The sequence below is a fragment of the Accipiter gentilis genome, chromosome 11 (genome assembly GCF_929443795.1).
Source record: "Accipiter gentilis chromosome 11, bAccGen1.1, whole genome shotgun sequence".
Classification (NCBI taxonomy): Eukaryota; Metazoa; Chordata; class Aves; order Accipitriformes; family Accipitridae; genus Astur; species Astur gentilis.
Genome location: NC_064890.1, coordinates 31,882,968 through 31,943,915, shown reverse-complemented (window position 1 = coordinate 31,943,915; position 60,948 = coordinate 31,882,968). Strand labels below are relative to the sequence as shown.

At 41.2% G+C, this 60,948-nt stretch overlaps 2 protein-coding genes across 6 annotated transcripts; one reads left to right on the top strand and one right to left on the bottom strand.

Annotated features, from left to right (window-relative positions):
* Positions 1 to 8,278: 8,278 nt before the first annotated feature.
* THAP5 (THAP domain containing 5) lies at positions 8,279 to 19,864 on the bottom strand. Of its 2 annotated transcripts, XM_049814511.1 has the most exons (4): positions 19,641 to 19,716; positions 15,884 to 19,012; positions 15,504 to 15,693; positions 8,279 to 12,062 (listed from the first exon to the last, which is right to left on the bottom strand). In XM_049814511.1, the coding sequence occupies exons 3-4, from the start codon at positions 15,645 to 15,647 to the stop codon at positions 11,094 to 11,096; spliced, it is 1,113 nt and encodes a 370-aa protein (XP_049670468.1). In that variant the 5' UTR covers positions 15,648 to 15,693; positions 15,884 to 19,012; positions 19,641 to 19,716; the 3' UTR covers positions 8,279 to 11,093. The 2 variants fall into 2 exon arrangements, with proteins under 2 accessions (XP_049670468.1, XP_049670467.1); XM_049814510.1 differs by lacking the exon at positions 15,884 to 19,012 and having other exon boundaries at positions 19,641 to 19,864.
* A 112-nt stretch (positions 19,865 to 19,976) lies between these two features.
* Positions 19,977 to 30,205, top strand: DNAJB9 (DnaJ heat shock protein family (Hsp40) member B9). 4 transcript variants are annotated; one of them, XR_007507736.1, is made up of 4 exons: positions 20,274 to 20,670; positions 24,454 to 24,681; positions 26,442 to 28,411; positions 28,837 to 30,205. XR_007507736.1 is itself a non-coding variant. In XM_049814515.1 (3 exons), the coding sequence occupies exons 2-3, from the start codon at positions 24,465 to 24,467 to the stop codon at positions 26,870 to 26,872; spliced, it is 648 nt and encodes a 215-aa protein (XP_049670472.1). In that variant the 5' UTR covers positions 19,977 to 20,091; positions 24,454 to 24,464; the 3' UTR covers positions 26,873 to 30,205. The 4 variants fall into 4 exon arrangements, 3 of the variants coding, with proteins under 3 accessions (XP_049670472.1, XP_049670471.1, XP_049670470.1); XM_049814515.1 differs by lacking the exon at positions 20,274 to 20,670 and adding an exon at positions 19,977 to 20,091 and having other exon boundaries at positions 26,442 to 30,205; XM_049814514.1 differs by lacking the exon at positions 20,274 to 20,670 and adding an exon at positions 20,098 to 20,186 and having other exon boundaries at positions 26,442 to 30,205.
* Positions 30,206 to 60,948: the final 30,743 nt, after the last annotated feature.

Here is a 60,948-nt window from a genome sequence, read left to right as displayed (position 1 = left end):
ATAAGGGAATAATGTAGCTTGTAAATGGTGCAAAACTTACAGGTTATCTTTGCCAGGATTCCTGTTCTTATAGAGCTGCATTTTGCATATGGTATTTGCGGTAGGTTACTGTTCTCAGTTTTCAAATGACTAAAAGGGAAGGTTTGCATTTCTTCCTTCAGGAGCTATTTTACAGTGACTTCTTTTCAACAGCAGATGTGACATCAAACTCAGCAGAGTGCAAATATTTGTCCTTCACTGGGGTGGCTGCGAAGCCCTTTGCAACAGGCACGGATCACAGTTGGCTGGGAGGCAGCTTCTGGTGCATCGTGACTTTACCGGGAGTTTTGTTTCGTGCAGGCTCTGATATATTTGCAGGGAAAAGAGGGAGTAGAGTTTGTCGGAGGAAGCAGTGAATATATTGAGGCCAGTTCTCTTGTTTATTTCAGATCTACGTGAGGCTTTCATGAGTATAGTGCTCGAGAGCTTTGATATTACATCGTGTCAGGTGACAAAGGTACTAGCTCTATCTTTTAGCGTTTCTAGCGTCTTCCCAGCCCCGAGGCTGCATAAATTGTGTTACCTTCTCTTTGCAGCTATTGCTTTTGCTCTGGGGGGGCTGGTTGCGCGGGGGGTGCCTGGGGTGGCTGTTGTGGGACCAGACCACCAGCTGTGGTACACCGCTCCCTGCCTCAGGCCAAGCTTCTCGGATCTGCTGAGAATAAAAAAGATGAGTGGCCAGATTTGTAAAGGCAGTGTGATGTGTAACACCTAAATACCTTTAAAAAGGCAACTTCTAATCTTCAGGTTCTCAAGGAATATAAATACTTGAGGAAAGGGCAACAGTATGAAGAACTGTGTGTTTGGCATTACCTACATCTTACTCTGTTCAAGCGGGCTGGAGGAAAAGTCAGTGGAAATCTGTAGTCCTTATTTTGCAGAAGGGAGATGTTACATGGCCATGCATTAGGAACAGCGGTGATGATAAGTTTCATACGTCTGACTAGGCCTCTGGTGCATCTTCACATTGTTTGTGGGATCCAACACAGAGCTGCCTGGCTGAGTCTGGCTCAGGGAATTTCTTTCGTAACAGAAATGGACTTTTGCTGTACAGGACAGGAAATGGTCTGTGTGGTGAGCAAAGAATATCAGGGTTGATTTAAATTTTAAAAATTCATGACTCTCCTTTTGTTTATAGTCTTTACTCAGATCCCTTGAAAATCACAAATCTTCTGGGGAGAAAAGCAAAATGAACAGGCACTTAATGCTTTTAATCTCCCTGCAGTTCTTAAATATTATTGGCTTCTGCTTTTTCTCTAGAGAGCTGCAGAAACATGGACTGTCATGCAGGTGTCAATATTCATTTCAAATGGGCCATTCCCAGCCATAGCTTGTCTGAGAGATAACTTGTTTCTGTTTCAAAAGCTATCAATTTGCTCATTAGAATTCAGTAAGGGGAATTTCCCAGAAGGCTACTGATCCTGTCAAATGTTGAGGTAATGTAAAATAGTGATTTCAAACATTGTACATTGTTAGAGACTGTCCTGCAAGAAAAGGCAGGACATATTATTCTATCATATAATAATAAGTAATTCAGTAATTCATTCCTGCTTTATGTTCCATCGTTAAAAATTGTTGTAGAAAGAATAAAATGTATTTTTACCATAAATGTTGGGAAGCAAGAATGTGCTTGTTTTTTATGATCAGAGGGAGAAGATGGTAACGTATCTGGGACTTGTCCTAGAAACATTATTTCAAAATTTTCTTGGTTTTAAGGCAAGTACAGTATCTTGAGTGTTTTGTGGGTGTGCACGTGTGTGTCAGAGATTAAAAGTCCTCTGACTCCCTAGCAGTTCATGTCAGTTCAGCATTGTGTTCATATCAATGCATGACACTCACTGCATCACTTCACCTGCAATGAAATTTATGTTATACACTCATACTCTTAACTGTTCTTAAACATACTTATTTAAAACCCAAAGCAAAATTTCCACGGCTAGCTAAGACATCATTCAGGAAGCTGACCATGTTTCTTTCACTGTCAGATTATTTTTTCCTTGAGTATGTAACTAGTAACTAGAAAATTAAACAAACCTGCAGGTGTTTAGAACAGGCAGTTCTCACAGTGATTCCCAAAAGCTTTCCAGCTTTTATGTTTCTTATGCTGGGGACTAGACCAATTATTTCCACTATTATATTATATATGCAGCTTTTGGTGGAGAAGGGAAATATGTCAAATTTCAAAAATCTGTATTTGTCAAAGAAACAGATCAAATAATTAGAAAAGATCCACAGTTGCATTTTTACTTTTTATTCTTTGCCTTTTATTCTGCCATTCCCATATATTATCTGCTATAAACAAACTGGGAGCTGGAGCTGCAGACCCCACAGTGGCAGATTATTATTAGCAAAATCCTTTCAGATATAATGGAGAGTTTCTTTTAAGTGAAGTAGGTTAAAAAGATATCCTGTTCATTAAAAAAGACAACACCTAACACATTTACATTAGCTGATGGAAGATAGTTCACCTTACCAGCCAAGGTGCAGTCAAAGGAAGCTGAGGACTGCAGTGTAATAAGCCATGTGCCTGTCCATACCCCATAATTTTAATGTGTGAGCTTGGGGTAAGACAAAGAGATGTAGGCTGAAAGCAATGCCTCTTACAAGCAGCCCGCACCTGGCAGTTTGGCGAGGGATTTTGCAATAGAAAGCTGTGTTCCCGAAGTCCTGAAACAAGATCAGTGTAGAAGGTGAAAAAAAACAACAAATAAAGGTAAGCAAGGAGTGTCTGCAATCCCTCAGTACACACCAAAAACCATGGATAAAGCTGTAAATTAATTTCATATGTTAAATCCGGAATAAAATATCTGAAAGCATGCAAATTAAAAAAATGTATAAATATTTTTATTGAAATCTCACAAAATGGGTACTTGAAGAAGTAAATCGATGGTTTTAATGCGAAAGATGTAAAATACAATTTGATTTGGATTTATGACTGTGATCTCATTATGGTGAATTATATGTTTAAAAGTTGTGAAATTAGTCATCTCAAATACAACTGTGGCTGAGTTCATGTTTCTGCAGCAACTCACAGATAAGTGTCAGGCTCTATTCTATTTTTAATTAAAAATCTAATTGGGATTTGTTATTGCTTCTAATTAATCTCCATAAATGAAACGTAGTTTTGTGCTCATTATCTGTATCTTCTTTTTTTTTTTTTTTCCCTCAGCATTTCCTACCCCAGTAAGTCTCAGAAGCTTGGTTTATTGGTCTCTCTTTCACTAAGGGGGAGGAAAACCAGGATAACAGTCAGCATCAGTCCATGTTTTGCTTCTTTGTCGAGTCCCTGCTGGAGGCCTGAGCTGTAATTCAGTTCAAAGCTGATGTCCTCTGTGCCAGCCAAACGTTGAATATTTGCTCATTCTCACAGTGGGAAAATGCAGTTTTTCTGTACCAGGTGGGGAGCTGAGCCTGTTGGGGGTGAGTCCCCCCATCTTTTAAGGGACTACACAGATAACTGACTTGTGGAGAGGGGCTGCTGCATTGCTGGTGAGGTTTGGATGCCTTTCTACAGATGTTGGTTGGGGCTCAGCCTTGCAAAGAGAGTCTGCTGTTGTACTCGCCCTTATCTAGTGGCAGCAGAACATCCACTCTTTCCCAAAAACGCCCAGTCAGTCTGCTGGAGCCAGCTCTGGGGAGGCTAATTCAGTGTTGTGAGAGTATTCATAGTCTGTCAGCAGGCACTGAGGCAATAAGGCGTTGTTGCTCCATAACTGCCCTCTAGCCAAAGCTGGCTTTACGTGGTACAGGATTTCTCATCACATAAAACACTGAATAAAGTGCTTTGATGTAAGTTTAATAACATCTGCTGGTAAGTATAAGATCTAAAGGGCTTGATGTATTTTGCATGCTGTGAAACTCTCTCTCTCATGTCTTTGTTATCCCCCATCTCCATACAGTAGCTGTTCTGGTGATTGAGAGCTCCTGAAGCCTATTCTTATGTGGCCTCATAGTCTATTGACTCAGACCGAAGGTCAGACTGCTGGTATTTATGATCTATAATGTGCTTACTGAAGCTGACATGACTGAAAAAGACCTCTTTGCACTGCTTGCTACTACTCCAGACTGAAGCTATAGCAGCCACAAGGTTGTTTTCCATCCCAAGAGGCCATAAGAGGTCAAATGTGTCTGACTACAACCAGTTTATGCTATTCATGAAGCAGTGCAGAGCTCTTATGTTTGATGTGCACTTTGTGAGGATGGTCTGCAGCACTGAGAATTGTGCCTAGGATGTACTCTGCCTAAGCTAGGTGTGTGGTGAACCAGTTTTCCTACCTGTCCAAATTTCTTACAGAGACAGAGATGTCTTTCAAAATCTTCAGAAAAAAAGGCTGTAACTATATAAATGAAATATCTGAGCAGAATCCCCTCTAGAGCTTCGAAAGGTCTTTGCCTTGTCACTGGCTGTACAAGAAATTAAGGCACAATTTGGAAGGACTGCTGTGCCAAACTCCTTTGTATTAGCCTTTAGTCTTCCTAACTTGTCCGTGTCTGAGAAATAGAAGTGATTTACCTTTTGAAACACAAGGTGAGATTCACTTTAGGTAACTTCAGCTATTTATAACATACATATCCAAATCTGAAATATCTGTCTGGAACAACCCCCCAGCCATAGTCAGTAGATAAATAGGCATTTCCTGAGTTCATTTATTCTTCTTCATATCAAATATTGCTTAATTGGGGTGCACCTCATGACAGAGATATCCAGAGTCAGGTGAGATGACTTCTCTCAGGAGGCGGTGGTGGAGTGGCTGAACACCATTTTCTGTGTACCCAGAGAAGCTGCAACGCCTGGTCCCACGAGCCTTGAGGCTCAGTTACACATCTGAATCCAGCGTTTACCTTGACACAGCTCTCTTCATTTGGTTTTGCAATGCCACTGTTTCACAGCCCTGTTCCATTCATTCAGAAAATCACATGGATACTCTAACCTGTACTGTAATGCCCTATTATCTGTTGTATTTTGAAAGTAACACAGCAATAAACAAGAAACTTGCAAGAATGTGCAGGACCAGCATTCCCCTACTTCAATGTTGTTCGTATTATCTGAAGTTGTGTAGTCTCAGAGCAAAGTTTGTCCCACGGCATTTTAAAAGGGGATTATGCCATGCATAAAGCTGTTGTGCACGTATCGTCCCAGTTTCAAAAACGTGGCTGCAGTACTTGAGTAGCAAACCAGACATCCTTGATGAAGGGTGTGATTAAACTCACACTATTACCCTGATTAATATGCAAATAAGCAATGCTGAACTGTTTACAGGATTCAAATTTTAATCACTGACCCACTTCAACAAATGAGGAATGCAATCATGCTCCACGTAAGGACAGTGAATACATCTTCTTTTGCTACTCACTTGAGCAGAAGGCTCTTGAATTTCATGTTTTATGCTCAGAATATAAATGAGTTTCTTCTTGTCTGAAGCTTTGTTTCTGTAAGATTGAAGACAAATAATCATACTGTTTTGTTCAGCTACTACCCTTCTTTATTAAAGATACATCTGAAATATAAGGAAAAAACCCTGCATAGTTAATCTGTTTGCATATGTTTCAACAACAGCAGAATAAAAATAAAACGCAGGTCTTCAGTCTGACTTCTACAGAGTGATCCAGTAGCACCACCTGCTGTTTACAGGGAGCACTGCTGTTTTAAATCTGTGCAATATCTGTTTTTTTATATAAAAATATGTATATTCCAAAAGCATCTGTACAGTTTAACCTCTTTGAACGGATGTGACACAGGCTTCTAAGTTACTTTTATGCTTTCAGGAATGCCATTCTAAGTGTCCTTTGCAGGAAAGGAAGATATTTGTAGTGTTAGACTTTTTGCAATGTACCCCATAAAATTTGATAATGCCGAGATATATTTACTGGAAAAAGTCTGCTTAGAGGTCTTATTCTTACTGTAGTATTTGTGGAAAATATTTTGGCAGAAACATCTCCTCTGCAGCAGTAAATTATCTAGTAAATTAGAAAGCCATTACGCTGATTTCAGTGAAGGAAACAATAAAGCAGTGATATTTTTATATGATCTAGTGTGAATAAAATTCTAAAGCTTTTCCAGAGATCCACTTGAGGTTGCAGAAATGTAAATTAGCTTGTGTTAGTAAGTCATAAAATTCTCTGGTAAATGAGCAATGAAGAATATATATTTTTTTGTCCAAATCTAAGACTGTCTCCTGGGTTTGCCCAGAAAGCAGGCGGGTCTGTTCTGGTGTCTCTCGCTGGGAAGGTACAGTCTCTCACAAAAGCACGCTCTGGGATTCATTGCCCTACTGTCATTATGGAGTTCAAAACCTCTAAGAGGAAACGAATTTCAGCACTTGCCTCAGTGGGTTTAGATATAATACATCCCGCCAAGCACAGCCTACCGCTGTCGTCGACACGATTAACTAATTATGGCTGCGGGAATCCACAGCGTGGAGGCAAGTCCCCTCACCTGGCGACGCTGGCGGGGTGCCTGGGTGCTGCACCACCTCACCGCGACATGGCGGCACTGGCGGGGTGTCTGGGTGCTGCACCACCTCACCGCGACATGGCAGGGTCCCTGGGTGCTGCACCACCTCACCGCGACACGGCGGCGCTGGCGGTGTCCCTGGGTGCTGCACCACCTCACCGCGACATGGCGGCGCTGGCGGGGTCCCTGGGTGCTGCACCACCTCACCGCGACACGGCGGCGCTGGCGGGGTCCCTGGGTGCTGCACCACCTCACCACAACATGGCGGGGCTGGCCTAGGCCCTGCCTGCCGCTTCGCTGAGGCGACGCTGGATACAGGCGGAACTGACGGAGCGGGGACTGGCACGGACGACGGTAACCTGCAGTTAATTATCATTATCAAGTGAGGGGAGGCATCGAGTTGTACAGAAGGCAGTTTGGACCACAATGCGGTTAGGTAGGAAGGAAATTAATCTGTTACGGAAGAAGTTAGGAGATGGAGGGAAGCGTAATTTGGAAAAGGCGACTTGGAGCTTCAAGTTTACTGACGAGAAGACAGCATCTAGCATAACCGTATAAACTGCGTCCTTAGCGCCCAGCGGCCATGCAGTCGGGGGGGGGGGTCACTTCAGCGTAGCAGCGTGACTGCCCCGTGGCCGCGGTGGGCTCAGCTGGACCCCGCGGCACGGGCCCAGACCTCGTAGATGAGCTTGGGCAAACCAGAAGAGGACAGAGAAAATGAATTATTAACATAGATGGCATTTCGAGTAAGCCCATGTCTGCTGCTGGTTTTTCTAATGTAGCAGCCAAGTCTCAGAACAGGAGAGGTTTTAAGTGTAAAGGAAGAATAATTATGACTTCACTGAGGTAAAGGAGAGTAAAAAGGTATCAGAGACACCTCATGAGAGATCTAGACAGACTTCTAATGAATGCTTGTGAAGCATGCAAGACTGCAGTTAATATTTGTACCACTGATGCAAGAAAGTACAGAAGAGAAGTCACGGGTACTTGTTAGTCTGATAGAAAGAAAAAATTCCCCGCAGCTGGAACTACATTCAGAATGAGTTAAATAAAACTTCACACTCCACACCATTTGTAAATATGGAAAACCAGGGGAAGTGGGCACCAGTTTATTCTAGGTGGAACTACACTGCTTGTAGATAAGCTTAATAGAATTGGTGGAATTTAAATGAATTTTTAGGAGAAAGCCAAATGCCAAACTCCTACAGTAGCCAGCGGACAGTGGAAAAGAAATACAGCTTAACATTTCAAGACGTGAACTAAGAAAACAGCCCACATCTGCTAAATCTGTAATGTGTGGAAGTAATTAATTATAACATTGGAAACAAGCAGTCAAAAGTTAATAAAAATGTTGACGCAAATGCAAAATTATTGGAAAGATAAATAAGAACATTTAACTTGGATGAAGATAAGCCTGATACATTCCAGAAGGAATGATGATTTGATGTACTACTATGATGCTGGGCTGCAACTGCACAAAGGCAGTTTCTATTGGATCCCAGGTAATAATATAGCACCTTCAAGAGTTCCTAAGTTTAGTGAAATATAATTGTGTGCAAAGGCTGTACAGCTTTATGGTTAGGAAACACTGAAAAGAACACATACATATAGCATCTAATTCAGTGGTGTGTGGCAATTTCCAACATGGTGTTTTTCCTTCCTCATAATGATTAACCTGAGTAATTCTGTGTCAGTGTATCATTGAAGCAAAGGACCTAGCTGTATTTTCCTCTAAGGAACAACAGCCAGCCATAATACTAAATATTTTAAAATGAATACAAAAGGTGGTTGCCCAAAATATTTTATTGGAATCAATTTGCAACAGTCCTTTACAAAACACAGCATTGATTCTGGTCTACCTTCAAACTGCTTTGTGGAGTTTCAGTCTTTTCATTGCTACAAGACTGGTCCTGAGAAAGGCTGCATACAAAATCATCTTGTTTTCAGGCAACCTCTGGCTTCTTTTTGAAGTTGGTGATGCTGTCCGCTGCAGAAAGCATGAACCTAGATGGGATGGACACACTATGATCTGACACAATCACGTGTCAAATTTACTATTAAGGAAAACTGGTAAATTTAAACATAAAGTTGTAAAGGTCTACTTGAAAACACCAGGTTAATAAACTGTCATACTATTTAACATGTATCATTAGACACCTTTGCCTAACAGCTGTAATACCCTGCCTAGCAAGAGAGTAGGGGTTACTTTAGGCAGCAGTTAGGCAATAGGCTTAGGTGAGAAGAGCTAATTGTAGGCCTTAATAATGACCCATTTGGCACAAAAAGCTGTGCCTAAAGAAAGGCAGTCAGCCTGTTATGTCCACCCTAGGCCCATTGGACCAAATCACCCTACAGCGGCGAAATTTGTAGTTACAGGCTCGTAGAGATTCCGAGTTTTTCTCCTACAGTCCCAAGAAACTCCATAAAAGAGGAAAATTGAGCATTTGTTTTTCCCCAGGTTTAAAGGCATTTATGTCACAGATAACATTCTCAATTTTAATACTGGAAACTGTTCGTAAAGGCAAAAATATATTGGAAATTTAAATATCATGTTAAATTCCCCCATATTTTCTTCAGGAATAGAGCTTTGCTGAGGCAACAGCTTAAAGTGTTTTAACTTTTGCCATCTCTGAGCTGTCATTGCTATCGAAGATCTACAGCAGACTTTTGAATTGGGTGGTAAGTCTTAAAATACAGCGTTAGTAGAAGATTTGTAGTGACGTTCATGACATTTCTAAAATTGCCAAATCATATAGCAATTTCAATTTTGTAAATCACTTTGAAAGATCTCTTACATTATAAAAAATTACAAAATTTACAATTCAGAGAGGCCACCTGGACAACCTTCGCAAGATTTGACCCTGTATAGCAGCAATGTTTCTAGAGGATACAGGACAACCCCTTGTGATTTCAGAGCACACGAGGCAGAACAGGCGTGTTCTTTCGCTACCAGGACAGCGCTCTGTGATCAGAGGACAAAAAATGAGTTAGGCCCTGTAAATAATTCGTATTGTAACTGACCTTTATCTTCTTCAGGAATTTTCCTAAGCATATTCTGTGCTTAGAGCCTGAAAGAAGTGAACAAGTTGAAGGACAAAACAGGCCTATTACAGTGGTTACTGATACAGACTAACCTCTTGCAGCACTGTGCTTTAGCAGACCAATTTCTAGGCAGCTACTCTGTGAGTTCCAAAAATTTTCTGAAATTTGACTAGTTTGCAATGTGTTATCTAGTTGGAGGCCAACTTTGTAATTAGCATTGCTTCATCCTCCATTCCTTACCAAAAGATTCCCAGAACAGTTTAGAATGTTCTCTATCAGACACACAGGTGACAAACTGCAAAAGAACCCATTTGCTCCAGTCCCGCACTGAACTGGTGGTGGTGGTGACACACTTTTGAATAAAGGTAAATACATTCAAGCCCCTCAAGTAATCTAATCATTGTAGAACAGACTAGACTAGAATGGTTCAGTTGAAAGGGACCTACAATGATCATCTAGTCGACTGCGATGTACAGTTCGACTAGATCATCTCATATTAGTTCACTGTACTAGATTGTACAGTGAACTCCAGATCTAAGGGGTGGCATGCAGACAGAATAAGCAGAAAGTATTTAAGCAAATTAATTTCCTTCAAAATGAATGGTCAGTATCTTTCTACTGTAGTGGTATCCTGTGCACTAGGAAGAGTTAATAAAAATCAATACAGGGCAGGGGATTTCTAGTCTTGTAAATCCATTTCTTGAAGACTATGATACAGAAGAATAATGAGCCATATTCTGCTACTTTCACTAGCAAATTTCTCTGCAAAACATTGTCTTCTTCAGTGTATTATTAAGGGTATATGCATTGCCCAGCTATAGACTGTAAGAGGATCAATACTGATCAGATAGCACTCACTGAGTAATTCAAGCTTTCCCTTTTACTAACCAGCAAAAATATCACTATTTAAGATGGTTCTTTCCATTTGAGCTGAATCATCCAAAAAAAGAGATGGACCTGTTCACTGTAACAATAGTCTTAAAGAATTTTTGTTTCTAGAACTAAATGAAATGAAACACCTTTTACTGCAGAAACAATTTTAATCAGATCAAAGTGTACAAAAAACTATCAGAACAAATGTTAGATGAACAGAAGACTAAAGAGTAATTGTGGCCTCACTGGACAATGTATATTACATACCACCTTACTCATTTGAAAGAGAATTGGGACACTTTTTTTTTTTTAAACAACAGTTTTATAATTGTCCATCCTACATGCTTATTCTGTCCATTCTACTGTTGCCCCAAATGCAGGAGTTGCATGTTTCAGAGCCTGCACCTAGAAAGGTTTAACTTATCTTTATTGATTCAATTCATATACTTTTTAACAAAACTTTAACAGGTTGTTTTTTTTTTTAAAGCTTACTTGCAAGTCACGTTTTATAGGCAATACTCTACCACCTAGCTTTGGTAGTGGTTGACGTAACATTTTAAAGAATATTTGCTATTCACACAATTTGCATTAGATGTTTAAAATACCATGACTGAAACAAAAGTTAATTCGTCCAAAAGGACAGTCAGAGGCTAAAACGATATTTTAGAACAATCATCAAAAGCCTTTACTGTATCATAGTCACTTCAAGTGTTGTAAAGCAGTTTTCTACAATCTTCAGCTTCTCTTCAGAAAGAAGGTTTTCTTGCTTCAGTTGTCCAACGAGAGCTTCCAAGGACCTGAGTCTCCCCAAAGTTTTTATCTCCTGCATTTCAAGTAGAGTTATCTTGGAGTGGAGCTTTGAAATTTTTTGCCAAAGGTGATCTCTGTCTATGTCTTGTTTGCAGTATGAATGTTCAGTTTGCAATACTTCACTTCCACCATATGCATTCATATACACAGATTGATCTGTTTCTGTCTCCTCTGTGTCAAGAAACTCTTGCTTAATAGGCAGGAAAGAACTATTTACTATTTCAGGCGCTTCTGAACTCTCGGCTGGCACAATAATAGCGATGACAGATTCTTCACTTCCACTCAACTGTTCAATCGTTTGTGTGACTGTACTCAGTAAAACTGCATTTTCACTTGTTGGCTGTACTTCAACAGAGCAGCCTGCAACATGAGAGTTAGGATTTTCAATTGCATAGTCAGTAATTGAACCTAAAGCATTTTTCAGTTTCAGCGATGAATTCAAGTAGTCAGGGTCAGTAAATTGCAAGACTGTAGCGGTACAACCTACTGGATCCTCTGCAGAAGTATGAGCACTGGTAGGTTCCATGCTTTGGACTGCTGCTGCCATTAAAACAGGATTAGGTTGATGTATATGCTGCTTAGATGAATTATCAAGAACAACACTGTCTGCCTGAAAGTCTTCTCCATTTTGAAGTTGCAGTTTTTGAATTTGTAAAGGTTTACTCAATGCAGTTGAGCAAACTACTTCCGCTTTTTCACCTACATTTTCTGCAATTACAGGATTTTTCTTTGGCGTACAAGGTTCAAGTGATACATGTGCCTTCTCTGACACGACATTTGTATTTGTTTCTTCCGCATCTTCTCTCTCTATCTCTTGTGAGCTGTTCTGAGAAGAATCTTTTTCCTGGAGGGAAAAAAAAAAACCAAAACCAACCACCTTGTAACTAGGAAATCACTTGAGCATAAAAAAATTGGGCAAATCTCATTCTATACCATGGTACTGCATAAAGAGTAATTTAGATGAGCGCTGTTTGAAAATTACACCAGAGACCTGAAAATTCATGTAAGCGTCTTCCATAGCTTTGCTTCAGGTCCTAAATGTTAAAATACTATTTTAAAGCTCTAAAGGCAATAATACTTTTTTCTTTTCTTTTTGAAACTCTACGGAACTTTACTGATTTACACGAGTCATCATAATTTTAAAAGCACTTTAAAAGAAGTGGCGACACAAATCTGTCTGACAAAGACTGGCTAGCACCTCCTATTCCTACTTGAAACATTGTATTAAATATATGTATATTAAATAAACACAGTACAAGATTTTTGCATTAAAGATGCAACAAAGTTGGCTTGGAAAGATACAGCAAATTTTTAGTCATGGTCTACCCCAAAGAGAATTTAACAACAACAACAACAAAAGATTATGAACACAGACTTGCAGAACAGTGAAACATGCACAATCACATAGTCTGATTTTTAAACAAGGAATTCAATCCTGACAACTAAAGTTCACAATTCATAAAAATGGAGAACTTTTTTTTGGATGGATAGAAGTCTTAGCAGAAGGATACAATTTTAACAAGACTTCAAACAGAAGCTGGTACTGAAAGAGGGACAATTTGAAGCTTATCCTTTTTTAGCCACCTTTTTTTCCCCTCCTCCACATAAACTACACCACCACATAATTAGATTTAAGATCAGTATCCAAACAAGCTTTTTAGTATGTCAGTCAGTGAAACAAAAATACACTAATAGTGAGTGTCTTATTTTTTTCTAGTAGGTTTGATTATGAAGAGACCAAACTGCAGAACTTGTGTTAGGCCTGTGGACTAAAAAACAAAACCAAAAATGCCCAGAACAAAAAGACCAGAATGAGAAGCAACTTTAACTTTGCTAACTAAATATAGATCAGGCAAAAAAAAACTGGGGGGGGGGGAGAGGGGAGGGCAGGGAGAAGGAAAAAAAGAAAGGGGGGTGGGGGGGGATAAAGGGAAAGTCCAGGCTGAAAAAACAGATGATCATAGAAAACAGATGATCATAGAAAAGATAATTTTGAAGCGTATGTTCATAGGAGTAAGTAGTCTGAAGTATCCTAAATACATTAAACTTTTAAATTCAATTTTACATGAAACTTCAGTTTTAAAAGGACTGAAAAATGTGTACAAAAATAGAATTCATTTGGTTACCTTTATCTTTTCAAAGGTGATACTTAACATCACATCAATCTTAGGGATTTTGAGAGAATGAAGTATTTCCCTTTGTTCTACCAGCAGCTGAAAAAGGCCTTCTCAGAGTAAATCTTTTAACTAGATGAATCTCTTATGAAATTAATTAGGGAAATGTCCCCCAAAACCTTGCCTATCAGAACTGCCATTAAGGCTGAAGGAAAGGCACCAAAAACACCTCTCAGGATAGAGCTGCTTGAAGACAGACCTTTACTTTCATTGAAAAGCTTCCTCATCCATTGGTCCCTGCCCTCACGCTCTTCAAAATAAAAATCCTTGCAAACTGATGTAGAATGGTTACAGATATCGAAATGCAGGCAACTAACATTGCTTATAAGACACAAATATTCTTTATTTAGAAGAAGAAATAATATGAAAAGTTTCCTGAAGAATCATTAAGCATTGCTGGGAAGATATCCTTCGCTTGCTCGGTAATACAAAAAGCAAGGTAGTGGAGAACAACATGCAAATATTGCAACTCTTCGCTGTCAGTTTTCCAAACCAAGGGTTTATAGCCAAGTGTTGAAAGGCAGCCTTGGATCTTAGCTTCTTATTCCTCTACATAAACTCAGGAACACACTAACAAGGGATTCTCCCCAAGAATAAGGAGAGCTCTTTCCAGTGTCTTCGTGAATATTCAGTCTTTGTAGAAAATTTGGGTTTGGGGCAACTACAGAACTAGCAGCCAAGTCAATGGATATTGTTGATTTGTTGAGGTGGTCACTGACATGTCTTGATGCTTAGAAAAGTGCAGTCAGAAGTGTGAGATTAAAAAAAAATAACGCCAGAGAGAGAAGTAAGACCCCAGGAAAGCAAGTTCACAGTATCACAGATACATAGAACTGGCATCTCTTTCCTTTTGATAGCAGGGAAGTGATGGGTACATTGAAAGGAAGCATAGAATATTCTTTTTCCAAACTGGATAAATCTATCTGTGATTTCCCAGGTATATATTGCTGATGCAAAAATAATTTAGAGAAGCTATTGGTATGTTCTTGGTAACACTACTAGATAAAATGTTACCTTCATAACTCTGCTTTGTAGGTGTACTATGACTGGTCTATGGTCACATGTAAAACAAAAGAGAATGAAGAGATGGGGAAAAGCCAACTTTTCTTGCGGGTGAAATCACATAGTTTATTTGTAATTGTACAGAAGCACAGGGCAGAAAAGTCCAGTTCCAAAGTTAGGGCTCCTTGTTACAATAACAGCACAGAGAATTCAGGGATATATCGAAGTGGGGGTGAGGGGGCTGGAAGGAAAGATATTTATTAAGTTCCTACTGCCATACCTAGCAAGATTTTCTATTTTTGTATGTGAGAGATTTATCAAGATTGCTTTTCACTCTACAGAGTCAAAAGCAGTCTGGACAACACTTGCAGCTATTCAAGAAGACAGAGAACTTCATGACTAAAAATAAATTGTTTTGTAAAATTAATTAGCCACACATCTCAGTTTCAGCAATTTAGCCTTAATTCCAGTCCTTCCATTTCTCCCACCTCCAACATGATGATCCAGAGGAAGACCGTTATGTGCCAGAAGAGAACTAGCATAGCTTTGATCATGAGTAGGTGCCCGTGTAGCACAGTATTTTTATGTAACCAATAGTACAACTCTGTGAAAGACAGAAAGATGGAATAATCTTTGTGGCATATCTTCAGCAGCCTACAGTCCTGAGCTCTTGGGTGTTAGAGAGCTTAGGGACAGGAAAGAGAAATGTGTAGTTTGAAAATAACACATTCCAAAGCCACTATTTATGTACAGTTAATAAAACGCCTTAAAAAACCATTAATTAAGAGTACTTGCACAGGAAAAAATATTTAGAATCATAATATTCTCATAGGAAATTTATTTTCCAATGGGAAATTTCCTACAGGAAATGCTTCTGTAGTTTCCAGTTAAAAAAGATATTGAACCTCCAGTCAAAGTTGTTCTTCCTTTACACTATAGAATCACATATTTGTTTTGTGTCAGTGCTGGCTATTGACAAAATGTTCTGATGGACAGGAATTCTATTTTTAAAATAAAATACAAATACATTACAGATAATCAGAACATCTGTATTATATCAATAGTTGGTTAGCTTTGTACTACAATAAAAAAAGATAGGAATACATTACCTCATCATTTGGGGAAGAGAAAATTGTTGGTACAGCAGTATGTTTCAAGTATCGTATACCCCATCGCACATCAAGGGAGTCAGGGGTAAAATGATCACTGCATAGGAGTTGGTGCTTGCTTGGAGTCCATGCATCTCGTTTCATATTCCGCAACCATTTCTCAAGTCTCTCTTTATCATGAAGTGGAAATCTTTTTTAAAGCAGTTGAAAAAACAAACAAAAACACAAACAAAAAAACTGTTATTTTTTTTCTTTCTTTCTTCTTTTTAAATAAAGAATATCTCATTATTGCTTACAAGGTAGTCTTTCCTTACAAAAAGATTAAAATAATAATTTTTTAATAATTTTAAATATTAAATGCTAATCAGGATGTCACTTACATGTTAATCCAATAATTATCCAAATTTTTTCTAGCTGGGTGTTTGCTCCAGAGTTCAGCAGCAGAATTTCTGTTTATTTCTGCTAGCCGAGGGTTTCAGAACCCAAGGGCAAGAAGTTTTGAAAGGTTTGATCCTGCAGCACTTGCTCAGAAAGTAGTTCTGCTGAAGTGAGATGACATACTCTGACTTCACTTAAAAAAAGTTACGTCTGGCCCTCATTTTAGAAATAGTATTTGTGAGGCTTTTCTGTCTTACTAGACACAATGAGGAACAAACCCTTTTATTACTATTTTTTTGTTTAACAGAGCACCTCTTAATATATGTTATACTTCAGATTATCAGATCATTTGGATATGTGACTATTTCCAGTGCAGGATTTAAAATTTATTCAAAAAGCAAATATGCACAAATGCAAAGCATTTCTGTATTTTTTGTTTCAGCAATCAAGCCTTCTTACAGTGTTGAGAGCCCACACAATATTATGTAATCCATAACTAACTTTTCAACCATCTAACCTACTTGAAAAGGAAAATGAAGAGTATACATGTTCACAGAAAAAAAAAAATAAATTGAAATATATGCAAATGGTCAGACAAATTACATGGGAAAGAGAACTAAATTAAAAGAAAGTGGGCAAAGATATGCAATTTACTTAATCGCAATACACAAATTAAAGGGAAATTACAGGCTCATTATGATGCATGTACAGTCAAGCAGTCATGGCAATGGTAACACGAACATTCAGACCACTCTTGTCTCTCATCTCTTACCAGACAGATATCAGGGTATTTTAAATGTGCTTACAGATTTCTCTGGTGCATATCAAGTTTATTTTAACTCTAGCATATAACGACATATGATACATAAACCATAACTTGAATTCTGAGCACTGCAGAATGAGTCCTGTCAAGAAAGAAATATTCCTTAGAATAGTGAGCAATACTAATTAAAAAAGATAAAAATTTATGTTTTTGTGTATATGAAACTGTAAGAGAGATTCTTGTGGCCATTAAACCTCACCTGATTGTAACTGTAGGATGTAAAAAGTATTAGCTGTTGGCAGTATGACGGACAACAAAACATCCAGAGGTGTACAAGTGCCTACAGCCTCTTTACAAGAGCCATTTTGTTTTACTCGCTAAACGGAAATAGAGCACTCCTATCTCCATTTCTCTTCCCTTAGCTCTTTTTTCCTTCTAATTAACAATCAGTTCTTTTGGTTATGCTTATTACCATACGTTTATGGAACATTAATGCACAAAAAAAATTGGTTCTGCGGTGAGATATTCCCACAGAACAGAAGCTGGGGAGAGAGCCTGGAGTGCTGAGTGTCACCCAAATGCTACGAAAGGCACCTGTCAATCAGGCTACTACTTGGCAAACCCTAGATCCCACCCTCAAATCCCTGAAGCTGCAGGCTTCCTCCAAAAGCCACACACGGCAACGACTCTCTTATGCAGGCTCACAGTGTTCCAAAATGGCAAACTCAAGATGATTTTGAGAGAAAAACACCAGATATCCACAGGGTAAATGTGCATGTCTTCACCCCTTCCCCAATCTTTCGATTTTGTTGCCATTTAAGTTTTCAAGTTACCAAGGAAACAGAGCAAGCTTTTGACGTATCTGGCTCTGAGTATCTGCAGGAATGCAAGGAATAATGCTGGCAAGAACACAATAACTTTTCAAGGACAGGTTAAAGGTTCAGCCTTTTCAAATCCTGCCTACTTAGATCGTGTATGCCCAATACTCGCATTACATATATTATACAGCATGCCCCATGAGTAACAGAGCTTAGCCTGGGGTGTTACTACATAGGCCCAAAAAAAGGCTCTCAGGAAGAGGATGGCTTCTTTCAACTGAAGGTCATGATACCAGTTGCAACCTCTGCAAGAAGGTCTTGAGAACATTTGCTTCCACTGCCGTTATCTTTGCAACACAGCACTCACTGCTTTCCCCAGTCAGCCAGCCTCAGATGGGAAACAGAATAATCTGTAGTGAGAGACAATGTCTGATAGCGAAATTTATTATGTTATCTTAAGGGCAACCTCGCCAAAACCTGCTCCTGCCCCTTGCTTATCAAGGGAACCTGTTCTCTGGTGTAAACAGGACACAAAAAAGGGAAAAAGGAAAGAGGAACGGACAGAATTTATTCAGTAACTGCCACCACTGCACAAGTAAGGCGGGTGAAGAAATAAAACAAAGAAGGGCAGTTAGGCCTGCTGAGATTAGGTCACAGTTAAAAAGTTCAGAAGGGGCTCAGACCCAAAACTACAGAGCAGCAGAGGACTTTGGGGTGGTAAAAGGCAAGGGAATAAAACTTGCAATTCCTATCAGTTGTAGCTGCTAATGTAGGGCAAGAGATCTCTATAAACCAAATCTCAGCACCCTTTCTACAGGCCCATGATACTCATAATGCAGCACAATTCAATGGCTAGATACAACAGCTGTGTTTTTTGCAAACATCTTTATATTGACGCCATACATTTGAATCTAAATATGTATCAGCACTCAAAACTTGTTTTGATCATCCATGTAGCACTCACATTCTCTAAAGCAATATAAATAATCTATTTCCCCTCATTTTCATGATTGTTTTATGATGAATCATGTATTAGCGACGTGCCAGGAAAAAGAGCTTTCCTTGAATTTAAACTAAATTCCCTTCCAAAGCAGTCTTCCTACATAGTCTTGCTGATCTTGGAATAACAATGACTACTCAGCAACTGAAACAAAACTTAGTGGTATAAATTTTGCCCAAACAGACTTTGAGACTAGTTGTAGGAATTTATTCTTCAAATTTGTCTCAAATGCTACAAAATTCCTTCTGTTGACAAACGCTTATCATACCTTTATTCAGCAGAAATAGATTAATATTTAGTTACCTGCACTGTGCTCCTGTCAGGGTTGAGAAACACTCACCATTCTGGGAGTCAACAGCCACGTAACCGCAACAGTACAGAGGTTGCTGCGGGCTGGGATGGCGACCAATCCATCAGGTGGCCGGACGGTACCATGCAGCCCCCAATAAACTGATTTTTTGGCAACCGAGCTAGCTAGCTTCCAGCTAGCTCAGCTGCCTCCAAACAAACCAGCAACGCCTCTGTTGGCAGCGTAGGCAAGATAATGATTCTAGTGGGAATATTTAATTGTAAAGAATCAATATATGCTTACTTTCCCACTCTGCCAGACCCTTCGCTTAGCTTGCAAGCTGTCAGACGCAGGATGCTCGCCTCCTTCACCACGAAGCCCCAGCCTGCAGTAAAGCCTGCCCTGCCGAAACACCCCTTCCCCAACGGCCGACAGGCGGGTGAAAACCGGGGCAACCGGTGCCGCTTGGCTCCAACAGCTAAACAGCCGCACGATTACAAGCGCAAATTTCATTCCTTAGCCGAACCTCTCCGGTTTTCGCTTCGAGAGCCCTCCGAGGCTGCTGTACCTCTCCCCCCACGCGAGTACCGCCGGCCTTGGCGGGGTGTGTGTGTGAGGAAATACTCGGCCTGTCGACCCTTTCCCCTTCCCCTCTCCCCCAGAGGTGAGAGCGTTATTTCCCCCCAGCCTCTCGGGACCCGGCGGGGTTCAAAGGCGACTACCAGCCCCTCAAGTTACTCCCTCGGCCGTTTACCCCCTCCTCCGGCTCCTGAGGGGCCGCGGCGGGCCTCGCCTCACTCGAGGCCGGCCCCTTCGGCGTTCGCCATCCCCAGGGCCCGCAGCCCTTACCAAGACCCTCGGCCCTCACCCCCCGCCGCCGGCCACTCACGGGTAGAAGCTCAGCTTGCGCTGGTCCCTGGCGCTTTGGCCCCCTCGGTTCTTGCAGCAGGACGCGGCGCAGTACCGCGGCATGGCGGAGCGGAGCGGACGCGGGGCGGAACCATCCGCGCAGCGGGGGTGCGGCGGGGGGCGGCAGTCACGGGGACAACGGCCTCCTCCGCCTCCCTCCGCCTCCTCCTTCCCCCGCCCCTCGCGTCAGGGTTGAAAAGCCCCACCCAGCGGCGGCGGCTGTAGCGGTAGTACTGGCAGAGTCCTCTTGCTTCGCCCTGCGTCACGTGGGGCCAAGCGGCCAATGGCGCAGCGCTTCGTGTAGGAATCGCGGTCTTGGGGAAGGGGAAGGTCTGCGCGAGCGCCGACGGCGGTTGGGTAGGAGCGGCGCGCGGGGCGCTGAGGGGCAGCGGCCTCTGTGCTGGCGGCGGCGGCGGCGAGCGAGGGCTGAGGTGGGGACGGGGCCGTCCCCCGACGGCGAGAGGGGCGGCAGCGAAGGGCCTGGGCCGCTGTGGAAGGGCTTGCGGAAGGCGGAGGGGGTGCTGAGGTAGCTGGAGGGAGGGAAGGAGGGCGCGGAGGGGCCGGAGAGGTTAAGGGGGGCTGGGGGACGGTGTGGGGAAGGGGGGGGGGGGAGGGTTGCGGCGCTGGGACTCGGCATGGTGGATTTGTTTGGCCCTTGGGCTTCTCTGGGCTCTCGCTTCTCGCTAGGCCCTTCTGTTGTGGTCTTTCCCAAGCCTGGCCGACTTGGAGGTGGGACGGTGTCGCTGGTATGATCTGGTACGGCTCTAGCGAGGTTCATTAGGGGTCTGGCTAGGGCGGATGATGCCAGGGGAGGCTCTGTTTCGTTTCCCCGTTCTCCAGAGCAAGATTCAGGAGCCGCCTTCTAGATTTGGCTTTCCGGTTAGTATAGGAAAGGCCAAGGAAAGTACAAGCCCCGCAGTTTGACAAGACTTTCCTGTAGCTGGCAGTGGACTAGGAGACTTGCTTACTCATCGGGTTAGTCGTGATATGAGAACCAATGGAGGACTCTGGTAACTTTCTTACTACTAATAAATCGTTTGCAAAAATAACTATATGACATCAGGATTCCTTCCACTGGATAGTGCATCGCACTTCCTGTAACCAGAGCAGTAGTGATGCTGTGGATTTTCTGAGTATGTGAGATTTTGTGAGTATAAGCATTAACCTAAGGTCTTTGGTAATTATTTTCAAAGAGGGATGGAATAGGGTGTTGGCATTGCAAGATGGAAGTAGCTCCTTATTTTCTGTATGTGACAGATTTTATTCCAGGTGCATCATTCTTAAACATCATTTCATCATGCAGCTATTGATAAAAGTTAATAAACTGATAAAGAACTGATTGTTATCACCTCTGTAATACTTTTGATAAGCATCAGGCAGTATACTTCTTACACCAAGCTGAATAGTAGTTGAGATCTGTAACTACTCATCCAACAGAGTTAAATAAAACAATCTGTGTTAATAAAATCTCTAACTTTACTCCTAGATGTACCTAAATAAAATGTGGTTCTTCATAATTGTTAGGAGAGACTGTTTTGTGGCATGAGCTTGCTGTCAAGGAGTACACAGAAGTACACTTAACAAATTCTGGAATGTGCTTTAAGTAACTACTGTGCATAGCCTGGAAAGTGAAATTTATCTGTCTCTTTTCAAATGAGAAACTGAGGGAGAAGAGACTTAAGCAGAATAAGTGTTTAAAAGACTTTATTTTGAAAGGGATTGTAAAAATAGGGATGGCAGGGCAGAGGTCAGGCATTTAACAGTTGACTAGCAATGCTAAGATGCTGACACATAAAATAGGTATTTTCTAAAAAGTAAATTGAATAATTGATGATGGTATCTAAATATAAGACTTACTATGTCTTTGTGGTAACCTTAAGTTTAAAATGCTGCTCATACTGGAGTTTCATTTCTGTTTGATTTTCATTTACATTTCATTTTATTCTTGTATTTGAGTTTCATTGAGTTGTTCAAGGGCAACATTAAATCTGTCTATTTAAAATATAGTGAAACTTAAGTACTGATTTATCTTTTTTTTTTCAAATATGCTTTAGAAATCCAGATAAAAGTAGGGGCATTATAGCATAGAACAGAAATCCTAATGTAAAACTGTAGAAAAAGGAAAACTTAGGTATAATTCATTATCAGGAATAATAGAAGTCGAGACGGTTAGGCAGAGCAGAAGACTTCAAAGGAGTGACTTCATGTTCTCAGGTTGTGATGAGCTTGGGAGTTATAAAAGAGGATTTGGCTCTTAATGAAGGACATAAACTACTCTTTTTAGCTCTTTTTGTGTTTAATAGTAGAAGAAGGGAGGCTAGCCTTAAGAGAATGCAGTAGGTGATTATAGAAGCACTATGCAGGTGTGGGGACATGAAATAAAATAAAAACAATCTCACATGTGAGATGAAGGTCTAAATCTGTATCTATAAAGCACAAACAGGAAGAAAGCCCCAAAAGTGTGGAAGGCTGTACATGTGTGTAGCTCTTAGTGCCCAAGTGACAAAGTTTCAGTTTAGTGAAGTGGTGGGAGAAATAAGTGGAAAAGCCTTGGAAAGGCTGGTACAAAAAATACATCTGGTATCATGCACGAAGAATACTGAAAAGAACTGTCTCTTTAGTATCCAAGTACACTGATCAAAATACAATTTGTTTCAACTGCTGCTCCTTAACACTTGATATCATGCAGGCTGCTAGCCAAATAAATGCTTAAGAGGGCATGGGTATGTTAATCTTAGAGCTTTTTGCTCCTGCCTCACAGCATTCATTTTAGTCCCCAATTTACCTGTTAGAAACTGTATTTATTTCCATTTTTGGTGTTTGGGTGTTAATTTTCTCTACAGGGTATGGGCTTCCTATTAAAGTCTTGATTGTCTTATGTACTTGATATTCAAAGGTTTTGAACTCTGCATGACCAGTGTTTGGGCCACACACCATCTAAAAGTATTCTAACTTTAATGGTACTCAGACTGTGAGGTTAGTTTATTCAACTTTCAGGGAAGTAATACTGTTCAACTCTTTGAATTGTACTTAGGGTACGCTCAAATCGGTGTAATCCGGTGAGGGGGACATGTTACTTCTGACATGTTCAGGGCCTTGTTGTGCATTGTGCTGGTTAAGGTGACAGCCAGCATTCTGTCTTTGAACAGGCATGTTTCTGTACTCTGTGTTTTAAATGTAATGCACGGCCCTAGGAAAAATCATTTGATCTCTCCTGGTAGGAAGAGCTCACCCTGTCCTTCACAAAAATCATGAAAGATCATGTGGCTACGTGGAACTGATTTTTCTTATTACTTATGCCACAGCTTTTTCCCTGAGTTCTAGCATCAGTTTGTTTTAAAATGTAACTTTTTGTTAAATGCATTGCTGAAAAAGAGTTAAATTTTTAATTATTGAAGCTGCTTGTCTTGTATAGAAGACTTCTTTTTTTTGAGTTCAGCTCAGACATTGAGAGTTTCATGGGTAAACCTTTATACGCAGTGGTATTTATCAGATTAATTCTTTGATATCAAACATACTTTTTTATTTATAGTACAATTTAATATGAAAGTAAGCTAAGCCCAGCCCATTGTAAAGTAAAGGAAAATGTGCTCTACTTGACTGAACTCGGTACTCTGAGTGGTTTACTCTTTATCATGTTCTTAGGTCAGTTAAACGACCTTCTGAAGGTGAGCATGAGTGTCTAACAGTCTTGTCTTCCAGCACCTCGCAGTTGATTCTTAGGCCAGTTGTGTTTTCAGGCTCTTACTGTTGCATGAGCTAATCAGTGAATTGGTCTTCCACTTGTCCTGGTTTAACCCCAGCTGGCAATTAAGCACCATGCAGCTGCTTGCTTATTCCTCCCTGCCTGCCTCCCACCCTGCCCACTGGGATGGGGGAGATACTTGGGGGGGGGGGGGAGTAAAACTCATAGGTTGAGGTAAAGGCAGTTTAATAGGACAGAAAAGGAAGGGAAAATAATAATAATAATTGAATATACAAAAGTGATGCATAGTACAGTTGTTAGCCACCTGCTGACTGATGCCCAGCCAATCCCCAAGCTGTGGTGCCCCCCAGCCAACTCCCCCCCCTAGTTTCTATGCTGGGCATGATGTCATATGGTATGGAATACCCCCTTGGTTTGTTTGGGTCATCTGTCCTGGCTGTGTCCCCTCCCAGCTTCTTGTGCACTCACAGCCTCTGCTGGTAGGGCAGTGAGAAGCTGAAAAGTCCCTGACTTTGTTGTTGCTAAGCAGTGTTTATACTAAAAGATCAGTGTGTTATCAACATTAGCCTCATCTTAAATCTAAAACACAGCCCTATACCAGCTACTAAGAAGGAAGTTAACTTTATTCCAGCTGAAACCAAGACACCAGTACTGAGTGGGTTTTTGCAACCTTCACTTTAATTTAGAGCTGCTGTGTTTATGGTCCTAGAACTCAAGGATTGGTTTAAAGCTACTTAAGGTATGCCAGCATGAACTGTTTGATACAGTGAAACATATTGTATGTGTACTTCAACAGCTCTGTGGGAGAAAGTATGGTTAAGGATACACTGAAGTGTGCTTGTGATGCATGTGAAATATGAATTCACAGTGTTTTCATTTATATATTCTGTGATTATGAAACTATGGGAATGGGTTTTGACATGTGTGAAACAATGTGTTTACACGACTGTCACTGAGTTACTCCTGAAACATACAGGTCTTCCTCTTCTGGCTTATAGCTGTACTTTTAAGTTGTTGCAGAAACTGAAAATTAACTTGAATTAACTGAATTAACTTGTTCTTCAAGTATATTTCTTTTTCTTTCTAGGAACCAGAGAAATGGCAACGACGCAATCTGTCTTCACATTTGCTCTCTGCATTTTAATGATAACTGAATTAATACTGGCTACAGAGAGCTATTATGATATCTTAGGAGTTCCAAAAAATGCATCTGACCGCCAGATCAAGAAGGCGTTTCACAAGCTGGCTATGAAATACCACCCAGACAAAAATAAGAGTCCTGGTGCAGAAGCAAAATTTAGAGAAATTGCTGAAGGTAATGTATGCTAACCTTAGTCTTAATAATTTAATACATGGCTTATATCTGTGAGCAGATGTGGTTACTTAGGTTTGCTCTGGTTTTGCTGAGTAAGAGGTTAAAAGATTTTTTTCTTATTTCTGTTTCTGTGTGTCAAATGTCCAGTATCAGTATCTGGCTCGTTTCTGTGTCCTTGTACGTAGGCGGGCCTTTTACATAGTTTATGCATTCCTGCTTATTAGGCTTTTTGGCTTATGCCTCTTGTCACAAAACCATACTTGGCAGTAGGACAACTTTAGCCCTAGGAGGTTAATTCTTATCTTTTGATCTGTCTAGTAAGATCCAGCTCAGGATTACTAGGGCTTCAGGGGGACCTAACAGCAACCTTCTAGTAACTGTGGGGAGATTATAAAAAAAAAAAAATACAGCGAAGTGGTTCATGGTGGGAGTACAAGAGGTTCAGAGTGGTTATAAGGAAAAACTTATTCATCTTGAGGATAGGCCGGTGTTGGAACAGGTTGCTTAGAGAGGTTGTGAGGTCTCCAACCTTGGAAATTCTTCAGGAATGAGTGGATAAAGCCCTGAATAAGCTAGTCTGATCTCATAACTGACCCTGCTTTGAGCAGGAGGGTACAGTACAGATCTTCTGAGGTCGCTTCCAACCTGAGTTACCCTGTGGTCCTAGAAATACACCATTCATAAGTGTTCTGTGATAAAACATAATCATGGAAGTGGATAATCAAGAATAGAAAAAGGCTTGCTGAAAAATCAGGTGTTTCCACTTCTGATCCCCATAGACTGTTATAATATCCATCTGTGTAGTTCTAACTAAACTAGCAGGAGATTTCTGGGTTTTACTTTCTTGTCTGCAGAAAAATTATTTTGAAAGAAAGGTAGTCAATATAGTGAAAGGGAGGGACAGTCTCGTTAGATACTTACTGTAGTTGTTAGCACCTATTGCAGGAGGAATTGGGAACTCTTAAGTAAGTGTTGAAGTATATAGAATAGTTGCAAGCCTTTGACAGAAAATGGAAGTGTTTGAAATACTTAATGTTTCAGAATAGGTATATTATCTGTCAGAGTTTCTGCCTTGGAACACCAGTAGCTGTAGTTGTAGACCAAAAATCAGATGGACACCTAATTTCATTTCAGATATATCCAGTCACAAAATCTAGGTTAATTGTTGAACTTTTGAAAAGCCAAGAATTTGGACAGAGGGGAAACTAATTCCCTTTATGTCCTTGATGTTTATCTTGTTGCTTAGTTGTAACTGCGGTCTAGCTAGAACCTGCTGGCTGGCTGGCAAGTAGTTTTGCAGACACTGCACTGTGTTACTGTGATAGGAATGCAGTAGGCAGTTCATTTTGTTAGGTAGTGCTCCTAACTCATCCTCTGTCCTCCAGTCTTTCTGATCACCATATGTCATTGCTATTTTCTTTGAAATATAAACACTAATCTTTATTGCTAGTTAAGCTATGTTGTATTATGTGAATTTAAAATTTTGAGGATATAATCTGTCCTCATAGTATAGCTATATTTATTATTATAAATAAATATTTGTTTTGAAACAGCTTATTTTGGATTGGAAAAAGTTAAACAAATGTTGACCTTTGTTGGGCTTGCATATTGAATGAAAGTCTTGCTTGAAATTTGTCCTGTTGAGGGAGTGGGAGAAAGCTGTTCTTTGTATTTGTGTATGGTTTTCTTTTGTCGTTGTTTGTTTTTTTCAAATGAGAATGTAAATAAACTTTTAAAACTTTTTTTTTAAATGGAAATAGCATATGAAACATTATCAGATGAGAATAAACGAAGAGAATATGATCAGTTTGGCCGTCATGGAGGACAAGGAAATAATGGAAGCCCGTTCCATCAGTCATTTAATTTCAACTTTGATGATCTGTTCAAAGACTTTGACCTCTTTAGTCAAAACTCACGGTCCAAAAAGCACTTTGAAAATCACTTCCGAAGTCATCGGGAAGCTCACAATCGGCAAAGGCGTTCTTTCCAAGAGTTCTCCTTTGGAGGTGGACTGTTTGATGATGTGTTTGAAAATATGGAAAAAATGTTTTCATTTAGTGACTTTGAAAATGCACACCGGCATGCAGTGCGAACTGATACCAGATTTCATGGATCCAGCAAGCACTGTAGGACTGTCACTCAGAGACGAGGAAACATGGTTACCACATATACAGACTGTTCTGGACAATAATGTTTCCTTTCTTTTCATCTCTTTTCTTCTTCTTTCAACATCTTCATAATCTTTCTTGGTTTTGTGCTAACATGGAAAAAATTCTTTGAACTGTTTGTTCTAAAAAACACTTAACTGCTATAAAGAAATTGTAGATGAAAACTAATCTTCAGAATAGAAACAACATGCATTTGGGAAATAGATGTCTCAGTAACTACTTAGAATGGGAGAGAAATCTCATCTGACAAGAAATTATGTGTATTTCAGTTTAGTAAACACTTTCCATAAATCTGAACTTCAACACAAGATATATATTTTTAATTTGAGAAATGTAATATAATTTTTTTCATACATGCCAATTCAGGACTGTTTGAGTTACTGGTGCATGGATTGCAGCAGAGGAGAAACTTTAATTTTGAAGTGCTGCTTTTTTTCATCACATCTTTCCAAGTTTTCACTTGCAGTTTTTACCTGATACAGACTTATTGTGCAAATTGGATAATTTATGCAAACTACCATCAGAAATATTATTTACCTGGATCTTTGATACTCTGTCCAGCACTGCAAATATATTAATCATAAAACACTTTTTAAAGTTGGAAAATAACAAGAGGGAATATGTTAAGATTGTGCTTCACCTAGGAGAGTGATGTTGGAATTAATTCTATTTCTGCATAGACTTTCATTGGCCTGAAAAGATCTTGGGATTTGAATAACCCTTGATTTATTTAAGGGATATTCGTGTATGTAAGCTTGTGTGCATGCAAGGTCTTTTTTTTTTTCTTCCAGAATACAAATATCTCTATCAAGGTTTGGAAGAGCATACCAAAAACACTCTTGTTTTATGCTTATTATATTACCATGTGTGCAATGTAGTTTCCTTAGCTCAGTTTATTGAACTTAAGTACTCCTCTGTGCTCTTGTGAGCTTAAACAAGATAAGCTTGCCTGCAGATTCCTAGTATTTCTGGAAGGGCCTAAATAAAAAATAGATAGATTGTGTTTAAATTGACAGATTTATTACCCGTCAGCAGGAATTTTTCAGCGTTGTGATTTGAAAGGTAAATTCTTAGCATAAACAGAGTAAAACTGAAAATTACAATTGTTGTATTCATCTAACGCCTTGTGGTGCTGGAATCTGCCAATAAGGACAGTACTAATGGGTATCAATTTCAGCACCATGGAAATCTGTAACCAGTCTAAACTATTTAAAACTAAAAAAAAGAAAAAAAACCACACAACAAACCCCCTGACTATTTTAACTGATGTCAAGCCAAAAGTTTTGTTTTGTTTCTTAACTAGTAATACAGGTTTAGTATATTAAATTGGTTCCCCTTAGTAAGATTACTGGCACCACCCACATATTGTTGTCCCTTCAGAATTGAGATAAGAATTTACCTTTCAGATTGATTGCATGAGCAAAATGAACATTTTAAACAGCAGGGTTTTAAATAGGCTTTGAGTTATTAAAATCTGTATCAGAAGAGATTTAACCCTTTGCTTCTAGGGTGGATGTTGAAAGCTGCCTATTTGCTGAGTAACTTTAACTTTCCCCTCAAGGGTACGTATTATTGCTTGTTCAGTCTTCATTCTCTAAATACTTGGAATGGATTGTTGCATTATATTAAGTGCTTTTCCTCTTCCATGTTCTTTATTTATTAATAGACTAATACCTCATATATGGTCTTTATCAAAAGCCAGTAATTTGTGCAACATTATCGGAATGTGCAATATTCTTATAGTAGGAGAAGTGCTGGAGTGAGTGTGTTTGTTATTTCCACCCTTTTTCTGTTTAGAGATTTTTAGTTTCTTCTGTATAATTAATATATGATTCAACCAAAAGTTGTAATTCATGTAGACTTCTGCATTTTTTCTTTAACATACTCTATCAGTCCTGTGTATGAATCAAATTATCTGATTCATATCATATGGGCATCTAAGTGAACAAATTATGAACTTAAAGTTCTTAATTACTTTCTCTCACAGGTATCAAGGTATTTTTAGAGGTCATTTCTGTATGCATTTGAGGAGAGTTGTTCACACTGAGAAGACTTTGGAAGGATGTGGCCTTTAGTATTAAATATAAGAGTATTAGTGAATGTCCTTTAGGGATGATGACTGCTGGAACTTAGAGGTGGAAGCCAACTCTAGAAGCAGGATGCAAAGGTAAAATATTAATGCCTTTCTTAGTCTAGTAAATATTTTCTTAATAAAAAAAAGTGGAAACAGCAGAATGAGTAGTTCTTAAGTGTGGGAGAAGGAATATTTAAAGTTCCTACTGGAACCAAACCACTGACTTCTTCAAAGGTAGTTTTCTCCAGTTACAAGCATGGGTCCATTCCCTAATCCTGAATTACAGGAATAATAGCTAAAATGATCACTGTAAATTGTAGGAAATGCAGCCATCCCCAAAATTTAAGACTGTTTTAATTGACTGTGTGAGGTCACCTTCTTTCAGGCTAAGCTTTTAGGTGAAAATCAAGGGTCCTTGGCTGCTCCTAGGTTAGCTTCCCCTCTTTAAGGATGCTCCAAACTTTATTCACACAAAGTGTACTTGTTTTCCTTAACTCTTTAAAGTCAAAGTGTGAAACCTAATGAAATGGTAGGATTGCTGGTTTTCTAGCTGATAGTACCTTAAAAAGACTTCTGCCTAGTCTATTTTCATCTGCTTCCATATTAGTTCTCTTAATTACTTGTCATAGGAAAACCAACAAATACTTCTATTATTCCTATGGCTTCTCCAAGTGACCTTTCTGCTTGTTTTGGTTGTTGATCTGAGGTGAAATCCAAAGGAGAGCTCATCATTAGTACCGAAGAGTCTCGTGTATTTCTATCCATATGACTTCCTGTGATGGCTATGCTTTGAATAGACTTTAGCTGAAGAAATTCAGGCAGGCTTTCCTCAGCCAGCAGTCTTCAGTTCCATGGCTATCAGAACACAAGCTTGCAAAACATGTTGTGCTTCTCACTTCTTCAGAGCTCTTGCACATTCTTTTCCTATTTTTAGTGTTTGCTTCATGGCAGGCTCTCCAGCGGAAGTCCTGATATAACCTTATGACACCCCCTACTTCAGAAGTTTAAGTGCCATCTTTGATATCCATATCTTGTGAAAAGACCCAGGAAAACCTGTTTTTTTGTTGTGTGAGGTTGAAAAATACAATTCTTAACTATTTTTTGAAAGGCATTTATGCATATGTAACTCCATATGGTTGAGTTTCTAAAACTTTACAAAAAAAAGTGGTTTTTTTAATGTTTGTTTGTTTTCCATTATACTTCTGAAACGCAGTATCTAGTGGAGATGAAAGTACTGTAAACTTAATTAGGGTGCCATTATATTAAATGTGTGAAAATTGTTTGTGTGATGTTGTCTTTTTTTCTCTCCTTCAAGATGTAGATGGAAGCCAAATTCAAGTGGGTTGTGTGGCACTTGTGTTTTATGGAACACTTTGGCCCCCACGTTTTCCCTGAATGGGCTGGTGGGGTTGGCAGGGAGAAGGGCATGGGGTTGAAAGAGATTGACTTAATTTTACCTGGTTTGTTTTTTTTAGAGATGTTGGGAATTGGTTGGACTTTTTTTCTGAGAGGTGGTGGGTATAAGAGCTGAGAGACTCTGCCTTGAACTGTTGGCTTTCTGTCTGCTGCCTGTGCTCTAACCACCCTGCTAAGGTGTGGGAGAGCAGTACAATCAAGGCTAATCAGGCTGGGTTGCCACTCAAAAGTGCAGATTCTGAAGCCAAGGTTAGGATGTGGTTGTGCCAATTTGAAAGTTGACTGCAAGACTGTGCTTGAAAGTTCTTGTTTTCTGGGTCTAATCCTTAGAAGGTGGAGTTTATAAAAAAAGATTTGGGTTTTGGTATGTCTCAGTGGGCCATTCCTCATTAGAACAGTCTTCCCTGGGACCTAAGCAAATCTGCCATTTTAGCAATGCAAAACCATATTTTGAGGACTAAATGTGTTGGAGACAATGGAAGATATGTGTTATTTTTATGCTGAGCAGAGTGTTGTATTTTTTAAATTATTTGTCAATTGAAAACTCGCATCAGAAGTGTCTGTTGGGCTTGAAACAAAAGCCTTGTGTAGAGCATGTTGACTGTGCCATGTATGGGGCTTGTTTCAGAATATAATGCTGTTCAGAGGATCATCTGGCTGTGGTGGTTGACATGGGTGAACTTGACAGGTCTGCCCTTGGGTTGTGATTCATACAGCCATGCTGCTGACTTCTGTAGTGTGGGCACCTGTTTCTTTAGGGACTGGATAGAGACCAGCTTTGTAGAGGCCCCTCAGCAGCTGTGATATCAATTGACTGTCAGTCACTCCTAGCATAAGTCCGAATCAATTCTAGGTTAAGGCTGGAACTCATCCTTGATTCCAGTTTGTTTAAAAAAAAAACCCAAACCCAACTGCTTTGAAGTGACGTACTCTAAAGCTTAGGCACAGTGGCAAACAACATTTTATGAGGCATGTTCCCTGTTAATCAGTGGGTTTGATTCAATAGCATTTATTTTCAGAACTATGGTAACACTGAAATGAATGTTATTGCTTGTGTTGTTGCTCCTGTCATTGCAGTTGCACCAAAAGGTGCTGTGGAGGAGCTCAGGTCACTAGGGATGGCTGCAGTATTCTACCAAGACTTTGAGACACTAACTGGAGATGGTGGACCATCTTTTCCAAGCAGTTCTTCTGGGACAGACCTCCAAGGAATGAATGTACACCTGGTATCAACAGATATATATTCACTGTTTTGGGGGTTTTGGCGAGGGGGAAGGCTGTTTTTTTTATTTATTTTGACTTGTGTTGCAGGTCTGTTGAGAGTCTGAGTTGTGTGTTTCTCTAGGCTGGCAAAAACTGACACACTTCTTAAATGTATGGTGAGGAGAAAGAGGGAAGACCCTGACACCCATTCTCCAGTCATAGGCAGCTAGGAAGGGGTGCTGACAGTCATCCTGATCAGTGGTGCTGGTGTCTGGCTGCTGTGGGAGTGCAAGCCTGACCTCAGAGCTGTCTAATTCAGTGGAGGTGCATGGGGTGTTCCCATTGTGTGGGTCTGATGCTTGGGCTTTGCAAATACTGCCACAGGCTCTTTTGACTTGCAAATGAAAGAGAGACTAAGCTGAGGAATGTTTAAAGAAATGGATCATCTGGGTTTGTTTTTTCTAACTGCGTGGAATACTTTGGCAAGGAAAAACAGGAGTGGAGAGAGGAGAATGAGGAAACCAGTAAACCAGTGCTGTCTGAGCTAAGGTAAAGAGGACCTCTGTCAATAGCTCATTTTATTAACATGTTTGTGGGGCTGTAATGTCCCAAGTCTGAAGCTGAAGGATTGTGGCTAGCATACATCTGGAAGCCAGAAGCGGAAGCAGAGAGGAACCGGAGGAAATAATGTTTGCAATGATTGCTCTGGTGTTAGAGTTCACGCAGCTCCTTATGCTTCACAGCACCCCTCACTGCATAAGGATGGTGACCTCTACCCTGGGACTTCCTGAGGAAGTAGGATGAAAAGAAATGTTTCTGTTTCAATTACTGGTTAGGATCTAGATGAAGTATTCTCCAGGTATGGCTGCCTGACTAGGGAGTGTGTGGTGGTGGTGGGGTAATTGGCCTGGCTCCAGAGAAAGGCCAGGGATTGTGGAAGGCACAGGTGACATAAGCACTGGTGGTGTGGCTTGTCTTCCAAACCATGAATCCCCTGCAATGCTAAATGGAGCATGGTTTTAATAATATGAACTGTGGGGCGGACAGGGTACGGAGATGCGAGTGTTGGAGTGACTTCAGGTATGTTACAGATGTACTGCAGTATATAGATGAACTGCAGGATGGTGTCCTTGGTGTGATCTGTGGTGTGGAGGGTAGTGTAATGTTTCAGAGTTCAGAACATCTGCTGTTCAGGGTGGATGAGGTCAACCTGCTCCAGAAGTGCAGAACATTGCGTAGTCCACATCAGCTGACCCCATGGGCTATACCTGTGTTGGTGTTTTCTGAAACTCTAGTTTCCAGTTTCATGTCAAACCCTCTCATTAGGCAGCACTTGTTATTAGAATTTTATCTAGATGTGAGAAAGAGAGAGAATACATTTTAGGTGGTTACTTGTTGATGATATTGCCATCATCTGTTCATCTCCCACTGGCACAGAAGTGAATATGCTAAATGTGAAACAGGAAAGATGAAGTGAGCCTTGTCTGAGGGGTCCCACTTGACTTTAATCCATTTCACTTTAGCACCTGGCACTTGCAAGATTTTTAGCTTTGAATATGCAGGAATATGGGTAGTGATCTAATGAAAAGTTGTGTATTATGCCCACAGGGCAGGAGTAACATACGTTTCTTTTCTGCCATGCAACAATAAACACTTCAGAGAACTCAATTAAATTATAAAGTGGAGCTGAAATGCCTGCCCTGGGGCACTGTTCGCCAGACTCTACTACTGGCTGAAGTAGGGGAACCCATGGAAATGTCATGATCATAATGCTGAGCATGCAGAGCTCCAGCTGGGAAAGAATATACTCTCTCCTCTGCCCAAATTCCTTAATGAATCCAAACAATGACTTTGATTCAGTCTTTCTGCTTTAATACATAAATAGGTGACATGAAAGTTGTTTTAAAATAATACTGGTCTTTGGCCTGTCAGGCAGCTAATGTGTGCTCGGGTGGATGGTTCTGCTACCTACCTCTTGGTAGCTCAAACTTGGAGACAGGTGGGGAGACAGGGCAGAGGGAGTGCTGGGATCAGTGTGCAGATGTTATCACTTGTGTACAAATAAGTAATTACCTGTGCAGATGGAGCATATATACAGCTTGCTTCTGCTAGTTGCTGAATGTAAAGGTTGTGGCTTGTTGGTAGAAGTGTTATTAAAATCAAGAAACACACATTGTCTCCTCATCTTCTTACAGCTGCCTTCCCCCCCACTTTTTTTTCCTTCTGATGACTGGGGCTCTGCTCTACTCCAGTCCTTCTACTTTGCCATTTGGCAATGGCTATAGTTACTGTGTTTCTGCTTGCTTTGCAAGTTCCTGTCAATTCATTTTAGTCTGTGCATACAAAACGTATTGCAACCCAATGACATTTTTTGAAATGGTACAAACCATTTCAGTGCAACCTAATTTCCTCCTGTCTGTCTTTCCCCATTTCCTGTTAGCCAAGTATACAGTATGGGGTTTTGTACATGTTTTCTGCTTTTATTCTGCCTGTGGGGGACAAATGATACCGAATCTTACATAAAGTGAGACAGGTGCTGACAGGTGATATCTTACATAAAATCTACTGATATAAATTTAACCTACAAATGTTTAAAAAAAAAATTGACCTGGCAAAATGAATTTGTCTGATCAGTACTTTGCATGATAACATAGAAGTTTAAAACTAAAACACCAACCCCTCAGACCAAAACAAAAACCCCTTACCTTGGTGAATGTCTAGACTAACTTGAACAGGCTAACAGCTTTCTCTTACAAAATTTCTTCTGTGTTGAGGGAAACAACTTTTAACACATGGTTAATAAACATGGATCTGTAAGAGGTACTGTAAGGTAGTGGCTGGAGCACTTAGACCTCCATGGGTAGCTTTACGCTTGCTTAAAAACAGTGACTTATTTCAACTTATGGGCTCCTAACAAAAGCAACATATGGTACTTCAAGAAGTTATCCCCTTGTCAGGTGAGTTTTATTAACTGCTTCTAAGTGCTGTCTTATGTCTGCCCAGATCCAAGGTATTTGGATGAACTTACATGTCCTTCACCGGCTATGAGAATGCAAATAGTTATTGTTGAGTTATTGCTGCTCAGACCCACAGTAACTTATCAGATGCTCATAATTCAGTCATTCGTTTGAGCCCTGACCTGAGTTACCCATGGTTACATAGATAATGTGAGGTAGAGCCATAAGGATAGGCCAAGTTTCGTGGCTCCTGACGTTGCACCCTTATCATGAGGTTATTTTGACTCTACTCAATCAGGTCCTGCTTCCTGAATCAGCATCAAATTAACATGCTGCATCAGGTAATGTTTTTGGCTGTGTTACGAAACATGTCCTGTGTATGCGATGCTACTATCAAAACATCTTTCTTCTGTTGTGATGAAGGTGGATCATAAACTACTGCTGGTTTATGTTGATAGTAATGTATTTTTTTTGCTTGTGGATCTTTAGTGGAGAAGACATAGGTAGTTATTTTCACATCTGTGGATTTACCAGTAATTCAACCAGTCTGTGTATTAGAAAAGATGCGGATGGGAAAAACTGCAAATGCAACAAGACAGTCCATTTGAAAAAGGGTGGATCGTGCCATAGAGAATGGGTAAGCACGGAGAATGGGCAATTTATCATGGAACATCACAGCTGCCCAATAAGCAGTCTCAATGTGCCAAGGAGAGTGCATTTGAAAGAGGGAATATGAGTACATTATTGCATTTACATGCTGCAGGAGTCATGTGGATACACTTAATTTATGCCTGTATGTACTGTTTCCAGTAGGTGTCTGGCTGTCACTGCACACTGACTTAAGTACTATAAAATAACAGCTGTCACACCTCATGAGAACCACAGTCTAATCTAACAATATCATAAATCTGTTTACTTGCTGTCCATGAAGCCTAAGGACCACAGAAATGCTACATTGCACAGCAGTACTCCCCTATGAAATAAACAAGCCATTCTTTAGTGCATTTTTGTAATCCATACAATTCTTTTCAAGGCAAATACATACACAAATTAGGTTCAGAAAATATATTAGTCACCTAATACATTCTAGAAATACAGGCTTTTTTCCTCTGAACATGCTTGGAGGTTTTGCTCCATTTCAAAGCTCAAAATCCAGCAAGCAAACATGTACCCAAAATGGTGACTAGGAGATTATTCTGCCTTGGAAAGGTTTGGTGTTTTTTTGGTTTTTGTTGTGTGTGGGGTTTTTTGTTTTGTTTTTCCCTTTCAGAAATCCATTGGCATGCTGGTCTTTCTGTAGATACTATGTTTCTTCCTGCTGGAACTGTTCTAAAGAACTGTTTTAAGGGGGGGGGGGGGGGGGGGGAGGGAATAGCCTCCAAAATGTTGTTGCATCAAAAATGTGAAAGAACAGCTGTAAGACTGATCTCTTCCCAGTTATTTCTTGTATAAGTAAATTAGCAATATCAATTAATATTGTAGCTTCCTATTAATATAGCGGTGTCCTAGGGAACAAAACATTTTTGCTCAACTGATCTGTAGAGCTCTATGAAGCAAAAGTGGACATAAACCAATAAATAGGGTGGTGACAGGGGTATGATATTCACGGTGAAACTGGGCAAATCTTGGAAGAGTTTTCTGTTAGGATTTATTAAACAGATAAACCTCTTCAAGCTTAGGAATTCCCAGAGCAGAAAATATTTGGAGCTGGGGGGAGCAGAAGGGAAAACCACCAAATGTGCTTACCCTGTGCTAACCTTCCTAGGTGTTCACTTACTGGAATGGTTGGAGATAGAGTACTAGACTTGAAGGAAAGGACCTTTGGTTTGAGCTAGTGCAGCCATTCTGATGTCTTAAGACTCTTAAAATCCCATGCTATATTTAAGTTTGTTAATCATCCTGTTGCTTTTTGTAGTCACCTTCCAGCTTGTTAGTATGTCTAACTGTAGCAAGTGTAGTCTTGCAGGTGCATTCCTGCTCAGTTCGATGTGATGTTCTCTGTGCAGATACAGTTCTATCTGTCTTCTGTCACTCCTAATTCTTTTTCAGTACTGTGGTTTTCAGGGCAAATTCTGACTGCATGCTTAGTGTTATTCATTATTGTCATTAATGTTCTTTATTAGAAGAACGAACTTCCGTCTTGTTGTCTTTTTCACCCATACTGGTCATTTCTTATGACCTAGACTACTGCACCTGCTCTTCTGAGAGCTAGATAATAAAATCAATGGAAAACTCTAAGTTATACAATCTGAATTATACAGAACAGAATTAAAGAGAGAATTAAGGAATTAGATTAGGATAAAAGAAATGCAGATATATTTAAAGGAACAGTATAAGAAATAGTCTTATCTGCATTCCTCATCTTTTTTTTACAGCTTTCTGTGAAAATGTATAGACAGGAGTATAGAAAATCTGGAATGGAGATTTGTCATGTATCATGTGCCAATTTGACATCCAGTCCTGGCTTGTGAAGTTAGACTGTAATTGAGAAGGTTTGGTTAGTGGACTACTACTTACCTAAAATGACTTCAGCTGACTTGTAGAGGCCAGCAGTTAAGATGAACTGCAGCTTTCTCAGTTAATGTACTAGTAACATATTTTCAGAAGTCTTTATCATATGTATCTCTTAGAATTATATACATATTGTGTTGTCCCTGAAAAGCCAAATATATGGATAAAAAAGCTTCTCAGAAAAGATACTCTGGGTTCAGATCCCCTTTTGTAAATGATCTTTTCTTCTACTTACTAAGTTTTATAAAGCCTGGGGATCGTTTAGGGACATCTGAGATTGTCCCCTTTTGCTTGCTCTTACACAAACTCATATACACACATGCATACGCACACAGAGTACCTTGTGCTGCTGCCTGGTTGCAGTCAGGCCTTCTAGTTACTGTGCAATGCTGGGTGCTCGGAGTCTGTACCTCTGTGAGGCAGAACTGGGAGCACAGATACAGGCCTGCATAGCTGTCAGAAATGAGGGGTGCAGTCAGACCCAAGGGTGTCCTGTTCTCCTGGCTGTCCAGAATTAGTGTTTGTTTTGAGAGAGCAGCGGTGAACTGAGTTCCCAGAGACACAGATATGTCCTAACCTGGGAATGCTGGAACGGGGTAGAGAAATCCCAGCTCACAGTGCAATAATACCATGTCAGGAAGGATTTCTGACAACAGATATGTTGGGGGGTTTTTTCCCCTCAAGTTTCAGTTATTTATCACAAGCTGCAATTTTAAGAAGTTAATCCTCTAGGGATAGGAGGGATGTTTACCAACCCTGTAGCTAATGATATACTGGAAGGGCTCACAATATTTTTACTTGGCACAGAACAGCACAGTGACCACAGTACAGACCTGGCAGACAGACAGCAAACTTTGCTTTAGACGTGCAGCCAGCTCTCAAGGGAGGGATTCTTTGGAAGTTCATTCAGGGTTGCTATTGCTTGCTCTTTACTGTCTTTTTAAGGGACTTGACCTCAAACTCATCTGGACTAGGGGAGGGAAAAAATCAACAATGGCTTCCAGAGGGGTTCCCTAGGAGGGATTAGGAAGCTGGCTGGAAAGACTGACAGTCAACAGTATCTGCATGCTGGGGGGAGGTAAGTAAAATCTCCAACTTGACTTGTCCTTGAGCCTGGAGCTATTCGCAGGGATGAGCAAGAGAGATGACTGAGAAACAAAACTGGGCAAGGATCCAGTGATTCATGGTCACTGCCAGTTCTTCTGGTTACTCAGGACAAGACTGGTATGATTTAAGAAAAGCCCTGCAAGGTTAGTCATAGTGCTGTAAGTAATTGTGGGAGTCTGGAAACTTCAATCAGAGTGAAGAAATGGGTGATGGCTGCCTTGTTTTAGCTTAACAGACAGAGGAAGCTTTCCATGAAAAGACTTCTATGATCTAATTTTTCTTTCCTTGGACAAAGGGTACATGAATAATTCCATGTACTGGAGGATTTAAATACAATGAATGACTTATATGAGAGTTTGGGCAGTTCAGGGCCTTTTCTCAAGGGCATTGTAAATTGGCCAGAGTTACCTCTGTGTAAAGTATGGTGGAGAACTCTCAGGTCATTGCAGGCTGATGGGGCCAGAAGATTTGTGAGTCACAGGCAGCAAGGCTGGGAACTGATAAATCAGCTGAATATCATAGTTGGCCTCCGTCTCATCAACAGGAGTGTATACCTTTATGAACACTGTAATTGTCTTGAAATGCAGGTAGGTGATTACAAGTATCTCTTACAGCAAGGTTTTAGGAGAATGCATCTGTTAGAGGAGGAAAAATGGAGGTGAGGGCAGCTGTAAGTGTGATGAGAAGAGGCTGGAGCCTGACATCGCATCCCCACTGAACACAAACTGTTCAAGAAGGAGTCTGCATTCTATCTGCACTTGCTGGTAGCTCTCAGATTAATTTATAGTTAAACCACCTGCTTGGCACCATACTTTTCTCCTTGAATGGCAAGCGTAGTAATTTTGTCTTGTTCCTGATTGTCTTTTAGTAGAAAAAGAAACATATTTTTTAGGTGGTACAGTTCATGTGGGGTCCACCTCAATAGCAGTAGGGGTAGGAGCCCCCGTCTAGGGACAGGCTTGCTCCAGTAGCACTGTTTCTGGACTTCCAGAACGTCTCCTGAGCAGAGGAGGCTGCTCTCAGGTGCCCTCATCTGGCTGTTTAAGGTATGCAGATGTCCTTCAGCATCTTCTGTATTCTTCAAAGAGCCAGCAAAACCAGCCAAGCCCAGCCTGAATGCTTTCCTTGACAATGGAGCCTGGGGGTGGGAAGTGTTGTATGTGGGTGTACAGCTGGCCAGGAGGAGATATGGAGAAGTCCGAGAGACTTGGAGAAAATTTTTTCAAAAGGTCATGTCTCTTCAAAGAACTGGATTATCTATTTTAAAGAAATCTGTGTGAAATAAAAAAGGAAGATTGTTTAATTCTCAGTGTTATTATAAACGAATGCTTTTCCCAAGGGAGGTAGATTTCCTGCTATAAAAATTAATAGCTTTCCTTAGCACTTCAACAATGAAAGGAGAATTATCCTTAGTACTTCCAGATTTGCACTCTGACCTAATGAGAGATTAAACTAGATTCTCAGCATATTTTCATACATGAACTTCATGTGCTCCTAGTAGCTTGCCAATCCTGTTGAGTTTAGAAGGACCATTTGAGTGAATCAAGTTGTTTGCTGAGGTTGTAACCTAGAAACTGATCACACAAGGAGGTGGTCCAAGCACTCCTGAACTTTCTGGCAAGACTAATTCCAAAACTTTCTGGAATCAAGGGTATGACCTGGTAGCCGATGGGAATAGCAACGGAGCATTCAGCAGCAAATGCTTCAAAAGTCTCGGGCACAGCTTTACTGCCAACTCTTTTTATCAACTTCAGAGCTATCATACCCTTAAAAGACAATGGACCATACATGGATTAAAAATGTTGTAAAGTAACATTGAAAAAATTTATTTCTTCCCAATCCCATACTGCTGCTTCACGCACATGCAGAACATACAGTGTATCTTGCTGAGGCTTCAACAGCGTCCTTGGAATATAAAGATCCCCAGCCTGAACTGTGCCAGTGCTGCCTGTAGGGTAGTCCAAGGAGATGGGTTAGAAATGGAGTTGCACTGTTTTTCTGCTCCTGGTTTCTGGAGATCAGCCAGACCCTGGCATACTTGAAAGCAATTAGGGAAAACAAAACAAAACAAAAAGCAGGTCAATGTAACATTGCTGAGAGCCTGGCACAGGCTGTTTGTTGTCTGAATTAACCTTTCACACCATTTTTTTATAAAGTTGCTACTGCTCTACTGAGACAACATCATTTTTTCTCTTCTCTGTGACGACAATCTAGGACCAAACGTTTGCTGAGGCCATGCCAAAAACGAAGGGAAAACAAGAATGTATTCCTGGAGGGCAAGGTAAGAGTCAAGCTGGGGCATCCTGTCTCTGAAAGACTTAAAGCACAAGCTGCTACAGTGAGGAATAAACCTGGCATGCCTTTGGGTGCTGATAGCCGACACTGCCTGCATTTTGTTCTTTCCTGTCCGTGGCAGCTAAAATCAATATGGCATAAGAAAAGCAATGAAGCAGGAGCTTAACTAATTACTGAGTCTCTGCTGGTGAAGCCGCTTTAGTTCGTCTAACCCTGCACTCTCTGTAGTGATGTTCTGCTGCTGCCAGGTCTGAAAAATGTGAAGTGCCAGAAGTGTTCTTCTCTTAAACTAGCAAAGAGGAGGTTATTGATGTAGCTGTATTAAACTGGAGGAGGAATGGGAGAGGGAGGTGGGTAAGACTCTGCTTGCTTGTCTCCAGACACAGTTATATTGGCAGAAGAATATCAGCTGTCAAAATGAAAGTTGAAAACTGAAGGAGGATAGGAATTAAAACACACAGCACTTGCTGTTGAGATTTTTGTGATAAACCCCCCCACGTTGTGTTACAGATGGAATGGGCATTTTTAAGTCTCATATATGGTCTTTCAGTGTTGTTATCCAATTACTAGTTGTACAATTTAAAATCAGGACATAATGTATTTCATGTTTTGAAATAAAATCTGAGAAGCTGAAACTCCAGGAAAGCAGCATGTCTAACTTTTCACCACTGGATGGAGGCAGAGCTCTAAAACTTGTGAATAATTACTAATGGGGCTGTAATGAAATCCCTTGCGACAGAGAGATTGAATATATTAGTAGACACTGCAGCAACAAACAGTGGAACACCAGCTAGATTTATTGCAGAAAATGTATTGAAGGAACATCCTTTAGATTTGTGCTTGACCTATTTTTACAGTAAGAAAAGAAGAGATTTAGTTTAAAAAAATTAATTCCACTTCTCTCTACGTACACACAAAGCTGCAGTGACACAGACCAGCAAGAAACAAGGAAAGATAAAGTGAAACTTTCTAGCATCCTCTTTATCTTTTCCCAGGTTACAGTATATTTTTCCTGACAGGAGGATCCTTCAGCTTTGTGGGTCTGGCCTTGAGGGCTCGATGCTGCTGGTAGCTGCTGAGGTTGCTCCAGCAATGGTTGCAGTGGATGTCTTGTTTGCAGTGGAAATGCTTCCCTTGCTCAAGGACAGCGGGTGGGAAGCAGCAGCAGAAGCAATTCCCCCCAGCCTGCAGGTTGGTAGGAAGATCTTCAGAGATCACTAAGTTGAGCAGGAAGATTTTCAGAGATCGTTGCAGTTTCAGGGGTGAGAGTACAGACGAGGGACAACCTGCCCTATCAGGGTTCATTTCTCCCCTCACGTATGTTAAGGCATTTTTACACATTTTCTTTGCGTGTGTGTGTGCGCGCATGCATGAGCGAGAGGGAAGGAGGGAAGGTCTGGAGTGGTTTTTAGCCCATTCCCTTATATAGTCACACTGTGCTTCTCTGTTGCCAGCAATAACTTCTGAATTTGTTGAACGAATTAAAGATGAATGAAATTAATTCAGAGATAGTTATGTTCTTACAAATTTTGTGGAAATAGGCAGCTAGATAGTTCAGAGACTCTTGAAGTGCCCTGTCTAAAGGAAAGGCTGAAACGTGAGCTCATGTATTAGAGAACCCACTCTGGAGAGATCTTGTAAGTGCCCCTTCCCTGGCTGAAGCTTTAATCAGAGTTTGCAATCAACCACAAACCATAGGCGAGCAGACTTCATCAGTACAATAAGCACTAGAACTTCTTTTAAAAACAAACAGAAAAGTTGACCCTAGTCCATTACTATCTCTCCTCTGCCTCCAGGTCACAGAGCCTGCACAGAGTTTAAAAGCTGAGAATTTTCACAAATAAAGGCAGCAGCAAAGCAAATAATATCCACTGAGGCTGATTTTTCAGATATCTGCTTGTTTTATTCAGGAGACGTATTTTCAGACAGCTCTGACATTGCACAGTGGTTAGTGCAGTGAAGCTCTTTGGGGAAAGGACATGGGGAAGGGAGGTTGAACGTAAGAGCGCGTGACAGCTGCTGATGTATGCCTGTCACTTTTGTTCCACAAATACAATGTCTGTTGGATCAATTATATGCTGATTTGCATGAAAATGTCTTCATTTTCTCTGAAACCAAGCTTTCAAGTGTAATTCCTTTGCCTGCAGCCAAGTTTGATATCGAACATCGAGGCTAGATCCTTAAAGGTACTTAGGTGTCCTAATCCCGGGTGAAATTCTCTGCCGAACTTCACCATCCAGGATCCCCAGGGAGAAGTCTGCTTCTGAGGTGATAAAGCTGATCAGTTTGATGAGCAGAGTCCTAAACTACTACAGAGAAAGGTACAGACAATGTTTAGGCATGAGGGGGAGCTGACCTCCTGCAGGTAGGATCTGTTTGCAGTGACAGATGTTTGCAAGCTTGTGCCTTGTTATTTACTTATTCAACTGCTCAGCTATTGGATGTGTACCCACCTCATCTGTTATTCATCTGGTACACTGTTGTTTGTTGAAAGAGGTGAATACAGAAAGTCTCGAAAACTACCTTTCCCTCACTATTTTGTGGGAGCACTCTGACTTGCAGAAGGCTTAGATTAAAGGGAACCAGGCTCAGTTTTCCTGCCCACCCATACTTTTTGCTGGTTTTGAGGAAAGCCCTGATGTGGGAGCTGGTCAGTGAGGGCAGATGATGTTATATGGCCAGTCAGTGCAAAATTATGGACTGTAGCTTTGGTCAGGGGTGATAGACTTTGTTTCAGAGGAGAAGCCCTCGGAGGAAAGAAATACGTCGAAAGCCAAACTCTGCTTTAGGTGCTTGATACGGGAGCAGGAAGATTTCCTGGATGGAATTAAGAGGCTAGGCTTAGACATGAGAAATGGAAGGAGAGGCAGGCCAGGAACATCAGGAGTATGTGCTTATAGTGGTGATGCACATAGATGCACTGTAGATATATTAGAAAAATTATGTACAGGATTGGTAGAAGTAATACCAAGGCCAGGGCTCTGAGCAGTGAACAGCACAGGCTCAGCCCTTGGTGATGATGAGACGTGACCTGCCAAGACTCCAGGGAGACCTTTTTGCCACCTTTCAATACTTAAAGGGGGCTTATAAGAAAGATGGGGACAGACTTTTTAATAGGGCCTGCAGTGATAGGACAAGGGGTAATGGTTTTAAACTAGAAGAGGTAGATCCAGACTGGATATAAGCAAGAAATTTTTTACAAGGGTGGTGAACCACTGGCACGGGTTGCCCAGAGAGGCTGTAGATGCCCCATCCCTGGCAACGTTCAAGGTCAGGTTGGATGGGGCTCTGAGCAACCTGATCTAGTTGAAGATGTCCCTGCTCATTGCAGGGGGGTTGGACTAGGTCACCTTTAAAGTCCCTTCCAACCCAAACAGTTCTATGATTCTATGGTTCTATGAAATAGCATAGGAGCCTGTGGGTGATTAGCCATGACAATTAGCTTGGATTTGAATGTTCGACATGTCTCATTCCTAATCCCTCTTCCCTGCTTGCCTATTGCTTCTGTGGTTGTTTCATGGGTATGTATGCCTTGACCAAACAGTCTATTAGTGCCTTCTTCCATACTGCTTCATGCAGCAACTTGCAGCTCTACAGGCACCATGTAGAGTGCCACAGAGTGGTACAACGTGCTGGTTTTGCTATGTGGGCTTCCATGTGACTGTGGGACAACGTCCTGCATCTATGTCTCTGACTGTGCGCTCCACCATCACTCCCCAAGTGCCAAAGGCAGAGCTGAATGTTCTCTTGGTTCTCTGCTTTTGGATGTCCCTCCATGCCAGGCAAGCATCGCAAACCATCACTGTGACAACAGGCTTTGCAACTTGTTAGCCAGAGCCAAGTAATACTTTAGGCTAACCAATCTGTGTAGAGGACAGTGTGTGCTTATATATAGGTATGGTTTCTTTGCTGACCTATCCCTGTGCTGTAGCACTGGTACAAGTGCCACATAGAGGCTTACGAAAGTTTCCCTCCTCATAAGGAAGATCAAAGGCCGTGTCTATAAAACAGTGGTAACTTGCCATTCGCTGCTCTTTCTCCCGATGTAGAAATGCTAGTAAATGTTTGAGGAGAAGGAGGAATTTGTCACTAGCATCATAATCTCCTAACCCATAACATGGGATTTCAATCAATCATATGTGGTTCCTCCTCAGCTTCTGCTTCCTCCAGCCTGGCCCAGATCCATCAATTCTGAAAAGCTTCCCAGTCTCACCAAAGCCCCACTCCACACGATTAATCACTCGGGCCACAGCCATAAAGAGATCTGCCAGATCCATGGCTGTCCCATACCTTCCAAACAGTCTTAACCAGGCAGCATGCCAGACTGATTAAGAGGCTGGCTATGGCAAACAGGAAAAGCTCTGATTTCAGTGCTAGAAAAAAAATAAATAGAAAGAACAACAAATTTTCACATGGAAAGCTAACCACAGGTCATCTTAGAGCCTAGGATGCATTCATATGTACAGAGAGCCAGTGTCATGAGTTTGCAGACAATGCTGTGGCATACGGACATCTGCCAGAGCAGTAATACCAATTGTCACTTCTGTTCATGTCCTCTGTTGGTCCCAGCTTCTTAAGCCTGTTTTTTTTCTCTCAGAAGTGGAAAGGGAGAGAGGGACACCTAGTAATACCTAGTAACTTCCTGCTTAAAGCAATCCCAAGCAGTAGAGTAGGTCCTACTGGTGACATCCAGAGAATTTATGTTATTTAAAGGCCCTCCTGCTTTGCCTTGCACTGGATCTATCTTCAGGTCATTTATTAGGCAATGTTATCCCTTCAACAATTTTCTGCATGATGAATGATGAAAACACAGGCATTGCTGTGCCTAGTGGCCCATGTGATGTGATAATAGCAGAAAAATGTTCTTGAGAACCTCCATGACACAGCAACAGTGAATCTGGATGCCCAAAGAGTATCCGAATACCCCTGAGAACCCAATTTTACTGCACAAGTGCTGAACATAGGTTTTTGTTTCAATTTCTATCAGGACTACAGTTTTGATCCACTTGTCAAACTTACTCTCCTGGCTGAGTTTTAGAGTCATTCCAAATCTTATGTAACAATTTTTGAACGTTCAAAGTGAGATCATCATTGTCCCTCGAATTGGACATAGATACTGGAGAGTCTCAAGCTACCAAAGTATTTTTCCTAAACCCACTTTTTCTCTGATTTGAAAGCTTTGTGAGAAAATATCATTCAATTTTATTGGTATTTTACATGAAGAGTTTACCTTAAAAAAAGCTGATGTCAAATTATGAACACAGTTACTTTCTGAAATTTTTTTGTAAGGAAGCAAGTTGCAGTGTTGAAGACTTATGATCCAAAGCAGCAGGTGGGATTTTTTTTTCGCCCCACGCTGGAGTGGTCAATTGCCTCCATCAAAATAAAGGATTTAAAATTAAAACAGAGATAAATCTTGAACTGTACCTAGGGAACAGCATATATTAAAAAAGCATGAAGATTACTGTAAAGTGTTTCAGTCTGGCTCACAGCAAATTTCCATGCTTTTTCATGAGCCTATTAAATGATTTCATTTGTTAAATATGCTTCTACTAGTATATGAAATGCTAATCTCATAGGGGATTTCTTCTACTTTATCTAAAACTATGCAACGTAGGCATGTTGTCTTGTGTGATATAAGATTTCTACTGATGCCCTGTTTGCTTGCTTGATGTCGTTCCATTTCACTGGTTGTCATTGCCTCCTGCTGTTGTGTGGGAAACGCAAGGAAAACGGCAGCCTGTGTGCCGCTCCAATGCGTGGGAACAGACCCATCCACAAGGCGGTTGCAAAGCATCTGGCCCTCTGATAATACTTATCTACTAAGAAGTATTTCTGTCCAGTGAAGCTGGGTGTTTAGTAGTATACTAAGGGAAGAAGTGAGAGGAGTAGGGTGTGCTCAGCACACACACACGGCTCCGGAACTGCCAGAGGAGAGATCAGACTGAGCACGACCTTGGCTGCCTTAAAGACCCTCTTTGTGTAGGCTTTCTGCTAACAAGAGGTAATGACAGCTGCTCCCAGGGTAAATGGCTCAGAGTACTTTAGGAATGCAACAGCTATTGAACGCTATTTTCTGATTAGTGTCGTTAAATAACCCAGAGAGATTTGTAGCAGTATTATCGTTTCCACTTGTCACTTAAAATTATGGCGGTATCGTTGCAAAGGGGGAGAAGTTCCCGCTGTGTTAGCGACTCGGATTTCTACTGCAGGAAGAGGAATTAAACCACCGAGCTCACCAGTCATTCTGCCTCTGCCCAGGCATGTTGGTATTCAGAGTCCCAGGATGATAAGATGACCTTTTCCAAGGCGGTGACACCCTCTCCTTTCCTGACAAAGCCCACTCATCGTGAAGCCCACTCTGATATGAGCCATTGCTTTAAAACTTGCTTTAAGTAATCCTCAACTGCCATATACAAAGTAAAGCGCTCCATTCTGCTAATGCCACAATTAGCCAAAGCCAGGTAGATAATCAGTGGGGAGCTACATACAGAGAATACAAATACAGGGAAAACTTCCTGATGTGCCATACTGACAACAGAAGTGGAAAAGAACCGTGCCATAGGGAATGCTGCTGCTTCTCACCTCACCCTGCTCTCTTTTGCACTTTATTTTCTGTACATTATCTTCTGAAGTGAATTCCTAAATAATGATAATAACACAGGCTTTAATGCAGTGATTTTTCTTTACAGAGCAGGAATTAAGATTCCAAACTGCAGGTGTTAGTGCTAATTTTGGAAAATGTAAGTACCTCGTTGAGGATTGCGATATAAGTGGTACCAATAAATTTCCATGGTCTCTCTGGTTCCAATTTAAAAGGTGAATAAATAAAAATTTCAAAACATTAGTTTTCCCATTAGCAGTATTGGGATCACATTACATTACATACACCATAAAAAAATAATATGTCTTTATACATATAAGTGTTCAAACTGTGTGTGCATATATATATGTATGTGTGTGTGTATGCACAGTCTGTCATGCATATATAGCAGCTTCCTCTCCAGGGCTCTTATTCTTTAATGGGTCACAGACACACAGAATGTAATAATTAGGCATGGAAAAAACAATTAGAGAGAGTTCATTCCCTTTGCAACAGGAGGTTACAATCCTCAGTGGAGAACGTGTGTGCTATTAAGATGATACCTTAGAACGTACCGGAATGGTTTCCCATGTGAAGATGCTGACAGGATTATTTGATTTTATCATTCCTGTGCAGGATCTAATAATGCAGGGTGGAAGAGCTGTCTGGAGAGGAAGTCATAGTTCAGCACAGTTTGCTTCTCTTCTTTATAGTAGCTATGTCTATTTTATATTTGCCCTGTCTTTCCTCTATTCACTTCTTTCTATTGCATACTAAGAATAGAGCAAGATCTCCCTTTTTAAACCTCTGTAGAGGGCCTACTACCATGGAGCTGACATTAGAGCTTTTATGTTAAGGTTAACCTATGTCTTTTCAACCATTTAAGAGTGCGGTAAGGTGACATGATCCGCACCGGAGTAGCGTTGGCTTTAGAGTAAGCCTGACTCGAGGGACAGCCGAGGTCACTCAGTTGCACGCCTTGTCCTGAAAAGGACAGATGAGACCTCAAGGGAGTCATTGCCACCCTTACCTGTAAGCCACGCATGGAGTTTTCCCCACCACAGTTCTCCACTGTGTATGATATTGGCCATACACACATTTTGGTATGCCAAAACTGCCTGGTTGAGGTCAAGAGGGATGGGCGCTCCTGCTCTCAGGTGGAAAGCGGAGAGCTGCGGTGGGCTGTGCTACGAGGCGGAGACTGCGTTCTGTGCCTCCTGGGGAGCGACTTCCCAGGTGCTCAACTCGACAAGAGCCTCTCCTAAAAGCAGAAGAGCGAGCCCGACTTGTCTGAGGCCCCTCAGCTTGCAGGGACTCGAGAGAAGCTGATAGAAGCATGGAAGCAAATGGCATCAAGAGGCGAGTAAGTGGTATTTTTGTCTCTGGTTGTATTGCTAGTGGAACCAAAGCCCACTTCTTTTCCTCCTGATACTGTGGTACTGCATACAAATGTCAATTTCTACTCCAACAGTGCACTGATTTCTTTGCAAAATAAGTTACTTTTAAAGTCGTTTGTATCCATTATTCATGTATGCATTGCATTTTCCATTAATTTCTTCTCCAAAAATTGTTTGAGAAACCATACCGGGTATCAAGTATAATCTGGGAACAATGTTCTATCTAATGTAATATTTACATAGGAACATTTTTTGAAGGTTTCAAGATTTCCTTATAAAGGCTATATTATATGTTGTATTATAAATTAAGCCACAGGCAAGCTATTGTATGTGATAGTATGCACATGATGAATAAAGGCTACTTTTGACAACTGTCTAAAAACCCCTGTTAGGAAAAATAATGTTTGAAATCATACAGATTTAATCTTACATGAGCCAATCCCCCAAACACTGAAACAAAAATTACACAGATCAAAGATCTGACTAATACGAGGACATAACCTCACTGATATCATTATATCTGTAAAGTATGGTCTGTAATTAGAAGGGATCGGTGCTGTAGGCATGCTGCTGTCAGGAAATATACAATTGTCCTTACTCTGAAGGTATGGAGAATTTTATTATTTATTTTAAGTATACTGTCTGTCTTAGAGTTGTCAGTGTGTGCAGTATACATTGGTACACAAATGGTATGCATTGCATTGAACGTTGTCTGCAGTAAGACAACAGGTCCCATCAATTTTTCCAAAACTGGACTGCATGGGATGCGGTTGCATGTCTGTAGATTTTGAGGTGTCTGGCGTTTACCTATCTGGAGCTGCTAAGTGGGGTTCCCAGGTACATTTGCCTAAAAAAACCTAAGACAGAAGACTTTGATAGAAGATGACTATCAAACTGGAAAATGTAAATTGCATTCACTGCCATATTCATTCCCTATTCACTTGTATGTCTCGTGTTACATTTTCTTCTCATTGGTGTCTAAGATCACGAGCTGCCTAATTAAGTGTCACTTTCTATTGAAGTCAGGTTTTGAATTTCCTCCCTTTGAATGGACACCCAGAAGAAATCATTTTCCCACCCTTCCAGGTGACAGCATTTTTGTTCATTGGCTCTCTATTGGCTGACATAATGATCCAACATTAGAAAGAAAAATTGCCACTGGCGAGCATAACTAGAACTCCAAAACATCTCGGGGTTTAGGTTTGGGTTTTTTTCTTTTTTTCATGTTGCTTTTCATTTCAGTGAACAACATTTGAGATGCCTCTTTGGAAATATCAAACATTGATTTGTGTCCCAAGTTTGTAAATCTTTTTCAAGTGCACTGATCCCTCTCCTCTCCCCTCTCCTCTCCCCTCTCCTCTCCCCTCTCCTCTCCCCTCTCCTCTCCCCTCTCCTCTCCCCTCTCCTCTCCCCTCTCCTCTCCCCTCTCCTCTCCCCTCTCCTCTCCCCTCTCCTCTCCCCTCTCCTCTCCCCTCTCCTCTCCCCCTTTTTTCTTTTTTTTTTCTCTTTCTTTTTTTTTGTGTGTGTGGGCACACAGAAGCAGTAATGAAACAGAAAGCATCAATACTGGAGAGTTTGTTTTCTAATAATAATGAACCTGTCTTTGAGCAGAGTAAACAGCAGAAAAATCAGCCGAATACATGCTTTAAGCAAAGAGACAGAATCTGATTGCCTTCCTGTGCTTGAAACTAGTGGTATAGAGTGAGATCCTGTTACATTAGTTCACGTTAGATTTGCAGTCAATTTGCAATTAATGGATGACTTCACAGGGTCCCAGAATCGGTGAGGCTGGAAGACACCTCTGGAGATTACCTGGTCCAACACCCTGTCATCGCAGGGTCAGCCAGAGCAGGTTTCTCGGGGACATGTCTCAGCTGGGTTTTGAGTAGATCAAACAACGGAGGGTGCACAGCCTCCCTAGGCAAGCTGCTCCAGTGTTCGAACATCCTCGTAATGTAAGAGGGTTTTTCTATGCTTCCATGGAATTTTTCCTCTATTTCACTTTGTGCCCGTTGCCTCTTGTCCTGTCACTGGGCACCACTGCGGAGGATCTGGGCTCCATCTTCTTTGCTACCCCCATCGGGTATTTATAGGCATGGATAGGATCTCCCCGAGCCTCCTCCAGGCTGGACAGTCCCAGCTCTGCCAACCTCTCGTGCTCTAAGCCCTTTCTCACCTCCTTGGCCCTTTGCTGGACTCACTCCAGTAAGTCCACGTCACTCTCGTACTGGGGAGCCCGGAGTTGGACCCAGCACTCCCGATGCGTCTCACCGGTGCTGAGCAGAGGGGCAGGATCACCTCCCTCACCCTGCTGGCAATGCTTCCCCTAAAGCAGCCCTGCGTGCTGGTGGCCGCCTTTGCCGCAAGGGTACGGTGCTGGTTGATGTTCGACTTTGTGCCCACCAGGACCCCCGGGTCCTTTACTGCAGAGCTGCTTTCCAGCCTGTACTGGTGCCTGGGGTTGTTCCTGCCCAGGTACAGGGCTTTGCGCTTCCCTCTGTTGAACTTCACGAGATTCCCGTTTGCCCACTTCGAAGGGAAATGTTCAACCTTCGCCCTCCTTTCAAGAGGTAAAATTGACAATCAAGGAAGAAAACCCCGAGCACCTGAAAATTTGTTGTTCTTGCTAAAGGAGTATTAAAAAATAAACGGGGAAACGCAACCCATCTCTTTAGCTGTAATAGGATTTACCACATGTACTTTCCTCCTAGTGTTAGACTTCGTTGAAGTAAATCCCATTATACTTAATAACTGTACAGATTAGAAAGCCTTCTAAAAGGGACTGATCAGTAATAAGTAGCACAATTTGAATACCTTACATGTATGCTGAATCTGAAAATTGAATAAATAATAAGCATTCTTTAAAAGGATTTTTCTGTGATTAGCACTGACCTCGGTGTCTCTTGTAAAAAAAAAATACCATTTTTTTTTCAGGGGAAGAGAAGTGGAAAAAAGGTTACTGCCTACAGTATTTCAAGACCTGGGAAAGAAGGCTGAAGAAATAAAGCCTGTGGAGGATCAAATAAGATTATTTTGCTGCATGAAAATCGGGCTTGTTATAATTTGCACAATGTCTTAAGACAAAGAGTTAGAAGAGCAGGGTAACGTTTTTAGGTTGAATCACAGGACACCTCTTATAAGATATGGTTGGAATCAGAGTAGAGGACACACAAGTAAAAGTAGCTTGAAAGTGTATTTTCATGTAATAAATATTGGCAGTGCAGCCTATGTAATACGTTACTGCTGACTTGCACTTCTCTTAGTAGCAACCCTACAACCCCAATGGCTTCAATAACGCTTTAGATACCATTTCAGAAACATCAAACCCTTCATCTTTTTGTTTAGCTTTTTCAATTTGACAGAATCCTTTTTTTGTTATGTGTCCTGAGGTTGTAAGTCTTTTTTTTTTTTTGGTGCACTGATCCAACCTCACTGAAGAGAACTGACAGCAGAATTTGGCCCTAGGTATTTTATACATTTACTCTCATTTTCTGTGTTTCATTTGTAATTGCTACTTATAGAATTTTCCTTGGTATAATGCTGGTTTATTTCAAGTGAAAATCTCGCAGCCAAAATCTAAAGGGAAAATGTGTGGAGGGGATGCCTTTATCAGGAAACATTGCTTGTCAAAAATTAAACAAAAAGAAATGAAATGGAATTACAACAGCATCCTATCCTGCAACATCATCTTTTATTCAGGCACTAGTGGACACTAAAGTGATTGCTGGCTAAAGAACACGTTATGTCTTAAAATGGTTATGTTTGCTTGGAAATTGGATACAAAGAAAGCAATAGCGACCTAGGAAGAGAGCGTGAACTGGTGTAAATTGATTTAGCACTGTGGAAGCCAGTAAGAAATATAACAAACTGAGCATCAGCCCCCCCCAGCCTCTCAACAGTGTGGCTTTCTGTTCAGGAAACTGAATTTAACACTTCGAGTGACTGCCGTGTTCAAGTAGAGATGCAGTCACTCATTTTGCATAATCAAAATTCTCTGGTATTTCTATACGAGTCTGTGTTCTGTTGTTTATAGCAAATACTAAAAAGCCTATTGGGCTCACATATGTTTAAAATGTATCATAACTGCCACCTTCAATTTAAAATGTAATTCTTACGAATTTACAGTGTAGTTTTCTCACTCAGGGACATTTAGAGGGCTACAACAGACCAATGAGCGCATGGTGTACAAGTTGGTATCCAGGCAAGGGCAATGCAAAAATTTAATAAAAGTAGTGAAGCTAAAATATTGAAAAATGGAACAGAAGGCTTTATTGATGCACGTGCTCAGTACTGTGTCCCTCGGAAGAGCAGGCATAGAAACCTCAGCACATGATTAAAATTATTACTTAATTGGCATAGCAGCAGCTTTAGGGAATAACTCACGTGACTGCAATATTGATATACAGGGTATAGCTGGCTCAAGAAGTTTGGGCTGATGAAATGAGGAAAATATATTGCTTTACAGTTAAGAATATATAGCGAATGAGGAGACAGACACATAAACAAAGACCAACGAAAGTCTCTGCTAGCAATAAAAGGAGGAGAGAATGACACAACAGTCCTTACAAGGGTCAAGTATGATAATCTTAAAGAGGTAAAGCAGCTGGTCCTTTTTTTCTAAAACTAACTTTTCTGCAAAAAGTAAGAGTTGCACATCTCTTGGTGAAGGACCCCACTGGATTTGCAGCTTGCTTCTACTCTGCTAGGAAGCAGAGGCTTCCAGACTGGGTCAGAGTCCAAATTTGGCTGGAAGCGGGCAGCTTTGAGATGGTACAGCACATACTCCTAGGAGAAAGCTTGGAGTATCTTTCATCCTTTTCAGACACAGGAACTTCTCATTCTGCACATGTTCTTGCAATGGTATTAGGTGATGGGTATCATCAGAGAGGCTATCCTGGGTCCGAGAAGCACCACCAAACAACAGCTAAAAAGGCATTCCTGGCTGTCCCCAAGGAAATGTGTAATGAGATCAAAGGCTGTAGGAGCACCAGAAACTATCAATCCAATCAGCTGAGCTGTAGTTTTAACCAAACCACGTGAAAAGCTCTTGCAATATGCTGAAAGCAATTTCTTGACACTGGAACTTAAAAGAAAGTAATTAAAACTAGTTATTCTTGGTTATGAATAACAGGGTAAAATTAAATGGGAATTTAAAGATGAAAGGCATGATTCTTTGGAAAGGAAGGGGAAGGGACAAAAGAATAAAGACAATGGACAGACTTTAAAAAGCCAGGTCATAACCTTTCTGCTGAAGGAAGGTCAAGGAAAAAGATTTCAGGAGTTAGCAGCCTCAGAAAAAAAAGAAAAAAAGAAATACGGGCAATGTCTGTGCAAAGGAAGGATAAGGAAACAACTTCACTAAATCACGAGTGCTTGCTGGGCCTGAACAAAATGTTGAACTGACAGTCTGGTATTAAGGATGAGAAGACCCTGTATGCACAGCACCATGAGTGCAAAAACTCAGACGCAAGTAGCGGGGGTGTAAAATGTAACAAGAATACATTTTATCGGTACACTAATAGTAAGGAGAAGACCAAGAAATAATTAAAAAACCTCAAACAGCTAATTGCAGATTATGCTAAAAAGGTGGAAAGAGCTTGGTATACAGCCTGTTGTGGCCATCACATTGAGTGTGCATTGATCAGATGGTTAAAACCATTAACACCAGTGACAGGAAGCCCAGAACAGCAGACTGGTGAAAGAATAGGTTTGAATGTTTGGATAGGTTAGTGTCTTCACACTGAATGGACTCGAAACTTCTTCAAGAGTTCTTCAAGAACAAACAGAAGCAATGTCGGAGCCATTAACTATTATTCTGCAAACATATTCAGAACGGATGACATTCCCAAAAGGGCAAACATATTACATGTCTTTACACACAGTAAAAAAGAAAAAGGAAATTACAGACCAGTCAGCTCAACTTTAATGTCTAGAATGGCTGCAGAATAAGTAATCAAAAAGCTTGGAAAATAGCTATATGACAAATAACAGCCAGAATAGATTTGGAAAAAAAATAATGTCACATCAACTAAATTTCTTTCTAAGAAGAATAGCAGGCTTTTCAGATAGAGAAAAAAAAAATAATTTGACTTTAGTAAGCTGGTTGGTTCTCTGTCATATCCTGTTCTCCTAAAAAACCCCAGGCAAAACCTCTCTTGATGAAATTACTGTGACATGAAAAAAGGGACTGGGGAACTATGCTCAGAAAATACAACCAAAAGTTCCTGGTCAAAGTGAGAAAATATTTCAAATTATGTTCTGAATGGATTTTCCAGTGTCAGTCACTACTTCCATCAATGACATTATTATAGAGTATATTTATTTCATTTATTTCAGATGGCAAACTGGAAGCAACTGGAAGAACTATGGTGGACAGTATTTAGAATTCAGAATAACTGGCAAATTGGATACCTTGCCTGCAAAATACCAAAGGTATGACTTGATGTGGATAAATGTAATAATTTAAGGATAGAGCAATAGGAACAGAAAACGTGGCCTGTGAGGGAAGTGTTGAGAAAGCTGAGAAGAGATGGCGACGCGGTAACGCTCCTCAAATATAGGAAGGAGGCTATGAATAAAAGAGGAGTTAAAGGTCTCTGTGCACATTAGTATGAAGAAAAGAGGTGGTGGTTTTTCTATGGTAGGAAGGGGGTACATCAGGCTGTACATCAGGAAAAAAGATCTCTAGTTAGCCTTGGCAAGCAGTGGACCCGTGTACTAAGAAGATACTGGGCACCGTGACCTTTCAATGTAAACATGAGTTGGGAACATTGAGCACTGTTAGTCTTGCGTGGACATGCTCTAGACAACCTCTGGAGGTCTCTTCCACATCTATTTTGCATTAGAGAGCAATCATTAACTATTACTGAGATGTAATTTCATTCTACTTGAGGGCCAATAACTTTGGTAAGACATGTAAGTGTTCAATTTGTTTTAAAAAATGTGCAGTATTCTTTTCTGCATCTTTTCTTCTGTAACTTTTGCTAACTCAATTCCTCTGATTTTACCTGTAGAAAATGAACAAGAGCAAAATAAAACCTGTCAGGTATTTAAAATATCTCTAAAAATATTTAAATAACTTTCCGTATATTGATACTTAGTCACTTTTCCTAGGAAAACAAATGCTGTAGGTTGTACTGGGAGGGGAACTGTGTTTTCGGTGGTGTAAAGCTCCTGTATCAACGTGTGTGTAATGTAGTGGACATTAACCCTCTCAGTTGGGGCAGCATGTTTGTTCCTCTATGATCTAAAGCTGGGGGATGGAGAAATGTGTGGACTGACTTGGAATAGGCAGCTGCTCTGCTCAGCTGGTGAGAATACGGAGGACGAGCGCACGCGTGGGCAGAAGGTGAAGGACACACGGGACGGCGCATCGCCTCTCGGGGCATGACGGGATCCAACTGCAGAGCCCCGTGGCAGAGATGTCTCTCATTTTCACTTTGCCTATGTCCCTGAGCGGGGCTCGTAGGTTCGTCAGGGGACAGAGGCTGCCCATTCCCAGCGTTGCGGTGGTGCGGGGTTGCGGAGAGCCGCTGACGCTGTGCGCTGAGGAAGAAGTCGGGCAATAGCTGGGGTGGCTGCAGCACCGCCTGGGGACCTACTTGGGTTAGGTAACAAGGTGTTGGTGAGAATGTTGTTAGGAGAAGTTTAGAGTGCAGGGGATAGGCTGAACGACCCAGGCTGTCTTTTCTGACATGATCTGCTGTAATATACTGAGTAGCAATAAAAATAACCAACCAGCAAAACTTGGCAATTGCTGTTTGTGGTCAGGATCCTTCTTTGAGGTCTGCATAGCCAATTTTGACTCACGCTGTTCTTTGTGAATATGCTGAACTCCCAGCAGCATTCATTTGTTCCAGGTAGATCAGATAGCAGAATTTGCTGTAAACAATTTTATAGTAGGAAAAGGAACTAAAAGCAAAAGTTGACATTTCTGGCTTGTTTTAGGTCAATAAATCTAGCTTCTTTTCAGAGCTAATTTTTCTCAATGTAAAGTATGAAAAGACCCCTTCAGAGGATAGAAAAAAGAAATATACAAGTGCTCTGGTCTTATTTACCATAGAACTAATTTACACATGCCTTACTGTTGTGGTTTAACCCCAACCAGCAACTAAGCCCGCTGGATGGGCGAGAGAATCAGAAGGGTAAAAGTGCGAAAACCTATGGGCTGAGACAAAGACAGTTGAATAGGTAAAGCAAAAGCCGCGCACGCGAGCAAAGCAGAGCAAGGAATCCATTCCGGCTCCCCCTGGGCAGGCAGGAGTTGAGCCACCCCCAGGACAGCAGGGCTCCATCACGCCCAACGGGGACTGGGGAAGACAAACGCCATCGCTCCCAACGTCCCCCCGTCCTTCTCCTTCCCCCAGCTCGAGATGGGGAGCGTGACGTCCTACGGTCTGGGATCAAACTTGGGTCGGTCGGGGTCGGCTGTCCCGGCTGTGTGTCCCCCCAAGCCCTTGTGCCCCCCCAGGCTCCTCGCTGGTGGGGTGGGGGGAGAAGCAGAACAGCCCTTGGCTCTGGGTGAGCGCTGCTCAGCCGTGACGGAAACGTCCCGGGGTTATCGACACGGTTTCCAGCACAAATCCAAAACACAGCCCCGTACCAGCTACTATGAAGAAAATTAACTCTATGCCAGCCAAACCCAGCACACTTACCTATAATTTTCAGTATCATAACACTGTGGATAACAGATACGTTTGCTGTGTTTTAGTGGCTGCACTAGTGCATATGGTAATATCTGGGGTCAAACTGCTCTAATTTCCGCTATTATAATAACACCATAACTTTTTTTAAGTAATGTCTGTACAACAATCTTCTCCTTTTCATTGTTCTTTACAGATATTTTTGTAGTTATATTTTAAAGTGAGCAAATAGTTTCAGAAAGAAATATGGTCCTCTGTTCTAGTGACTACGATAAAGGAGGTAAAATGAGAGTGAGATAAATTGAGATAAAATGCAGGGATGGCAGTCATGTCTCACTAATCAAGAGAGAATGATTTAGTTACTCTGTTCCTTTGGATCTTTTGATTCTTGTTACTTAGATACATTTTACTACCCTTAGCTACCACTGCAAGTAGTAGGCTTCTGTGATAAACACCCTTTTAACATCTTTGCTTGAATCTCTGCATCAGAACACCTGAACATCTGCTGCAGACGATGAAATAAAATTAACTCAAATTCCATTTCGTTTCCTGCTTTGCAGGCTGCCCTGTCCAACTCAACAGCTTTGCCAGAGCCAAGGCAAAATTCAGAGCAGCTGGGTGCATTTTAGACCTCTGTCATCTGTCACTCTACTCGTATTTTCTGTGCCTTTACTTAATTTCAGAGACCTTCAATCTCACCGGGGTTTTTTGGTGCAAAATTAAAACCATGGATAAGTATTTTACTTATTCTGCCTGAAAAGAAACATTTTGCTTGGTACTGTGATCTGGTTTAGTCAGCTGCATGACGAGGTGCGGGAGGGTTAAACGTCCTAAGTGGCCAGCAGGCAGAAGATGAAATTAAAACTCCGCTTGAGGTCTCTTAGTATCATGTCAAGGATGAAATGAAGTGCCTGTTAAGCTCGAGAGAGTGTCGGAAGATTGAAGCTAGCAGGCTCTGGAGCTGCTGGGTCCCCACATCTTCCCATAGGAAGGCGAGAGAGCAGTGCCGCGTTAGATGCGCAAGCCTCGCATCTCTCTGCTCATTAATTTTCCTGCTGGCCCCTGGCTCAGGAATGCCGGTGAAGACAAGCCTGCAGCAGCCAGAAGGGTCGCAGTCAGCCTGGTCACCAGCCACAGCCTTGTTTCTGTCAGCCCTGACTGCAGAGTCAGGGCTGATGTTGTGGTAGTTAACGTATCCCCTCAAGTCTTGTGCTCGTACCGCTCATTAGGCACTCTCCAGCTTTTTGTATTGACTGAGATTCGTGCTGCCAAATGCACCCGCAGTTAGTAGCATGCTTGGTTTTTTTGCAGGTCGGCTGTGTAAAAAGTATTTATGCCATTTCACTGGCTTGTGCAGATATCTTAAAATTACACTAGCACACAACTAGTGAGGTATTCCTCCACAGTGTGATACAAGCTCATAAAACGGCCGAGACCAGAAATAGAACTGCTTGGAGTATTTAACCCAAACAAAGTTCAAGCCTTTGTAAAGAAAGAAAGATCTGTCCACAAGCTGAGTATTTGTCACTTCTTGCTTGGAAAGTATTTGTCTGGAAAGCTGCGAGAGCTTCTGGTAGAAGCTGATATTTTGCAAGGCAAGCAGCTGCAACCTCACTCTTTTTTGAAAGAATTTATGTAGTAAAAAATCCAATTTTCCTTTAAAATAGTCAGGACAGAAAATTTTCCACTAGGGCACCAGAGAAGAAGAAAATTGGTACTGAATTCCTTGACAGATTGCTTCAAGATAACAGCCTAGTCTCAATTCAGTATAAGGTGAAATAATTACAAGTATCCAGCCTGGTAAGAAATTAAATCCCTGCAGAGCTCATTTGCGTCTGGACATTATGGCTTCAGAAAATATTTTTGATAGCAAATGTCCCTTCTTTCCCTTTTGTTGAAGAAACAGACTGTGAATCCTGTTTTGATCCTGCAATAGCTTTAAAATTATGGAAGTCTACAGGTCCTCATTGTGTTGCTTTCTAGTCGGTACGGTAGAGGCCAATTTCTTTCCTCATTTGGAAAAAATTAGACAAACATTTGGACACACTTCAGGTCTGAAAGAAAACCAAACACAATTTGAGAACACCTATTTGGAGTCCCATTAGTTTACATAGCAGGTAGACCATCTTGGAAAGAAAGGGTAAAAGGAGAAAGGTGATAAGATATTTATATCTTTGGAAGAGAGAAAGACAGTTATCAGGCTGTCGATTGCATTACTGGCGGGAAGGATCATATTATGTGCGGTACAATTACTAGCTCTGCTGAGTCCATTTTTTTTGTATCCAGTAGAGTTACGAATTTTAGCGCTCGTGCTCATTTTTGGAAGGTATTTTGTGGGTTTTCCCTAAGCTACAGGGCTGAAGATTAGAGACAGAATGATTATTCTTTGAGAAATATTCATCCACAGGCAGTCGCCTGATCCTTGATAGGTTGCCTGGGTGAGTTCATTCTGCTGTGAAGTGTTTGCTTAGTTTCACTGACATAATTATCCTGAGAGCATCTGATGTGCTGCCTGAAGAATATAACATGCCTGGATGTGCAAGAGCAAGTCTGGCGTGATATTTAGGGCGGTACTTTGGATTTGCTCGTGGAGACGAGAATCGAGGCGCGGGCGTACGGCAGCTGTACGTCCATCATCCCGCAGCCTCTGCCAGCGACGGGCAGGACCTGAGGGCTGTCACGGTGGGAACAGCCTCCTTGTGCGGAAGGAACACGAACGTTTCACGAGGTTTAAGGTGGCCGTTGTGCTGAATTTGCACAGCATGGCGTTTCAGGAGGCATTTCTTTTTTTCCTGCCAAGTTGCCTCTGCAGGCAGGACGTGCGGGACTCTCTTCTGGGCATGGAACTGGTTCATCTCCAGGAAACTCAACGGCAATGAGTCGTAAAAATAGGAGCACACCGTAGGCCCTGGTTGCCATTCTGATCGATCTGTCTCTTTTTTTTTTTCCAGAGGACAGCCAAGGAGAGCCATAAAGCGGTCAGGTGGCGCTGGCAAAATATGACCACCACCGTGAGAGGGCAGGGCCTGCCTGTAACTCCAAGACGTACTTATACTTAATATTAATGAAGAACGATCTGTCAGCAGATGGAACTATAACTTACAGCTGCTTTGCTGTTTGGGTTAATTATTTCAAGCTTACACGTTTGTGACCATGCTAGGCAGTTTTTATTTAGAGCGTAATTCGGCTAGAATTAAATATTAGTTGCCATAAAGATGCGAGGAATTAGAAACCAAGTTTATGGGGATTAATTAAGTTTAAATTTATCATCGAGCTAAGCTCTGGAAGAGGTCTTTGGCACCTCGTAAGTCATTTGATCTCTGAGGACTGTGGGTGCCCTCAGAGTGCTCTGGTTACATACACATATCACGGCCCATGGAATGCCTTGGCCATGACAAGACTTCTGAGGCCCCTTGACTCCTCCTAACCATTAAGCTGTGCTTAGTTTACCTGCATCATGCCTGCTCCCCTCCACTGTCCTAAATCAGGGGCAATTATCTATCAGCTCTTCTTTTTCCAGGAAACTGCTGTGGGAGGATAAGCAGAGGAGAGGAAAAGGGCTTAAAGCTGTGGCACTGTGCAATCTGAACTACCACATTTCTCCACTGTTTATGCACTGTTTATCCTCTTTCTTCCTCTGCAAGGCAAACTAAAACGTGCTGGGAAATATCTGCCCCTACCAGCTTGGCACTTTGGTATCTGAATGGAGCATACCAGCACCCATGGATATGGCACTGGTTGGCTTGGCTGTTGATCCTTAATTTTGTGTGGTTACCTGAATTTGAATCTGTAACTTCCTGAGAATGTAGCATATCAGATGCCACAGACTTCATTCTGGCAATTTGCCCCAATCGTTGCCATCTAGGACTTTCCTCCTTTCACTCATAGAGACCACAATCAAAGAAAAGGCCCTC

Coding starts and splice junctions, on each gene's coding strand:
- THAP5 (XM_049814510.1), bottom strand. CDS start 19,723: ATGCCGCGGTACTGCGCCGCGTCCTGCTGCAAGAACCGAGGGGGCCAA. Junction 15,694..19,640: donor CGCAAGCTGAGCTTCTACCC/GTGAGTGGCCGG, acceptor GCTTTAAAAAAG/ATTTCCACTTCATGATAAAG. Junction 12,063..15,503: donor TCTCTTCCCCAAATGATGAG/GTAATGTATTCC, acceptor TTTTCCCTCCAG/GAAAAAGATTCTTCTCAGAA.
- DNAJB9 (XM_049814513.1), top strand. Junction 24,682..26,441: donor ATTTAGAGAAATTGCTGAAG/GTAATGTATGCT, acceptor AAATGGAAATAG/CATATGAAACATTATCAGAT.